General features: G+C 45.6%; 1 protein-coding gene across 1 annotated transcript; it reads right to left on the minus strand.

Annotated features, from left to right (window-relative positions):
- Positions 1–2,341: 2,341 nt before the first annotated feature.
- LOC121549570 (histone H2A-like) lies at positions 2,342–45,691 on the minus strand. The gene is made up of 3 exons (XM_041861359.1): positions 45,515–45,691; positions 2,512–2,656; positions 2,342–2,346 (listed from the first exon to the last, which is right to left on the minus strand). The coding sequence occupies exons 1-3, from the start codon at positions 45,689–45,691 to the stop codon at positions 2,342–2,344; spliced, it is 327 nt and encodes a 108-aa protein (XP_041717293.1).
- Positions 45,692–72,089: the final 26,398 nt, after the last annotated feature.

Raw genomic sequence — 72,089 nt, forward strand, 5'->3', positions numbered from 1 at the left:
GTACATGTCCAGGCCCGTCTGAAGTTTGCTAGAGTGCATTTGGATGATCCAGAAGAGGATTGGGAGAATGTCATATGGTCAGATGAAACCAAAATAGAACTTTTTGGTAAAAACTCAACTTGTCGTGTTTGGAGGACAAAGAATGCTGAGTTGCATCCAAAGAACACCATACCTACTGTGAAGCATGGGGGGTGGAAACATCATGCTTTGGGGCTGTTTTTCTGCAAAGGGACCAGGACGACTGATCCGTGTAAAGGAAAGAATGAATGGGGCCATGTATCGTGAGATTTTGAGTGAAAACCTCCTTCCATCAGCAAGGGCATTGAAGATGAAACGTGGCTGGGTCTTTCAGCATGACAATGATCCCAAACACACCGCCCGGGCAACGAAGGGGTGGCTTCGTAAGAAGCATTTCAAGGTCCTGGAGTGGCCTAGCCAGTCTCCAGATCTCAACCCTATAGAAAATCATTGGAGGGAGTTGAAAGTCTGTGTTGCCCAGCGACAGCCCCAAAACATCACTGCTCTAGAGGAGATCTGCATGGAGGAATGGGCCAAAATACCAGCAACAGTGTGTGAAAACCTTGTGAAGACTTACCAAAAACGTTTGACCTGTGTCATTGCCAACAAAGGGTATATAACAAAGTATTTAGAAACTTTTGTTATTGACCAAATACTTATGTTCCACCATAATTTGCAAATAAATTCATTAAAAATCCTACAATGTGATTTTCTGGATTTTTTTTTCTCATTTTGTCTGTCATAGTTGACGTGTACCTATGATGAAAATTGCAGGCCTCTCTCATCTTTTTAAGTGGGAGAACTTGCACAATTGGTGGCTGACTAAATACTTTTTTTCCCCACTGTATATGCTGCCCCTGTCTTCATGTTGTTGCTGGACATATCTTTTTAAAAATGTGTGTAGGTCACCTAAATCATCAGAAAAATTGCCCCTCCTGAGAATTTTTTCAGGAGCCGCCACTGACTAAACCCTCTAAAAAGACATTGAGGAGCCATTGAGACATTGAGGAGCTGAGGGGAGGATATTCAAGTGTACATGGAGAGGAAGCCATAGGTGGAGTTTCTTAGTTGAACATCTCTGGCATCCCAGCCATTAGACTAACAGAGAGAGATGCAAGGGAATGGTGGTTAGTGTGTGTCAGTGTGTGTCTCGCTGTGTCGGTCACCAGAGTGGTATACTATGAAGCAAGCTAGATCTACTCAGGCTTTTATAAAGCTAGCCAGCTTCAGTTAGCTTCACATTACAGCTCATGTTTTATCCGTACTACGATGGTGGATATTGCTCGTCCGCCCGCCTGCCGCCAACTCTAGCAGGCTTGTAACAGTGTGTGCACGTCGCACATGGCTAGTCTAACGCCAAACTCTTCATTGAGACAATGCTGCAACATCAATCCATGGGTGAGTCAGTGCCACATTTTCATTTGTGCCGAAATCAAAATGAACAAAAAGTTATCTTGCAAATTCAGCAGGCTATGGCATGAAATAGTCTGTCTATATCTTATTACTTATTATATCTTATTATTTATTGTTAATGCCGTCTTTGGTGTGCTTTGGTGTGTTGCCATCTTCTCTATCCCACCGCTACAGCTCTATGCTCCCAGCTCCCAAAGCCTATTCCTCCGCAGGAGATTGAAAAGATTTGGCATGGCTCCTCAGATCCTCAAAAAGTTATAGAGCTGCACCATCGAGAGCATCCTGACTGGTTGCATCACCGCTTGGTATGGCAACTGCTCGGCCTCCGACCGCAAGGCACTATAGAGGGTGGTGCGTACGGCCCAGTACATCACTGGGGCCAAGTTTCCTGCCATCCAGGACCTCTATACCAGGCGGTGTCAGAGGAAGGCCCTAAAAATTATCAAAGACTACAGCCACCCTAGTCATAGACCAGAAGTCCCCACAAGAATAGTAAACAAACAAAAATCTGACCAACTGAGGACAAATGAGGTCAAATGGTATTTCTAGGGGGTTTAGGGTTAAGGTTATAATTAGTGTTAGGGTTAGAATTACGTTAAGGGTTAGGGTTAGGAGCTAGGGTTAGTTTTAGGGTTAGGGTTATGAGCTACGGTTAGGTTTAGGGTTAGGTTTTTGGGTTAAGGTTAGGGTAAGAGTACAGGTTAGGGTTAGGGGTTAGGGAAAATAGGATTTTGAATGGGACTGAATTGTGTGTCCCCACAAGGTTAGCTGTACTAGACTGTGTGTGTGTGTTGGTGTGTTGCACCTGGAACTGTGGGCATGCCCGTTCTGTGGGTGTTCTTCCACCAGCACAGTTTGTCCTGCTCATTGATGGCCATGAGAGTGTTGTGGAGCTCATTACACACAGCCTTCACACTGGGAGAGAGAATGAGAGAGGGAAAAATGGGGCGAGAGAAAAATAGAGAGGGGGAATGAGAGATCAGAGCATGACAGAATGATCAGTGAGAGATGAGATTAAGAAAGACCACCCACATCCACACACACCCTCCTAGTAACAGTCTGACTGCAGGTGCAGCCTACCTCTCATTGTTGGTGACATCCACTGTGGATCATTGCTGATCCTCTTCACCTCCTCCTCCTGGTCAAAGATAGACTTCATCTCCTCCATGTGGTGAGGGGTGTAGAGGGTCACCTCCTCCAGAACTTTCTCAAAGCGGGCTCGCACCTGGGGAAGTCGCATTGGTGGGAGATGTACACATTATTACACACACCCACGTACATAGATAAAGGCAGGTTTCCAGTAGAACATCATGTTATTACAATTTTACAATATTGAGAAAAGGGTAAATGTAAAATTAAAACAAATTCGGTACTTACTTTGGTTGGAGTTGTACAGGTGGAGATCCTTGATCTAGATTTGTATTACATTTTTAAAAACATCATCAGATCTACACTGCCAGAAACAAATAACGCAAAAATAACGCTTTGTAAATCATAGACAGTTAATCATAGGACTGGATGGTTTCAAATACTAACATTAATTAGCTAGCTAGCTAGTTATTCAACCCATCAAGGCCTTTTAAAATAGTAAGTCAACTCTGCTGTTTACAGGTAGCATTAGACAACTAGCAAGGAATCGTAGCTAAGACCTGAATGTCTCTCCAGTTTAACACGTTAACTAGCTAGGACAAAGCAATGTACAGCCAAATATTAGTATTTCTGGCATAGCCATAAATAGCTAGCTAGCTGGTTAAATCACTGGCTACTTAGCTAACGTCATACCTTTTAGGACCTCAATTATTATTGGTTACGTCAGTTAACAGGATAGCCGTCTTCGCTCCGGGAGAAGAAGTAGCGTACAAATACATATATTCAATTCAATAACATGACATGTATGTCAATATAACTAAAATACTATATATATATATATATATATATATATATATATATACAGTTGGGAGAACAAGTATTTGATACACTGCCGATTTTGCAGGTTTTCCTACTTACAAAGCATGTAGAGGTCTGTAATTTTTATCATAGGTACACTTCAACTGTGAGAGACGGAATCTAAAACAAAAATCCAGAAAATCATAATGTATGATTTTTAAGTAATTCATTTGCATTTTATTGCATGACATAAGTATTTAATCACCTACCAACCAGTAAGACTTCCCGCTCTCACAGACCTGTTAGTTTTTCTTTAAGAAGCCCTCCTGTTCTCCGCTCATTACATGTATTAACTGCACCTGTTTGAACTCGTTACCTGTATAAAAGACACCTGTCCACACACTCAATCAAACAGACTCCAACCTCTCCACAATGGCCAAGACCAGAGAGCTGTGTAAGGACATCAGGGATAAAATTGTAGACCTGCACAAGGCTGGGATGGGCTACAGGACATTAGGCAAGCAGCTTGGTGAGAAGGCAACAACTGTTGGCGCAATTATTAGAAAATAGAAGAAGTTCAAGATGACGGTCAATCACCCTCGGTCTGGGGCTCCATGCAAGATCTCACCTCGTGGGGCATCAATGATCATGAGGAAGGTGAGGGATCAGCCCAGAACTACACGGCAGGACCTGGTCAATGATCTGAAGAGAGCTGGGACCACAGTCTCAAAGAAAACCATTAGTAACACACTACACCGTCATGGATTAAAATCCTGCAGCGCACGCATGGTCCCCCTGCTCAAGCCAGCGCATGTCCAGGCCCGTCTGAAGTTTGCCAATGACCATCTGGATGATCCAGAGGAGGAATGGGAGAAGGTCATGTGGTCTGATGAGACAAAAATAGAGCTTTTTGGTCTAAACTCCACTTGCCGTGTTTGGAGGAAGAAGAGGGATGAGTACAACCCCAATAACTCCATCCCATCCGTGAAGCATGGAGGTGGAAACATCATTCTTTGGGGATGCTTTTCTGCAAAGGGGACAGGACGACTGCACCGTATTGAGGGGAGGATGGATGGGGCCATGTATCACGAGATCTTGGCCAACAACCTCCTTCCCTCAGTAAGAGCATTGAAGATGGGTCGTGGCTGGGTCTTCCAGCATGACAATGACCCGAAACACACAGCCAGGGCAACTAAGGAGTGGCTCCGTAAGAAGCATCTCAAGGTCCTGGAGTGGCCTAGCCAGTCTCCAGACCTGAACCCAATAGAAAATCTTTGGAGGGAGCTGAAAGTCCGTATTGCCCAGCGACAGCCCCGAAACCTGAAGGATCTGGAGCAGGTATGTATGGACGAGTGGGCCAAAATCCCTGCTGCAGTGTGTGCAAACCTGGTCAAGACCTACAGAAAACGTATGATCTCTGTAATTGCGAAAAAAGGTTTCTGTACCAAATATATATATATACAGTGGGGAAAAAAAGTATTTAGTCAGCCACCAATTGTGCAAGTTCTCCCACTTAAAAAGATGAGAGAGGCCTGTAATTTTCATCATAGGTACACGTCAACTATAACAGACAAATTGAGGAAAACAAATCCAGAAAATCACATTGTTGGATTTTTAATGAATTTATTTGCAAATTATGGTGGAAAATAAGTATTTGGTCACCTTCAAACAAGTAAGATTTCTGGCTCTCACAGACCTGTAACTTCTTCTTTAAGAGGCTCCTCTGTCCTCCACTCGTTACCTGTATTAATGGCACCTGTTTGAACTTGTTATCAGTATAAAAGACACCTGTCCACAACCTCAAACAGTCACACTCCAAACTCCACTATGGCCAAGACCAAAGAGCTGTCAAAGGACACCAGAAACAAAATTGTAGACCTGCACCAGGCTGGGAAGACTGAATCTGCAATAGGTAAGCAGCTTGGTTTGAAGAAATCAACTGTGGGAGCAATTATTATGAAATGGAAGACATACAAGACCACTGATAATCTCCCTCGATCTGGGGCTCCACGCAAGATCTCACCCTGTGGGGTCAAAATGATCACAAGAACGGTGAGCAAAAATCCCAGAACCACACGGGGGGACCTAGTGAATGACCTGCAGAGAGCTGGGACCAAAGTAACAAATCCTACCATCAGTAACACACTACGCCGCCAGGGACTCAAATCCTGCAGTGTTAGACGTGTCCCCCTGCTTAAGCCAGTACATGTCCAGGCCCGTCTGAAGTTTGCTAGAGTGCATTTGGATGATCCAGAAGAGGATTGGGAGAATGTCATATGGTCAGATGAAACCAAAATAGAACTTTTTGGTAAAAACTCAACTCGTCGTGTTTGGAGGACAAAGAATGCTGAGTTGCATCCAAAGAACACCATACCTACTGTGAAGCATGGGGGTGGAAACATCATGCTTTGGGGCTGTTTTTCTGCAAAGGGACCAGGACGACTGATCCGTGTAAAGGAAAGAGTGAATGGGGCCATGTATCGTGAGATTTTGAGTGAAAACCTCCTTCCATCAGCAAGGGCATTGAAGATGAAACGAGGCTGGGTCTTTCAGCATGACAATGATCCCAAACACACCACCCGGGCAACGAAGGAGTGGTTTCGTAAGAAGCATTTCAAGGTCCTGGAGTGGCCTAGCCAGTCTCCAGATCTCAACCCCATAGAAAATCTTTGGAGGGAGTTGAAAGTCTGTGTTGCCCAGCGACAGCCCCAAAACATCACTGCTCTAGAGGAGATCTGCATGGAGGAATGGGCCAAAATACCAGCAACAGTGTGTGAAAACCTTGTGAAGACTTACAGAAAACGTTTGACCTGTGTCATTGCCAACAAAGGGTATATAACAAAGTATTGAGAAACTTTTGTTATTGATCAAATACTTATTTTCCACCATAATTTGCAAATAAATTCATAAAAAATCCTACAATGTGATTTTCAGGATTTTTTTTTCTCATTTTGTCTGTCATAGTTGACGTTTACCTATGATGAAAATTACAGGCCTCTCTCATCTTTTTAAGTGGGAGAACTTGCACAATTGGTGGCTGACTAAATTATTTTTTTCCCCACTGTAGCTATGTAGCCTATACTGCATTTATATTTCAATACAGTCATCTCGGTTTTCATTTGAAGCGTCTTTATTTCCTTGCAAAGAAATGGGCAGCTTTGTATTTGTAGTCACTGTCACATTCGTTCTGAAGTTATCGGCAGTCACAGAAAGACCGATAAACATCTTGATTTTGTGTTTAGTGGAGATGCAGAAGGGCAAAAAAGCATCTAATGATGTACTTAGATGTTCTACGAGTGGTCCGAGGCATTTTCTAGAGCAACTTTAGTAACTTTGGTTTTGGGAAATGTCGTGAACGTAGCCTTAAGATACTTTTGGGAAACCGGGCCCATTAAGATAACTTGGCTAGTTAGTTGTCTGTGACCACATTCCTGCTGTTAGTTAGACAGCAGGCTGCCATTAGACCACGCACTTCAAGCGAGACTTCCTACCACGAAATCTACCACTCAGCAGGAATATGGTGTGGTTCTGACAAAAGTTGGATTCAGATGTTTATTTTATAACAAGGGACGCATTTCACTTCACATCTAGTAAGTAGAATTCCTAGAGATTGTACATATGCCTTTGTTGACAGGAAACATAACATTTTTGGTGAAGCCAGCTATATTCCGTCGCCAGCCACCAGAACGATGCACAACTCAGGGAGTCCAACTAATACACAGACTCCCAATGTTAGCTAGCTAGCTAGATAGTTAGATAGCTGCCCAGCGACAAACAAAGCAACAACTTTTTACCTAAAATCATTCTTACCTTAACATAATATTTAGTTAGCTATTTCAGTTTGGACATTCAAAACTGGTAAAATAATCCAATCTCTGATGACGATGTCATAACATTCTTCTTCTTCTATGATATCATCGCGGTCCGCAAACAATCATTTAAGTGCATGAATGCTGTGCTGGAATGTATGATCAATCATGATCTGCCCAATTCTGTACTACCATGATCAAAAACAAATAAATCCCTACAAACTTCTACCACACCCTCCCCTCAAAACCCCTCCCTAACCCCATTAAACTTGATCTATATCATGCTGAAACACTCCACCATTAGGATGGTTCAGCATGTCAACAACCACTTCAACAATAACATCTGTTACCCCCCAATATTTCTTTTGCCGTCTCCATAATAACCTTCAACCTGGCATTTCTGCTTTCCACAACCTGAGTCGTATTGATAACCTTACCAATAAAAGCTATGAAGTCAACTTTATTCATTATCAAAGTGTCATTTGACACCTCACATTCATAAGACTTCTGAACAGGCCTCCAAACCATGCCAGCACCAGCAGAAACACCAGCCCCGACATTAGGTCCACTTAGTACAGGAGCAGCCATGGAAGCGCCAACATTCCACACTGTAGTTCCGCCAATCTGTCTTACAGCCTCTGCATACGATACATCATGACTCATTCTATATCTCTGAGACTCTCTAGCCTCTCTCTGCACCCCCCAAAATTACAACACATTGCTCCCACATTCACCGTAATATGTTCCCATCCATACTTGGCACATCTTTTCCTTCCTTTACATTGAACAGCTACATGTCCCATTCTTTGGCATTTAAAACACCGCAATGAGGATGGGACAAATTCTCGAACATTTAAACTAAGGAATCCTATCTGTACTTTCCCAGGCATAACCTTCTCAAACCTCAGCAGCACTGATAGGCTTTCACTTCTTTGACCTTCTTTCCTACTCATCAACCTTTTGGCCTCAATCACTCTTCATCCCTTCACATTTTCTTTAATATCATCTATGGACATATATATATATTGGGATCCCAGTGATGACTTCCCTCAATATAGTATAAGCACCAGGGACATGGCTTTTAATCTTCTTCCCATTAAGCTTTTCCATTTTCAGAATCTTCTCTTGCTGAGCCTGGCTACCACAAAATATTAACAAACTACCATTTCCAATTAACCAAGCTAATTTTACTTTACCTACCTCTTTCTCTACAGCATTAGTTAGCCGGATAGGGTGTACATGAGGCCCTGTGGTCTCATCAAACATTGTCACCGCTTTCCACTTCAACACATGATTACTCTTGCTTCCTAACTTGGCCTTTATGCTTTCTTTACTAGACGCTCCACTGCTTTCTGTATCATGATCTCTCTTCTTCCTATGTGGTCCTCTGTAGCTCAATTGGTAGAGCATGGCGCTTGTAACGCCAGGGTAGTGTGTTCAATCCCCGGGACCACCCATATGTAAAAATGTATGCGCACATGACTGTAAGTCGCTTTGGATAAAAGCGTCTGCTAAATGGCATATTATTATGGGGCGGCAGGTGGCTTAGTGGGTAAGAGCGTTGTGCCAGTAACCGAAAGGTCGCTGGTTCTAATCCCCAAGCCGACTAGGTGAAAAATCTGTCGATGTGCCCTTGAGCAAGGCACTTAACCCTAATTGCTCCTGTAAGTCGCTCTGGATAAGAGCGTCTGCTAAATGACTTAAAAAAAAAAAAAAAAAAAAAAATATTATTATTTCCACTACCGACCATTCCGGTCCTTGACCCTCATCCTCCCGCTCCATACCATCAGAACTGACACCCATATTGTCCGCATTCCAGCACAGCTGTTGCTTCACCAACTTTTTCTAAATTTTGTCCGCACTACTCTTCGCCATTTCTGACTCACTCCTCAATGGAGCACGTTCAGCCAAGTTGTTACGTTGAAATCCTGACCTTGGTCTATCTGTCTGCCTTCGTAGCGATCTAATCTAGATACTTTTGCTACTTTAAGGTGCATTACCGCCACCACCTGGACTGGAGTTTGGACCAGACACAGTGAAGGTCTAAATCCTACCCAATATTCTCGTCTCCCTAAAGGAACGAAATACATAATTAAATACTACATCCCTTGAAGATTTCCCCAGCAGTTCAATTAACCCTGGCTCTTCAACCCCATTACTCCATTACTCCTCACATATTTCTGGCACTGAAATAGAACATGTTCCACTGTCTCCATCTCCTCCTGACAATGATCACACCTCCAAGTTGGATCTTTCCCCACCAATTTCAATGTACTATTGAGCCTTGTGTGTCCCAGTCTCAGCCTCGTGACTACACTTTCCTCCCTTCTCTCTCGGCCTGAGGACCTCCCTGCCCCCACCTTTTCCTGGATCTTATACAGGTGTCTTCCCTTTCTCTCCCTGTTCCACAACTCTTGCCATTTATTTTTAACCACTGTTCTTATTAACCCATTGGCTTCTGCTTTACTGATTCACAATTCCATCTCAACATTAGGATGTTTAAGAGCCTGCTTGGCGATAACATCCACCTCCTCATTCCCCTCTACTCCCACATGAGCTGGTCCCCAGAGGAACATCACAAATACCCCCATCTGTTTCACCCTATACAAGCACTGCAAAACCTCATACAATACATCCTGTCTGCTCTGAGACACAAATTAATTTAAGCTTATCAGTGCTGCACAGGAGTCAGAGCAGATGACTACCCTGTCTGGCCTCACCTCCTCCACCCACTCTGCAGCCAATAATACGGCCAACAATTTCATTGTGTGAACAGATCAATGATCCGTGGCTCTTTTTGTCACTGCCACCTAAAACTCAGGAACACTAAAAGCTGCACCTGTCCTCCCTGTTTTGGGTCATTAGATCCATCTGTGAATATATTCAAGAAAGTATAGTGTTGTGTTGTTATTGTTCACTTACAACTGAATCTACTCCTTCCTCAACGTCTCTTACACGCTCAAGCAACCTGTCACGCCCTGACCTATAGGACTCTAGTTAGTTTGGTCAGGGTGTGAATATCATGTGTGTGTTTTTCTATGTGGGGATGCTATGTTTGTATTTCTATGTTTGGCCGGGTGTGATTCCCAATCAGAGGCAGCTGTCGCTCGTTGTCTCTGATTGGGGATCATACTTAGGCAGCCAGTTTTCCTGCCTGGGTTGTGGGGTCTTGATTGTGCTCGGTGAGTTTGGCTTGTTAGTGTATAGCCTTCCGACGTCACGTTTTGTTGCCTTTTGTTGTTTTTGTATGTTTATTCCGTTTAATAAACATGTATGCATTTCACGCTGCGCATTGGTCTGACCCGTTCTTCAACAATGACATAAGATCCCACCAAAAATGGACCAAGCAGCGTGCCCAGGAGCAGACACCCTGGACACAGGTGGGGAATTCATTTTGGACTGGTGGAGGACCCTGGGCGAAGGAGGAAGCCCAGACAGGAGAGGAGTAACGGCAACACAGATGGCGCCGGCCGAGGGGGAAGCCAGAGAGACAGCCCCAATAAATGTTTTGGGGGGGGCTAAAAGGGTGGTTGAAGATCGACAGAGAAGAGCCCCGACCACTGCACTCGTGGGGGCTAAGGGAGGAGTCCTCACGGGAAGAGGACTGGGCGCAGAGAGTAAAAGACTGGTACAGTCAGAGATCTCTAACGTCAGTTCCCAGTCCGGTACATCACGTGCCTGCGTCTCGCAACAAGCTAGTGGTGCGTGTTCCCAGTCCGGTACGGCCCGTGCCTGCTCCTCGCACCAAACCAGTGGTGCGTGTCGCCAGCCCGGTACGCCCCGTACCTGCTCCCCACACCAAGCTAGTGGTGCGTATTCCCAGTCCAGTACGGCCCGTCCCTGCTCCTCGCACCAAGCCAGTGGTGCTTGTTCCCAGTCCGGTCCGGCCCGTCCCTGCTCCTCGCACCAAGCTAGTGGTGCGTGTTCCCAGTCCGGAACGGCCAGTGCCTGCTCCTCGCACCAAACCAGTGGTGCGTGTCGCCAGCACGGTACGCTCCGTACCTGCTCCCCACACCAAGCTAGTGGTGCGTATTCCCAGTCTAGTACGGCCCGTCCCTGCTCCTCGCACCAGACCAGTGGTGCGTGCGTGTTCCCAGTCCGGTCCAGCCCATCCCTGCTCCTCGCACCAGACCAGTGGTGCGTGTTCCCAGTCCTGTCCGGCCCGTGCCTGCTCCTCGCACCAGACCAGTGGTGTGTGTTTCCAGTCCGGCACGGCTACTTAGCTAACGTCATACCTTTTAGGACCTGAATTATTATTGGTTACGTCAGTTAACAGGATAGCCGTCTTCGCTCCGGGAGAAGAAGTAGCGTACAAATACACATATTCAATTCAATAACATGACATGTATGTCAATATAACTAAAATACTATATATATATATATATATATATATATATACAGTTGGGAGAACAAGTATTTGATACACTGCCGATTTTGCAGGTTTTCCTACTTACAAAGCATGTAGAGGTCTGTAATTTTTATCATAGGTACACTTCAACTGTGAGAGACGGAATCTAAAACAAAAATCCAGAAAATCATAATGTATGATTTTTAAGTAATTCATTTGCATTTTATTGCATGACATAAGTATTTGATCACCTACCAACCAGTAAGAATTCCCACTCTCACAGACCTGTTAGTTTTTCTTTAAGAAGCCCTCCTGTTCTCCGCTCATTACATGTATTAACTGCACCTGTTTGAACTCGTTACCTGTATAAAAGACACCTGTCCACACACTCAATCAAACAGACTCCAACCTCTCCACAATGGCCAAGACCAGAGAGCTGTGTAAGGACATCAGGGATAAAATTGTAGACCTGTACAAGGCTGGGATGGGCTACAGGACAATAGGCAAGCAGCTTGGTGAGAAGGCAACAACTGTTGGCGCAATTATAGGAAAATAGAAGAAGGTCAAGATGACGGTCAATCACCCTCGGTCTGGGCCTCCATGCAAGATCTCACCTCGTGGGGCATCAATGATCATGAGGAAGGTGAGGGATCAGCCCAGAACTACACGGCAGGACCTGGTCAATGATCTGAAGAGAGCTGGGATCACAGTCTCAAAGAAAACCATTAGTAACACACTACGCCGTCATGGATTAAAATCCTGCAGCGCACGCAAGGTCCCCCTGCTCAAGCCAGCGCATGTCCAGGCCCGTCTGAAGTTTGCCAATGACCATCTGGATGATCCAGAGGAGGAATGGGAGAAGGTCATGTGGTCTGATGAGACAAAAATAGAGCTTTTTGGTCTAAACTCCACTTGCCGTGTTTGGAGGAAGAAGAGGGATGAGTACAACCCCAATAACTCCATCACATCCGTGAAGCATGGAGGTGGAAACATCATTCTTTGGGGATGCTTTTCTGCAAAGGGGACAGGACGACTGCACCGTATTGAGGGGAGGATGGATGGGGCCATGTATCGCGAGATCTTGGCCAACAACCTCCTTCCCTCAGTAAGAGCATTGAAGATGGGTCGTGGCTGGGTCTTCCAGCATGACAATGACCCGAAACACACAGCCAGGGCAACTAAGGAGTGGCTCCGTAAGAAGCATCTCAAGGTCCTGGAGTGGCCTAGCCAGTCTCCAGACCTGAACCCAATAGAAAATCTTTGGAGGGAGCTGAAAGTCCGTATTGCCCAGCGACAGCCCCGAAACCTGAAGGATCTGGAGCAGGTATGTATGGACGAGTGGGCCAAAATCCCTGCTGCAGTGTGTGCAAACCTGGTCAAGACCTACAGAAAACGTATGATCTCTGTAATTGCGAACAAAGGTTTCTGTACCAAATATATATATATAGCTATGTAGCCTATACTGTATTTATATTTCAATACAGTCATCTCGGTTTTCATTTGAAGCGTCTTTATTTCCTTGCAAAGAAATGGGCAGCTTTGTATTTGTAGTCACTGTCACATTCGTTCTGAAGTTATCGGCAGTCACAGAAAGACCGATAAACATCTTGATTTTGTGTTTAGTGGAGATGCAGAAGGGCAAAAAAGCATCTAATGATGTACTTAGATGTTCTACGAGTGGTCCGAGGCATTTTCTAGAGCAACTTTAGTAACTTTGGTTTTGGGAAATGTCGTGAACGTAGCCTTAAGATACTTTTGGGAAACCGGGCCCATTAAGATAACTTGGCTAGTTAGTTGTCTGTGACCACATTCCTGCTGTTAGTTAGACAGCAGGCTGCCATTAGACCACGCACTTCAAGCGAGACTTCCTACCACGAAATCTACCACTCAGCAGGAATATGGTGTGGTTCTGACAAAAGTTGGATTCAGATGTTTATTTTATAACAAGGGACGCATTTCACTTCACATCTAGTAAGTAGAATTCCTAGAGATTGTACATATGCCTTTGTTGACAGGAAACATAACATTTTTGGTGAAGCCAGCTATATTCTGTCGCCAGCCACCAGAACGATGCACAACTCAGGGAGTCCAACTAATACACAGACTCCCAATGTTAGCTAGCTAGCTAGATAGTTAGATAGCTGCCCAGCGACAAACAAAGCAACAACGTTTTACCTAAAATAATTCTTACCTTAACATAATATTTAGTTAGCTATTTCAGTTTGGACATTCAAAACTGGTAAAATAATCCAATCTCTGATGACGATGTCATAACATTCTTCTTCTTCTATGATATCATCGCGGTCCGCAAACAATCATTTAAGTGCATGAATGCTGTGCTGGAATGTATGATCAATCATGATCTGCCCAATTCTGTACTACCATGATCAAAACCAAATAAATCCCTACAAACTTCTACCACACCCTCCCCTCAAAACCCCTCCCTAACCCCATTAAACTTTATCTATATCATGCTGAAACACTCCACCATTAGGATGGTTCAGCATGTCAACAACCACTTCAACAATAACATCTGTTACCCCCCAATATCTCTTTTGCCGTCTCCATAATAGCCTTCAACCTGGCATTTCTGCTTTCCACAACCTGAGTCGTATTGATAACCTTACCAATAAAAGCTATGAAGTCAACTTTATTCATTATCAAAATGTCATTTGACACCTCACATTCATAAGACTTCTGAACAGGCCTCCAAACCATGCCAGCACCAGCAGAAACACCAGCCCCGACATTAGGTCCACTTAGTACAGGAGAAGCCATGGAAGTGCCAACATTCCACACTGTAGTTCCGCCAATCTGTCTTACAGCCTCTGCATACGATACATCATGACTCATTCTATATCTCTGAGACTCTCTAGCCTCTCTCTGCACCCCCCAAAATTACAACACATTGCTCCCACATTCACCGTAATATGTTCCCATCCATACTTGGCACATCTTTTCCTTCCTTTACATTGAACAGCTACATGTCCCATTCTTTGGCATTTAAAACACCGCAATGAGGATGGGACAAATTCTCGGACATTTAAACTAAGGAATCCTATCTGTACTTTCCCAGGCATAACCTTCTCAAACCTCAGCAGCACTGATAGGCTTTCACTTCTTTGACCTTCTTTCCTACTCATCAACCTTTTGGCGTCAATCACTCTTCATCCCTTCACATTTTCTTTAATATCATCTATGGACATATATATATATATTGGGATCCCAGTGATGACTTCCCTCAATATAGTATAAGCACCAGGGACATGGCTTTTAATCTTCTTCCCATTAAGCTTTTCCATTTTCAGAATCTTCTCTTGCTGAGCCTGGCTACCACAAAATATTAACAAACTACCATTTCCAATTAACCAAGCTAATTTTACTTTACCTACCTCTTTCTCTACAGCATTAGTTAGCCGGATAGGGTGTACATGAGGCCCTGTGGTCTCATCAAACATTGTCACCGCTTTCCACTTCAACACATGATTACTCTTGCTTCCTAACTTGGCCTTTATGCTTTCTTTACTAGACGCTCCACTGCTTTCTGTATCATGATCTCTCTTCTTCCTATGTGGTCCTCTGTAGCTCAATTGGTAGAGCATGGCGCTTGTAACGCCAGGGTAGTGTGTTCAATCCCCGGGACCACCCATATGTAAAAATGTATGCGCACATGACTGTAAGTCGCTTTGGATAAAAGCGTCTGCTAAATGGCATATTATTATTATTATTTCCACTACCGACCATTCTGGTCCTTGACCCTCATCCTCCCGCTCCATACCATCAGAACTGACACCCATATTGTCCGCATTCCAGCACAGCTGTTGCTTCACCAACTTTTTCTAAATTTCGTCCGCACTACTCTTCGCCATTTCTGACTCACTCCTCAATGGAGCACGTTCAGCCAAGTTGTTACGTTGAAATCCTGACCTTGGTCTATCTGTCTGCCTTCGTAGCGATCTAATCTAGATACTTTTGCTACTTTAAGGTGCATTACCGCCACCACCTGGACTGGAGTTTGGACCAGACACAGTGAAGGTCTAAATCCTACCCATTATTCTTGTCTCCCTAAAGGAACGAAATACATAATTAAATACTACATCCCTTGAAGATTTCCCCAGCAGTTCACTTAACCCTGGCTCTTCAACCCCATTACTCCATTACTCCTCACATATTTCTGGCACTGAAATAGAACATGTTCCACTGTCTCCATCTCCTCCTGACAATGATCACACCTCCCAGTTGGATGTTTCCCCACCAATTTCAATGTACTATTGAGCCTTGTGTGTCCCAGTCTCAGCCTCGTGACTACACTTTCCTCCCTTCTCTCTCGGCCTGAGGACCTCCCTGCCCCCACCTTTTCCTGGATCTTATACAGGTGTCTTCCCTTTCTCTCCCTGTTCCACAACTCTTGCCATTTATTTTTAACCACTGTTCTTATTAACCCATTGGCTTCTGCTTTACTGATTGACAATTCCATCTCAACATTAGGATGTTTAAGAGCCTGCTTGGCGATAACATCCACCTCCTCATTCCCCTCTACTCCCACATGAGCTGGTCCCCAGAGGAACATCACAAATACCCCCATCTGTTCACCCTATACAAGCACTGCAAAACCTCATACAATACATCCTGTCTGCTCTGAGACACAAATTAATTTAAGCTCATCAGTGCTGCACAGGAGTCAGAGCAGATGACTACCCTGTCTGGCCTCACCTTCTCCACCCACTCTGCAGCCAATAGTACGGCCAACAATTCCATTGTGTAAACAGATCAATCCGTGGCTCTTTTTGTCACTGCCACCTAAAACTCAGGAACACTAAAAGCTGCACCTGTCCTCCCTGTTTTGGGTCATTAGATCCATCTGTGAATATATTCAAGAAAGCATAGTGTTGTGTTGTTATTGTTCACTTACAACTGAATCTACTCCTTCCTCAACGTCTCTTACACGCTCAAGCAACCTGTCACGCCCTGACCTATAGGACTCTAGTTAGTTTGGTCAGGGTGTGAATATCATGTGTGTGTTTTTCTATGTGGGGATGCTGTGTTTGTATTTCTATGTTTGGCCGGGTGTGATTCCCAATCAGAGGCAGCTGTCGCTCGTTGTCTCTGATTGGGGATCATACTTAGGCAGCCAGTTTTCCTGCCTGGGTTGTGGGATCTTGTTTGTGCTCGGTGAGTTTGGCTTGTTAGTGTATAGCCTTCCGACGTCACGTTTCGTTGCCTTTTGTTTTTGTATGTTTATTAACTTTAATAAACATGTATGCATTTCACGCTGCGCCTTGGTCTGACCCGTTCTTCAACGACCGTGACACAACCCTAGATCTATCACTGGCTGAGGGAGAAACCAGGGTGGGATAGCAGGAACAACCACAGAGTGGCTAAACTCCCTCCCAAACAACCCTATCTCTCTTTTCAAGCCATTGCCTATCAACCCAAAGCTTGTATTCAGATTGTGTTCATGTTCCCAGCACTCTATGAGTACGTTTTTTGTAGGATGTGTAACCTTATGTCCTTCTAGATTTACCCAATATGTCACGGCTAGCTGTTGTCTTCTTAACTTTAACGGCATCTCTCCCAACTCTACCTGCATCGCTGCCACTGGGGAGTTCCTGAGTGCTCCACAACATTCTTAGGGCTTGGGCCTGGATTACATCTAGCTTTTTTAAAGATGTCTGAGCTGCTGATCCATATGCTATACTTCCATAATCCAGTGAAGATCTTAACAGCGCTATATACAGAGCATTCGGAAAGTATTCAGACCCCTTTACTTTTTCCTCATTTTGTTACGGTACAGCCTTATTCTAAAATTTATTAATTAGTTTTTTCCCCTCATCAATCTGCACACAATACCCCATAATGACAAAGAAAAAACAAGTGTTTAAAACTGTTTGTAAATGTATAAAAAAGTCACAACTGAAAATATACATTTACATGAGTGTTCAGACCCTTTACTCAGTACTTTGTTGAAGCGATTACAGCCTCAAGTCTTCTTGGGTATGACGCTACAAGCTTGGTAAACCTGTATTTGGGGATTTTCTCCCATTCTTCTCTGTAGATCCTATCAAGCTCTGTCAGGTTGGATGGGGAGCGTTGCTGCACAGCTATTTTCAGGTCTCTCCAGAGATGTTAGATCAAAACAAATCAAATTGTATTGGTCACATACACGTGTTTAGTAGATGTTATTGCGGGTGTAGTGAAATGCTTGTGCTTCTAGCTCCGACAGTGCAGTAATATCTAACAATTTCAAAACATATACCCAATACACACAAATCTAAGTAAGGAATTAATTAAGAATATATACATACAGTGAGGGAAAAAAGTATGTGATCCCCTGCTGATTTTGCCCACTGACAAAGAAATGATCAGTCTATAATTTTAATGGTAGGTTTATTTGAACAGTGAGAGACAGAATAACAACAACAAAAATCCAGAAAAACGCATGTCAAAAATATTATAAATTGATTTGCATTTTAATGAGGGAAATAAGTATTTGACCCCCTCTCAATCAGAAAGATTTCTGGCTCCCAGGTGTCTTTTATACAGGTAACGAGCTGAGATTAGGAGCACACTCTTAAAGGGAGTGCTCCTAATCTCAGTTTGTTACCTCTATAAAAGACACCTGTCCACAGAAGCAATCGATCAATCAGATTCCAAACTCTCCACCATGGCCAAGACCAAAGAGCTCTCCAAGGATGTCAGGGACAAGATTGTAGACCTACACACAAGCAGCTTGGTGAGAAGGTGACAACAGTTTGTGCGATTATTCGCAAATGGAAGAAACACAAAATAACTGTCAATCTCCCTCGGCCTGGGACTCCATGCAAGATCTCACCTCGTGGAGTTGCAATGATCATGAGAACAGTGAGGAATCAGGTCAGAACTACCCGGGAGGATCTTGTCAATGATCTCAAGGCAGCTGGGACCATAGTCACCAAGAAAACAATTGGTAACACACTACGCCGTGAAGGACTGAAATCCTGCAGCGCCCGCAAGGTCCCCCTGCTCAAGAAAGCACATATACAGGGCCGTCTGAAGTTTGCCAATGAACATCTGAATGATTCAAAGGAGAACTGGGTGAAAGTGTTGTGGTCAGATGAGACCAAAATGGAGCTCTTTGGCATCAACTCAACTCGCCGTGTTTGGAGGAGGAGGAATGCTGCCTATGACCCCCAAGAACACCATCCCCACCGTCAAACATGGAGGTGGAAACATTATGCTTTGGGGGTGTTTTTCTGCTAAGGGGACAGGACAACTTCACCGCATCCAAGGGATGATGGACGGGGCCATGTACCGTCAAATCTTGGGTGAGAACCTCCTTCCCTCAGCCAGGTCATTGAAAATGGGTTGTGGATTGGTATTCCAGCATGACAATGACCCAAAACACACGGCCAAGGCAACAAAGGAGTGGCTCAAGAAGAAGCACATTAAGGTCCTGGAGTGGCCTAGCCAGTCTCCAGACCTTAATCCCATAGAAAATCTGTGGAGGGAGCTGAAGGATCGAGTTGCCAAACGTCAGCCTCGAAACCTTAATGACTTGGAGAAGATCTGCAAAGAGGAGTGGAACAAAATCCCTCCTGAGATGTGTGCAAACCTGGTGGCTAACTACAAGAAACGTCTGACCTCTGTGATTGCCAACAAGGGTTTTGCCACCAAGTACTAAGTCAAGTTTTGCATAAGGGTCAAATACTTATTTTCCTCATTAAAATGCAAATTAATTTATAACATTTATGACGTGTTTTTCTGGATTTTTTTGTTGTTATTCTGTCGCTCACTGTTCAAATAAGCCTACCATTAAAATTATAGACTGATCATGTCTTTGTCAGTTGGCAAACTTACAAAATCAGCAGGGGATATAATACTTTTTTCCCTCACTGTATATGGACGAGCGATTTCAGAGCGGCATGGACAAAGATACAGTAGAATAGTATAGAATACAGTATATACATATGAGATGAGTAATGCAAGATATTGTATTCCTGAGTGATAGACATCCTGGTTCGAATCCAGGCTCTGTCGCAGCCGGCCGCGACCGGGAGACTCATGGGCGGCGCACAATTTGCCCAGCGTCGTCCAGGGTAGGGGAGGGAATGGCCTTAGTAGCTTAGTTGATAGAGCATGGCGTTTGCAACGCCAGGGTTGTGGGTTCGATTCCCACGGGGGGACAGTATAAAAAAATGTATTCACTAACTGTAAGTCGCTCTGGATAAGACCCTTGTGGGCCCCCAGTGTTGAGGATCAGCAAAGTGGAGGTGTTGTTTCCTACCTTCACCACCTGGGGGAGGACCGTCAGGAAGTCCAGGACCCAGTTGCACAGGTGCTTAATGATTAGCTTGGAGGGTACTATGGTGTTGAATGCTGAGCTATAGTCAATGAACAGTATTCTTACATAGGTATTCCTCTTGTCCAAATGGGTTAGTGCAGAGTGATGGCGATTGCATCGGCTGTGGATCTATTGGGGCGGTAAGCAAATTGAAGTTGGTCTAGAGTGGCAGATAAGAAGAGGTGATATGATCCTTAACTAGTCTCTCAAAGCACTTCATGATGACTAAAGTGAGTAGTACGGGGCGATAGTCGTTTAGTTCAGTTACCTTTGCTTTCTTGGGTACAGGAACAATGGTGCCAATTTTGAAGCATGTGGGGACAGCAGACTGGGATAGGGAGAGATTGAATATGTCCGTAAACACTCCAGCTAGCTGGTCTGCGCATGCTCTGAGGACGCGGCTAGGGGTGCCATCTGGGCCGGCAGCCTTGCAAGGGTTAACACGTTTAAATGTTTTACTCACGTCGGCCAAGGAGAAGGAGAGCCCACAGTCCTTGGTAGCGGGCCACGTCGGTGGCACTGTGTTATCCTCAAAGCGGGCGAAGAAGGTGTTTAGCTTGTCCGAAAGCAAGACATCGGTCTCGGTGACGTGGCTGGTTTTCCTTTTGCAGTCCGTGATTGTCTGTAGACCCTGCCACACACATCTCGTGTCTGAGCCGTAGAATTGCGACTCCACTTTGTCTCTATACTGACATTTTGCTTGTTTGATTGCCTTGTGGAGTGAATAACTACACTGTTTGCATTCTGCCATATTCCTAGTCACCTTGCCATGGTTAAATGCGGTGGTTCGCGCTTTCAATTTCGCGCAAATGCTGCCATCTATCCGCGGTTTCTGGTTAGGGTAGGTTTTATTGTCACAGTGGGTAAGACATCTCCTATACACTTCCTGATATACTCAGTTACCGTATTGGTGTATTCGTCTAAATTATTTTCTGCTCATAACTAGTATATCAACATTGTACTATATGCTTAGGCATCTGGTTAAAAGTAGTCCACTTTCAAAGGAGTAGGGTGGAATTTGTCTCCCGAGTGGCACAGTGGTCTAAGGCACTGCATCGCAGTGCTAGCTGTGCCACTAGAGATCCTGGTTCAAATCCAGGCTCTGTTGTAGCCGGCCGCGACCGGCAGACCCATGGGGCAGCGCACAATTTGTCCAGGGTAGGGGAAGGAATGGCCGGCAGGGATGTAGCTTTGTTGGTAGAGCATGGTGTTTGCAACGCCATGGTTGTGGGTTCGCTTCCCACGGGGGGACAGTATGAAAAAAAAAAATGTGTGCTGTCGCTCTGGATAAGAGTGTCTGCTAAATGACAAAAAAATATATATATATATATATTTGGAAAGAAAGGATCCAGTACCTTTATCCATTCAACTAACATTGTTAAAGTAGAAAGACAGAAGGAAACAAGAGTGAACTTTAAGTCTCAGATTTGCATGCATTTGTTCCAAACATAATGTTGTAGCTTAACTATATTGGAAAAGGCACAGGTAAAATGAGGAACTGTGTATGTTAACCTGTGTGCCTTTTCTAATAGTGAGCCAACGTTTTATTCCAGGACCACAGACAGCTACTGCTAGCTAGTGCGGTAGAAATGCAAGGAATGCCGTGGCGAGTTCAGAACCACAGCAGTGGAGACTGGAGAGTGTCACTAACAACAGATAGGAAGACCACAAGATGATTTCTGCCTACTGTAAACAGTCAAATCAGGATAAAATCTGTGATTTTTAACCATCTGACCTAGTACTGTCTGATTCATATAGCCTGATTTTTGTTTGTTCTTTATTATATCAAATTATTGCTTCTGTATGGGGTGCTTTGGCTGAAAGACCAACACATTTGATCTGGAGCCCATAGACTATGTAACTTGCAAATTAACAGTCTATACTGTAAATATTATTGTATCTACTCCATAAGATAATTAGCTATGTGCATTGTGTTATAGAATAGGCAGAAGCTAAAGGTCAAGAATGGACAGAGAGTGAAATTAACCGTACATATTTAATAACATAGTAAACTGAATCAATTCAAACATAAAATACAAAAATACTCAACTTCTGACTACTTTAATACACATATAAAGTTAATTTATCACGATACTTTTGGTCCCCTAAAATGGGGGGACTATGCACAAAAAGTGTTTTCTAAACGGTTCACCAGATATGGATGAAAATACCCTCAAATTAAAGATGGCAGGCTGACTTTAACCTCATAGTTAACCTTGTATCATTTCAAATCCAAAGTGCTGGAGTACAGAGCCAAAACAACAAAAAATGTGTCACAGTTGCAATAATTTTGTAACTCACTGTATATCAAGAAGATCTAAATGCATATTCTCATGAAACTGATTGAGATCAAATGGTTGGCATGCTGATGCTCCATGAACGTTTCAATGGGAAATCATGACGAATCTAGCCAACCATTTATGATTGACAGTGATAAATGTGAAGGGAGAGTGAGGAAGACATTTGTGCATAAAGTAGAGGTTAAACTGGAGAAACCCGGTCCTCGGTCTTGATCCAGTCATCGTCCCATTTCTTGCCACTGTAAGACAAGAAATAAAACATAAAAAGGAATGTCATGTTTTTAAGCAGAAATTGAAAATAAATCATTCAATATTTAATCGTGAGCAAGGGTTGCACCTATTCTTTTCAAAGGGTTTTATGATTTTTGGTTGCACCCTGTCTCCCGTTGGTGGAGCACCTTCTCCTCTCAAATATATATTATTTCAACTACATAAAGTGCCTTGCAAAAGTATTCATACCCCTTGGATTCCTCCACATTTTATTGTGTTACAAAGTTGGATTGAAATTGATTTCATTTTGATAAAAAAAAAATTGTGTGTACTCTAATGTCAAAGTGGATGAACATTTTGATTTTTTTATGAAGACTAATTCAACAAATGAGAACTAAAATAGTCGTTACATAAGTATTTCAGCCCCTTTGTTTAGGCATGCCTAATTATTTCACAAGTTACATTTGGCTTAACAAATCACATAATATGTTATATGGACTCAATAGGGGTTGACATGATATTTGAATGACTACCCATACCTCTGTCCCCCAGACATACAACATCTGTAAGGTCCCTCAGTCAAGTATTGAATTTCAAGCTCAGATTCAACTACAAAGACCAGGTAGCTTTTCGAAAGCCTCATAAAAAAGAGCAGTGATTGGTAGATGGGTAACAATAACAAATCAGACATTGCATATCTCTTTAAGTATGATCAAGTTAATAATTATGGTGTGGATTATGTATTAAACCATCAAGACACATCAAAGATAGTCATCCTTCTGAACTGAGCTGCAGGACATGAATGAAATTGCTCAGGGGTGTTACCATGAGGCCATTGGTGATTTTAAAACAGTTACAGGCTGCAATGGTAGAAAAACTGAGGATGGATTACCATCATTGTAGTGACACCACAATAATGACTTAAATGACAGTAAAAAAAAGAATACAAATACACATAATACCAAAAATCCAAAATATGTATCTTGTATGCAACAACAAGGCACTAAAGTTAATACTGAATAAAAAAACTGCAAAGGAATACACTTTTTTGTCTAAATGCAAAACCTTATATGTTATTTGTGTCAAATCCAACACAACACATCACTGAGTAACTAACTCCGTATTTTCAAGATTGGTGCTGGCTGCATCATGGTATGGGTATGCTTGACATCATTAAAAAGTGTGGAGTTTTTCAGGATGAAAAGAAACGGGATGGAGCTAAGCACAGACAAAATGCTAAAGGAAAATCTGGTTCAGTCTGCTTTACACCAGACATTGGGAGAGGAATTCACCTTTCAGCAGGACAATTACCTACAACACACTGACAAATCTACACTGGAGTTGCTTAGCAAGAAGACAGAGAATGTTCTTGAGTTGCCAAGTTAAAGTTTGGACTTAAATCTGATTGGAAATCTATTGCAAGACTTTAAAATTGCTGTCTAGCCATGAACCCCAACATATTGACCTAGCTTGAAGAATTATGGAACGAATAATGGGCTAATATTGCACAATCCTGGTGTTAAGCTCTACATTTTACATTTTAGCTTCACTGTCAAAATACATATGGTATTGAGTGTACAGTATATTCTCAATTCTTTCTAGAAGATTAGTTGAAGTAAACATACCATCCAGAGCATGTCTTCCATCTCACTTTCTGCTCCTGATCCTTTATTATCATACGTCACCCTCCTCTGGACATCCAGGTATTGGCCGGACAGTGCACTGCCTTAGTGTTAAGTACTGGTGGCCAACATTGGCTAGGGACGTGAGGGTTTATGTCTCCTCCTGCTCAGTGTGCGCTCAGTGTAAGGCGCCTAGACACCTGCCCAGGGGGAAGTTACAACCCCTGCCCGTTCCACAACGGCCGTGGTCTCACCTCTCGGTGGACTTTGTCACGGACCTTCCCCCCTCTCAGGGGAATACCACTATTCTGGTCGTTGTGGATCGGTTCTCTAAGGCCTGTCGTCTCATCCCAATGCCGGGTCTCCCTACTGCCCTACAGACTGCTGAGGCTTTGTTTACCCACGTCTTCCGGCACTACGGGGTTCCCGAGGATATAGTGTCTGATCGGTGTCCCCAATTCACCTCTAGAGTCTGGAGGGCGTTCATGGAACGCTTGGGGGTCTCGGTTAGCCTTACCTCGGGTTTCCACCCTGAGAGTAATGGGCAGGTGGAGAGAGTGAACCAGGATGTGGGTAGGTTTCTGAGATCATATTGCCAGGGCCGGCAGGAGGAGTGGTCGGGGTATATCCCCTGGGCAGAGATGGCTCAGAACTCTCTTCGCCACTCCTCTACTAACCTGACCCCTTTCCATTGTGTGTTAGGGTATCAGCCGGTTCTGGCACCATGGCATCAGAGCCAGATCGAGGCTCCTGTGGTGGATGAGTGGTTTCGGCGCTCAGAGGAGACGTGGTACGCTGCACACGTACATCTGCAGCGGGCCATCCGTAGGCAGAAGGCGAGCGCCGATCTCCACCGCAGTGAGGGTCCAGTATACGCACCTGGAGATCGAGTCTGGCACTCGACTCGAAACCTGTCCCTTCGCCTGCCCTGCCGGAAGCTTGGTCAGCAGTTTGTGGGGCCATTTAAAGTCCTGAGGAGATTGAACTAGGTTTGTTACAAGTTACAACTGCCTAATGATTGTGTACTCGTTCCATGTGTCTCTCCTCAGGCCGGTGGTAGCTGGTCCACTCCAGGACAGTGAGATAAGAGATACTCCTCCGCCCCCACTGGACATCGAGGGGGCTCCGGCGTACTCAGTCCATTGTGGATTCGAGACGTCGGATGGGGGGTCTACAATATCTTGTGGAGTGGGAGGGGTACGGTCCGGAGGAACGGTGCTGGGTGCCTAGGAGGGACATTTTAGATCCATCCCTCCGGACTGAGTTCCACCGTAGTCATCCCACGCGCCCTGCTCCACGTCCTCCTGGCCATCCCCGAGGCCGGGGTCAGCGCACGGCTGTAGCCGCGCGTCAATGGGGGGGTACTGTCATGAATTCCGCCGAGACTGCTCCTCCTCCTTGCTCGGGCAGGCTTCGGCGTTCGTCGTCCCCGGAGTACTAGCTACTACCGCTTGATGTTCTCGATGTTTGTTTGGTTTTGTCTTGTTGGTGCACCTGTTTCGTCTTATGTATTGATTATGTCACCTATAAGTTTCCCTTTGGTTTTGTTTGCAGTTGTGTGTGATTGTCCGCCTGTCCATTGGTGTCTCGTTGTGTACTTATTGTTGATGGTGTATTTTACACACTGTTTGCATAATCGCTCTCCTCCAGTGTTCGAGGCCCTTTATTTTTGTATTTTCTCTGAAGTCTAGTAAAGTCGTTTTGACTGAGCCTCTGTGTCCTGCGCCTGACTCCAACACCGCATCCACATCAGCTTTGTGACATGACCAAATACTTATTTTCCACCATAATTTGCAAAGAAATTCATAAAAAATCCTGCAATGTGATTTTCTGGAAAAAAAAATCTCATTTTGTCTGTCATAGTTGACGTGTACTTATGATGAAAATTACACAATTGGTGGCTGACTAAATACTTTTTTTCCCCACTGTATGTGGGGATTCTGTTTGTATTTCTATGTTTGGCTGGGTGTGATTCCCAATCAGAGGCCGCTGTCGCTCGTTGTCTCTGATTGGGGATCATACTTAGGCAGCCAGTTTTCCTGCCTGGGTTGTGGGATCTTGTTTGTGCTCGGTGAGTTTAGCTTTTTAGTGTATAGCCTTCCGACGTCACGTTTCGTTGCCTTTTGTTTTTGTATGTTTATTCACTTTAATAAACGTGTATGCATTTCACGCTGCGCCTTGGTCTGATCCGTTCTTCAACGACCGTGACACAACCCTGGCTGAGGGAGAAACCAAGGTGGGATAGCAGGAAGAACCACAAAGCGGCTAAACTCCCTCCCAAACAACTCTATCTCTCTCTCCAAGCCATTGCCTATCAACCCAAAGCTTGTATTCAGATTGTGTTCATGTTCCCAGCACTCTAGGAGTACGTTTTTTGTAGGATGTGTAACCTTATGTCCTTGTAGATTTACCCAATATGTCATGGTTAGCTGTTGTCGTCTTAACTTTAACGGCATCTCTCCCAACTCTACCTGCATCGCTGCCACCGGGGAGTTCCTGAGTGCTCCACAACATTCTTAGGGCTTGGGCCTGGATTACATCTATTTTTTTAAAGATGTCTGAGCTGCTGATCAATATGCTATACTTCCATAATCCAGTGAAGACCTTAACAGCGCTATATACAGAGCATTCGGAAAGTAATCAGACCCATTGACTTTTTCCTCATTTTGTTACGGTACAGCCTTATTCTAAAATTGATTAATTAGTTTTTTCCCCTCATCAATCTGCACACAATACCCCATAATGACAAAGAAAAAACAAGTGTTTAGAACTGTTTGCAATTGTATAAAAAAGTCACAACTGAAAATATACATTTACATAACTGTTCAGACCCTTTACTCAGTACTTTGTTGAAGCGATTACAGCCTCAAGTCTTCTTGGGTATGACGCTACAAGCTTGGTAAACCTGTATTTGGGGATTTTCTCCCATTCTTCTCTGTAGATCCTCTCAAGCTCTGTCAGGTTGGATGGGGAGCGTTGCTGCACAGCTATTTTCAGGTCTCTCCAGAGATGTTAGATCAAAACAAATCAAATTGTATTGGTCACATACACGTGTTTAGTAGATGTTATTGTGGGTGTAGCGAAATGCTTGTGCTTCTAGCTCTGACAGTGCAGTAATATCTAACAATTTCACAACATATACCCAATACACACAAATCTAAGTAAGGAATTAATTAAGAATATATACATACAGTGAGGGAAAAAAGTATGTGATCCCCTGCTGACTTTGTACGTTTGCCCACTGACAAAGAAATGATCCGTCTATAATTTTAATGGTAGGTTTATTTGAACAGTGAGAGACAGAATAACAACAACAAAAATCCAGAAAAACGCATGTTAAAAATGTTATAAATTGATTTGCATTTTAATGAGGGAAATAAGTATTTGACCCCCTCTCAATCAGAAAGATTTCTGGCTCCCAGGTGTCTTTTATACAGGTAACGAGCTGAGATTAGGAGCACACTCTTAAAGGGAGTGCTCCTAATCTCAGTTTGTTACCTCTATAAAAGACACCTGTCCACAGAACCAATCGATCAATCAGATTCCAAACTCTCCACCATGGCAAAGACCAAAGAGCTCTCCAAGGATGTCAGTGTAAGGGATCGGGGGTTGGCTGGGTCTAGACAGAGTCTGACACTTCCCCGATCTACAGAGAGGGGGAGTCATCAGACTCGATCTGGTTCACCTGAGTTCTGAGCACACCTGTCAGTAATTAGTGTAGGATTTAAGGTGTGCTCAGAAGTTCAGTCGGTGCGAGGTATTGTTCCATTGTGACTTGCTAAGCGTTTTGTTCCGAGAGAGAGAGAGAGAGTTTGTTGTTTTTGATTACCCGTGTATCCGACCTGTGCCTTGTTGTTTGACTCCCCGTATTGCTTAATCCTCTGCTTGTCTACCCCAGTGATTACCGTTCTCTGATCCTGTGCCTGTGCCCTCGACTACGACTAAGCCCGCTCCCTTGGTACCTCTGCCTGTCTATGCCTGGCCCGGTTTTGACCACAGCCCGCCCGACCACGATTAAGCTATTTCCTTGTCTGTCCTCTAATAAAGCATCGCTATTCTGCGATTGGATCTTACCACTCTGTCCGAGTATTCATTACAGAATACCTCACCATTACCATGGATCCAACGGAATTACAGAGGCGATGGGAGATACAGGAGAAACGGATGGATGAACTCCTGCAGCTACTCAACGCTGGTGCGGCTGAGGGCACCACCCCGAGCACGGTCAGTCCTCGTCCTACACCTCCGATTTCTCTACCGACAAGGTACGACGGGGAACATGGCAAATGTCAGGGGTTTCTACTCCAGACGTCCCTGTATATGTTGTGTAATCGTACGATGTTTCCCGATGACCGTAGCAGGGTGGATTTCATGATTTCTCTGCTAACGGGAAGAGCACTGGATTGGGCTACTGCGCTTTGGGCAGCTGAGGTCCCCGAGTTCAATGCGGAAGTTCAGTTCAAGAGACTGTTCCAAGAGGTGTTCGACCACCCAGTATCTGGGCGTAGTGTGGGAGACCAACTATGCGAACTTCAGCAGGGCCGTCGCACAGTAGCCGACTACGCTTTGGAGTTCCGTACGATAGCAGCCGGTAGCGGATGGAGCGAGACTGCTTTGCTCACCGTTTTCCGAAGAGGGCTGCGCAAAGACGTACTGACTGAGTTGGCTTGTCGAGGAGATATCACTGCGCTACATGATTTTATCAAAATAGCCATCTCTATTGATAATCTGATAGTGCAACACAAGGTATCCACAGTCCGGGAGCCCTCGATCACTGGTCCTAAGGAATCTGAGGAGGAACCTATGCAACTGGGACGGTCACCTCTACAAGGTTCGGTGAGACAACAACGTCGGCAAGACGGACTATGCCTGTATTGTGGTCAGTCGGGTCATTTCGTTCGTCTATGTCAGGTACGACCAAACCGTACCCCAGGATATCGCCTCGGAACTGCCAAACCGGTGAGTGAGACTCAAGTTTTGAACATTACATCAAAACAAATGTATGTGCCAGTTACCTTATCTGTCGGAGAGAAAGTGCGCAGGTTGGAAGGACTTATTGATTCCCGGAGCGGCTGCCAGCTTTCTGGATATGGGTCTTGCTGAGGAGTTGGGAGTTCAACTTATCCCAATTCAACCTCCCCTGCGAGTCAACGCGCTAGACGGTGAGCCCATGGGCACTGGGTTCATTACGCACCGTACAGAGGTAATCAAATTACAAGTGGGCTCCATACACCATGAGAACATCATTTTTTTCGTCATCTCCGCTTCACGGGAGCCGCTAGTTCTCGGCCACCCCTGGCTCGTCACCCATGATCCGGTCATCTCCTGGAAAACTGGCGATATCACGGCTTGGATTGAGGTATGTAGGGCAGAGTGCCTCAATTTACAGTGCAAAATGTCTACTGTGGAGGATGCGCAGGGTGCGGTGTCTACTGTTGTCCCTACAGAATACCAGGATTACGCGCAGGTGTTCTCCAAGGAGAGGGCCACCGTGTTACCACCTCATCGGGCCTGGGACTGCGGGATTGATCTGCTATCCGGGGCTACACCTCCTCGTCGAAGAATCTACCCGTTGTCACAGCCGGAACGAGAATCAATGAGCCAGTATATTGATGAGGCGCTACAGCAAGGGGCCATTCGCCCATCTACGTCTCCCGCCGCATCCAGTTTTTTCTTCGTGAAGAAAAAGGATGGCGGACTGCGTCCTTGTATAGACTATCGAGGGTTGAACGAGATTACCATCAAAAATCGTTACCCCCTTCCTTTGATTCCAGCAGCCCTCGAACAGGTGGGACAGGCCTCCATGTACAGTAAACTGGACCTCAGGAGTGCGTACAATCTGGTGCGTATTAGAGAAGGGGATGAATGGAAGACCGCCTTCATCACACATCGAGGACACTACGAATATTGTGTCATGCCCTATGGACTTACCAACGCGCCCTCAGTATTCCAGGCGTTCATGAATGACATTTTCAGGGACATGATTGATCGCTTTGTTATCGTGTACATTGATGACATCCTAATCTATTCTAACTCTCTGAGTGAACATGTGTCCCATGTACGACAGGTGCTGGATCGGCTCCTACAACATTCTCTGTTCGTGAAGGCAGAAAAGAGTGAATTCCATGTCACTACGATTTCCTTCCTTGGGGCCATACTCACTCCCCGAAGGGGTTAAACTGGATGAATCCAAGGTGCAAGCGGTACAAGACTGGCCTCAACCCCAGACGGTGAAAGAGCTCCAGAGATTCTTAGGGTTTGCCAATTACTATAGACGGTTTGTGCGTAATTTCAGCACAACCGCAGCGCCCTGTCGGCGATGACCAGCTACAAGGGTCGCGGTCTGAACTGGACGGAGGGGGCAGTGCGTGCGTTGAGACGTTGAAACAACGCTTTACCACCGCTCCTATTCTATGTCAGCCGGACCCTACCTTACCGTTTATCGTGGAAGTGGACGCCTCGGAGGTTGGAGTTGGAGCCGTGTTATCCCAACGCCAAGGTGAGCCGCCTAAATCACGACCCTGTGCTTTCTTTTCAAGGAAGCTGAATTCTGCCGAGCAGAACTATGACGTGGGTAATCGGGAATTACTGGCGGTGAAGTTAGCACTGGAGGAGTGGAGACATTGGTTGAAGGGAGCAGAGCATCCGTTCCAAGTGCTCACGGACCACCGCAACCTGGAGTATCTTCACAGTGCCAAACGACTGAACTCTGACAGGCAAGGTGGTCTTTATTCTTCAACCGTTTCCGATTCACTGTTTCTTATATCCCCGGGTCCAAGAATGGTAAGGCGGACGCGCTTTCCCGACGGTTCGAGTGAGCGGAAAGACCCATGGAGCCAGAACCTATTCTCCCCATGAGTTGCTGTGCTGGTCCTGTGAGGTGGGCTATTGATTACACTATTCAGGAGAGCTTACAAGCGGAACCAGCCCCTCCAGAAACCCCGGTGTCTAAGGTGTTTGTGCCAGCCCCACTTCGACCTCAACTGATGGAATGGTGCCACACGTCGCTGGGATCTGGTCATCCCGGGATCACTCGAACTACACGACTCATCAGCCGCAAATACTGGTGGGATTCCCTCACAGATGACGTCAGAGACTATGTCTTATCCTGTCCCGTATGTGCTCAGTCCAAGGTACCTCGTGTACTACCGGAGGGTAAGCTGATGCCATTGCCAACTCCTCAACGACCCTGGTCGCACATTGCAATGGACTTTGTTACCGACCTACCAGAATCAGAGGGCCATACTGTAATTCTCGTGGTCATCGATCGTTTCTCCAAGATGTGCCGGTTAGTACCCATGACCCGTTTGCCTAACGCCACTCAGATGGCTGAGACTATGTTTACCCAGGTGTTCCGGCAGTTTGGTGTCCCGGAGGATATTGTTTCTGACCGGGGACCCCAGTTTGTATCTCGGGTATGGAAGGCCTTCTGCGAACGCTTGGGCATCTCGGTTAGCCTAACCTCCGGATATCATCCCCAGGCCAATGGGCAGACAGAACGGCTCAACCAGGAAATTGGGAAATATCTACGGCAACAATGTTCGCGGCAGCCGCAAGAGTGGAGCCGATTCCTTCCTTGGGTAGAGTATGCTCAGAACTCACTCGTTCACACCTCCCTACGCCTAACGCCCTTCCAGTGTGTTCTAGGGTATCAACCACCCCTGTTCCCGTGGGATACCGCATCAGGGATGGTACCGGCTGTGGACGAGTGGTTCCGTCGGAGTGCGCAGGTCTGGGAGACAGCCCATCAACATCTCAGTCAAGCCTCACAACAGCAAAAGACCTACGCCGACTGACGCCGGAGACCTACTCCCACTTATCAACCCGGGCAACGAGTGTGGCTGTCTACCCGAGAGCTGCGGTTCCGACGGAGCTGCCAGAAGCTCCAACCCAGGTACATCGGTCCTTTCAAGGTACAGAGACATATTAACCCTGTCACCTACCGTCTATTACTCCCTCGACACTACAGGATAAACCCTACGTTCCACGTCTCCCTATTGAAACCTGTCCACTATAGCCCGATGTACCCCCCAATCGCTCAACAACCTACTACACCACCTTTGGAGGAGGAACAGGACACCACCTATACAGTCCACGAGATACTGGAGTCAAGACGGAGACGAGGGGGCATCGAATATCTCGTGGACTGGGAGGGATATGGACCTGAGGAACGGTCATGGGTCCCTGCTAAGGACATACTGGATCCCGCTCTCAAGGCCACTTTCCACGCTGAACACCCAGATCATCCAGGACCCCGACCCAGAGGAAGACCACCCGGTAGAGGTAGAAGGCCGTCAGGAGCCGGCCCTGGGGAGGGGGATACTGTAAGGGATCGGGGGTTGGCTGGGTCTAGACAGAGTCTGACACTTCCCCGATCTACAGAAAGGGGGAGTCATCAGACTCGATCTGGTTCACCTGAGTTCTGAGCACACCTGTCAGTAATTAGTGTAGGATTTAAGGTGTGCTCAGAAGTTCAGTCGGTGCGAGGTATTGTTCCATTGTGACTTGCTAAGCGTTTTGTTCCGAGAGAGAGAGAGAGTTTGTTGTTTTTGATTACCCGTGTATCCGACCTGTGCCTTGTTGTTTGACTCCCGTATTGCTTAATCCTCTGCTTGTCTACCCCAGTGATTACCGTTCTCTGATCCTGTGCCTGTGCCCTCGACTACGACTAAGCCCGCTCCCTTGGTACCTCTGCCTGTCTATGCCTGGCCCGGTTTTGACCACAGCCCGCCCGACCACGATTAAGCTATTTCCTTGTCTGTCCTCTAATAAAGCATCGCTATTCTGCGATTGGATCTTACCACTCTGTCCGAGTATTCATTACAGAATACCTCACCATTACCATGGATCCAACGGAATTACAGAGGCGATGGGAGATACAGGAGAAACGGATGGATGAACTCCTGCAGCTACTCAACGCTGGTGCGGCTGAGGGCACCACCCCGAGCACGGTCAGTCCTCGTCCTACACCTCCGATTTCTCTACCGACAAGGTACGACGGGGAACATGGCAAATGTCAGGGGTTTCTACTCCAGACGTCCCTGTATATGTTGTGTAATCGTACGATGTTTCCCGATGACCGTAGCAGGGTGGATTTCATGATTTCTCTGCTAACGGGAAGAGCACTGGATTGGGCTACTGCGCTTTGGGCAGCTGAGGTCCCCGAGTTCAATGCGGAAGTTCAGTTCAAGAGACTGTTCCAAGAGGTGTTCGACCACCCAGTATCTGGGCGTAGTGTGGGAGACCAACTATGCGAACTTCAGCAGGGCCGTCGCACAGTAGCCGACTACGCTTTGGAGTTCCGTACGATAGCAGCCGGTAGCGGATGGAGCGAGACTGCTTTGCTCACCGTTTTCCGAAGAGGGCTGCGCAAAGACGTACTGACTGAGTTGGCTTGTCGAGGGAGATATCACTGCGCTACATGATTTTATCAAAATAGCCATCTCTATTGATAATCTGATAGTGCAACACAAGGTATCCACAGTCCGGGAGCCCTCGATCACTGGTCCTAAGGAATCTGAGGAGGAACCTATGCAACTGGGACGGTCACCTCTACAAGGTTCGGTGAGACAACAACGTCGGCAAGACGGACTATGCCTGTATTGTGGTCAGTCGGGTCATTTCGTTCGTCTATGTCCGGTACGACCAAACCGTACCCCAGGATATCGCCTCGGAACTGCCAAACCGGTGAGTGAGACTCAAGTTTTGAACATTACATCAAAACAAATGTATGTGCCAGTTACCTTATCTGTCGGAGAGAAAGTGCGCAGGTTGGAAGGACTTATTGATTCCGGAGCGGCTGCCAGCTTTCTGGATATGGGTCTTGCTGAGGAGTTGGGAGTTCAACTTATCCCAATTCAACCTCCCCTGCGAGTCAACGCGCTAGACGGTGAGCCCATGGGCACTGGGTTCATTACGCACCGTACAGAGGTAATCAAATTACAAGTGGGCTCCATACACCATGAGAACATCATTTTTTTCGTCATCTCCGCTTCACGGGAGCCGCTAGTTCTCGGCCACCCCTGGCTCGTCACCCATGATCCGGTCATCTCCTGGAAAACTGGCGATATCACGGCTTGGATTGAGGTATGTAGGGCAGAGTGCCTCAATTTACAGTGCAAAATGTCTACTGTGGAGGATGCGCAGGGTGCGGTGTCTACTGTTGTCCCTACAGAATACCAGGATTACGCGCAGGTGTTCTCCAAGGAGAGGGCCACCGTGTTACCACCTCATCGGGCCTGGGACTGCGGGATTGATCTGCTATCCGGGGCTACACCTCCTCGTCGAAGAATCTACCCGTTGTCACAGCCGGAACGAGAATCAATGAGCCAGTATATTGATGAGGCGCTACAGCAAGGGGCCATTCGCCCATCTACGTCTCCCGCCGCATCCAGTTTTTTCTTCGTGAAGAAAAAGGATGGCGGACTGCGTCCTTGTATAGACTATCGAGGGTTGAACGAGATTACCATCAAAAATCGTTACCCCCTTCCTTTGATTCCAGCAGCCCTCGAACAGGTGGGACAGGCCTCCATGTACAGTAAACTGGACCTCAGGAGTGCGTACAATCTGGTGCGTATTAGAGAAGGGGGATGAATGGAAGACCGCCTTCATCACACATCGAGGACACTACGAATATTGTGTCATGCCCTATGGACTTACCAACGCGCCCTCAGTATTCCAGGCGTTCATGAATGACATTTTCAGGGACATGATTGATCGCTTTGTTATCGTGTACATTGATGACATCCTAATCTATTCTAACTCTCTGAGTGAACATGTGTCCCATGTACGACAGGTGCTGGATCGGCTCCTACAACATTCTCTGTTCGTGAAGGCAGAAAAGAGTGAATTCCATGTCACTACGATTTCCTTCCTTGGGGCCATACTCACTCCCGAAGGGGTTAAACTGGATGAATCCAAGGTGCAAGCGGTACAAGACTGGCCTCAACCCCAGACGGTGAAAGAGCTCCAGAGATTCTTAGGGTTTGCCAATTACTATAGACGGTTTGTGCGTAATTTCAGCACAACCGCAGCGCCCCTGTCGGCGATGACCAGCTACAAGGGTCGCGGTCTGAACTGGACGGAGGGGGCAGTGCGTGCGTTTGAGACGTTGAAACAACGCTTTACCACCGCTCCTATTCTATGTCAGCCGGACCCTACCTTACCGTTTATCGTGGAAGTGGACGCCTCGGAGGTTGGAGTTGGAGCCGTGTTATCCCAACGCCAAGGTGAGCCGCCTAAATCACGACCCTGTGCTTTCTTTTCAAGGAAGCTGAATTCTGCCGAGCAGAACTATGACGTGGGTAATCGGGAATTACTGGCGGTGAAGTTAGCACTGGAGGAGTGGAGACATTGGTTGAAGGGGAGCAGAGCATCCGTTCCAAGTGCTCACGGACCACCGCAACCTGGAGTATCTTCACAGTGCCAAACGACTGAACTCTGACAGGCAAGGTGGTCTTTATTCTTCAACCGTTTCCGATTCACTGTTTCTTATATCCCCGGGTCCAAGAATGGTAAGGCGGACGCGCTTTCCCGACGGTTCGAGTGAGCGGAAAGACCCATGGAGCCAGAACCTATTCTCCCCATGAGTTGCTGTGCTGGTCCTGTGAGGTGGGCTATTGATTACACTATTCAGGAGAGCTTACAAGCGGAACCAGCCCCTCCAGAAACCCCGGTGTCTAAGGTGTTTGTGCCAGCCCCACTTCGACCTCAACTGATGGAATGGTGCCACACGTCGCTGGGATCTGGTCATCCCGGGATCACTCGAACTACACGACTCATCAGCCGCAAATACTGGTGGGATTCCCTCACAGATGACGTCAGAGACTATGTCTTATCCTGTCCCGTATGTGCTCAGTCCAAGGTACCTCGTGTACTACCGGAGGGTAAGCTGATGCCATTACCAACTCCTCAACGACCCTGGTCGCACATTGCAATGGACTTTGTTACCGACCTACCAGAATCAGAGGGCCATACTGTAATTCTCGTGGTCATCGATCGTTTCTCCAAGATGTGCCGGTTAGTACCCATGACCCGTTTGCCTAACGCCACTCAGATGGCTGAGACTATGTTTACCCAGGTGTTCCGGCAGTTTGGTGTCCCGGAGGATATTGTTTCTGACCGGGGACCCCAGTTTGTATCTCGGGTATGGAAGGCCTTCTGCGAACGCTTGGGCATCTCGGTTAGCCTAACCTCCGGATATCATCCCCAGGCCAATGGGCAGACAGAACGGCTCAACCAGGAAATTGGGAAATATCTACGGCAACAATGTTCGCGGCAGCCGCAAGAGTGGAGCCGATTCCTTCCTTGGGTAGAGTATGCTCAGAACTCACTCGTTCACACCTCCCTACGCCTAACGCCCTTCCAGTGTGTTCTAGGGTATCAACCACCCCTGTTCCCGTGGGATACCGCATCAGGGATGGTACCGGCTGTGGACGAGTGGTTCCGTCGGAGTGCGCAGGTCTGGGAGACAGCCCATCAACATCTCAGTCAAGCCTCACAACAGCAAAAGACCTACGCCGACTGACGCCGGAGACCTACTCCCACTTATCAACCCGGGCAACGAGTGTGGCTGTCTACCCGAGAGCTGCGGTTCCGACGGAGCTGCCAGAAGCTCCAACCCAGGTACATCGGTCCTTTCAAGGTACAGAGACATATTAACCCTGTCACCTACCGTCTATTACTCCCTCGACACTACAGGATAAACCCCTACGTTCCACGTCTCCCTATTGAAACCTGTCCACTATAGCCCGATGTACCCCCAATCGCTCAACAACCTACTACACCACCTTTGGAGGAGGAACAGGACACCACCTATACAGTCCACGAGATACTGGAGTCAAGACGGAGACGAGGGGCATCGAATATCTCGTGGACTGGGAGGGATATGGACCTGAGGAACGGTCATGGGTCCCTGCTAAGGACATACTGGATCCCGCTCTCAAGGCCACTTTCCACGCTGAACACCCAGATCATCCAGGACCCCGACCCAGAGGAAGACCACCCGGTAGAGGTAGAAGGCCGTCAGGAGCCGGCCCTGGGGAGGGGGATACTGTAAGGGATCGGGGGTTGGCTGGGTCTAGACAGAGTCTGACACTTCCCCGATCTACAGAGAGGGGGAGTCATCAGACTCGATCTGGTTCACCTGAGTTCTGAGCACACCTGTCAGTAATTAGTGTAGGATTTAAGGTGTGCTCAGAAGTTCAGTCGGTGCGAGGTATTGTTCCATTGTGACTTGCTAAGCGTTTTGTTCCGAGAGAGAGAGAGAGAGTTTGTTGTTTTTGATTACCCGTGTATCCGACCTGTGCCTTGTTGTTTGACTCCCCGTATTGCTTAATCCTCTGCTTGTCTACCCCAGTGATTACCGTTCTCTGATCCTGTGCCTGTGCCCTCGACTACGACTAAGCCCGCTCCCTTGGTACCTCTGCCTGTCTATGCCTGGCCCGGTTTTGACCACAGCCCGCCCGACCACGATTAAGCTATTCCCTTGTCTGTCCTCTAATAAAGCATCGCTATTCTGCGATTGGATCTTACCACTCTGTCCGAGTATTCAATACAGTCAGGGACAAGATTGTAGACCTACACAAGGCTGGAATGGGCTACAAGACCATCACCAAGCAGCTTGGTGAAAAGGTGACAACAGTTGGTGCGATTATTCGCAAATGGAAGAAACACAAAATAACTGTCAATCTCCCTCGGCCTGATCATGAGAACGGTGAGGAATCAGGTCAGAACTACCCGGGAGAATCTTGTCAATGATCTCAAGGCAGCTGGGACCATAGTCACCAAGAAAACTATTGGTAACACACTACGCCGTGAAGGACTGAAATCCTGCAGCGCCCGCAAGGTCCCCCTGCTCAAGAAAGCACATATACAGGGCCGTCTGAAGTTTGCCAATGAACATCTGAATGATTCAAAGGAGAACTGGGTGGAAGTGTTGTGGTCAGATGAGACCAAAATGGAGCTCTTTGGCATCAACTCAACTCGCCGTGTTTGGAGGAGGAGGAATGCTGCCTATGACCCCCAAGAACACCATCCCCACCGTCAAACATGGAGGTGGAAACATTATGCTTTGGGGGTGTTTTTCTGCTAAGGGGACAGGACAACTTCACCGCATCAAAGGGATGATGGACGGGGCCATGTACCGTCAAATCTTGGGTGAGAACCTCCTTCCCTCAGCCAGGTCATTGAAAATGGGTTGTGGATTGGTATTCCAGCATGACAATGACCCAAAACACACGGCCAAGGCAACAAAGGAGTGGCTCAAGAAGAAGCACATTAAGGTCCTGGAGTGGCCTAGTCAGTCTCCAGATCATAATCCCATAGAAAATCTGTGGAGGTAGCTGAAGGATCGAGTTGCCAAACGTCAGCCTCGAAACATTAATGACTTGGAGAAGATCTGCAAAGAGGAGTGGAACAAAATCCCTCCTGAGATGTGTGCAAACCTGGTGGCTAACTACAAGAAACGTCTGACCTCTGTGATTGCCAACAAGGGTTTTGCCACCAAGTACTAAGTCAAGTTTTGCATAAGGGTCAAATACTTATTTCCCTCATTAAAATGCAAATTAATTTATAACATTCATGACGTGTTTTTCTGGATTTTTTTGTTGTTATTCTGTCGCTCACTGTTCAAATAAGCCTACCATTAAAATTATAGACTGATCATGTCTTTGTCAGTTGGCAAACTTACAAAATCAGCAGCGGCATGGACTAAGATACAGTAGAATAGTATAGAATACAGTACATACATATGAGATGAGTAATGCAAGATATGTAAACATTATTAAAGTGACTAAGATACCTTAGTCATGGGTGCAAGGGGAGTACAGGATCAGGCTGAGCACGCACCCTTGTGGGGCCCCAGTGTTGTGGATCAGCAAAGTGGAGGTGTTGTTTCCTACCTTCACCACCTGGGGGAGGCCCGTCAGGAAGTCCAGGACCCAGTTGCACAGGTTGGGGTTCAGACCCAGGGCCTCGAGCTTAATGATTAGCTTGGAGGGTACTATGGTGTTGAATGCTGAGCTATAGTCAATGAACAGTATTCTTACATAGGTATTCCTCTTGTCCTGATGGGATAGGGCAGTGTGAAGAGTGATGGCGATTGCATCGGCTGTGGATCTATTGGGGCGGTAAGCAAATTGAAGTTGGTCTAGAGTGGCAGATAAGAAGAGGTGATATGATCCTTAACTAGTCTCTCAAAGCACTTCATGATGACTAAAGTGAGTAGTACGGGGCGATTGTCGTTTAGTTCAGTTACCTTTGCTTTCTTGGGTACAGGAACAATGGTGCCCATCTTGAAGCATGTGGGGACAGCAGACTGGGATAGGGAGAGATTGAATATGTCCGTAAACACTCCAGCCAGCTGGTCTGCGCATGCTCTGAGGACGCGGCTAGGGGTGCCATCAAGGTCGGCAGCCTTGCGAGGGTTAACACGTTTAAAAGTTTTACTCACGTCGGCCAAGGAGAAGGAGAGCCCACAGTCCTTGGTAGCGGGCCACGTCGGTGGCACTGTGTTATCCTCAAAGCGGGCGAAGAAGGTGTTTAGCTTGTCCGAAAGCAAGACATCGGTCTCGGTGACGTGGCTGGTTTTCCTTTTGTAGTCCGTGATTGTCTGTAGACCCTGCCACACACATCTCGTGTCTGAGCCGTAGAATTGCGACTCCACTTTGTCTCTATACTGACATTTTGCTTGTTTGATTGCCTTGTGGAGTGAATAACAACACTGTTTGCATTCTGCCATATTCCTAGTCACCTTGCCATGGTTAAATGCGGTGGTTCGCGCTTTCAGTTTCGCGCAAATGCTGCCATCTATCCACGGTTTCTGGTTAGGGTAGGTTTTATTGTCACAGTGGGTAAGACATCTCCTATACAATTCCTGATATACTCAGATACCGTATTGGTGGATTCGTCTAAATTATTTTCTGCTCATAACTAGTATATAAACATTGTACTATGTGCTTAGGCATCTGGTTAAAAGTAGTCCACTTTCAAAGGAGTAGGGTGGAATTTGTCTCCTGAGTGGCACTGCATCGCAGTGCTAGCTGTGCCACTAGAGATCCTGGTTCAAATCCAGGCTCTGTTGTAGCCGGCCGCGACCTGCAGACCCATGGGGCAGCGCACAATTAGCCCAGGGTAGGGGAAGGAATGGCCGGCAGGGATGTAGCTCAGTTGGTAGAGCATGGTGTTTGCAACGCCATGGTTGTGGGTTCGCTTCCCACGGGGGGACAGTATGAAAAAAAAAAAAAATGTGTGCTGTCGCTCTGGATAAGAGTGTCTGCTAAATGACAAAAAAATATATATATATTTGGAAAGAAAGGATCCAGTACCTTTATCCATTCAACTAACATTGTTAAAGTAGAAAGACAGAAGGAAACAAGAGTGACCTTTAAGTCTCAGATTTGCATGCATTTGTTCCAAACATAATGTTGTAGCTTAACTATATTGGAAAAGGCACAGGTAAAATTAGGAACTGTGTATGTTAACCCGTGTGCCTTTTCTAATAGTGAGCCAACGTTTTATTCCAGGACCACAGACAGCTACTGCAAGTTAGTGCGGTAGAAATGCAAGGAATGCCGTGGCGAGTTCAGAACCACAGCAGTGGAGACTGGAGAGTGTCACTAACAACAAATAGGAAGACCACAAGATGATTTCTGCCTACTGTAAACAGTCAAATCACGATAGAATCTGTGATTTTCAACCATCTGACCTAGTACTGTCTGATTCATATAGCCTGATTTTTGTTTGTTCTTTATTATATCAAATTATTGCTTCTGTATGGGGTGCTTTGGCTGAAAGACCAACACGTTTGATCTGGAGCCCATAGACTATGTAACTTGCAAATTAACAGTCAATACTGTAAATATTATTGTATCTACTCCATAAGATAATTAGCTATGTGCATTGTGTTATAGAATAGGCAGAAGCTAAAGGTCAAGAATGGACAGAGAGTGAAATTAACCGTACATATTTAATAACATAGTAAACTGAATCAATTCAAACATAAAATACAAAAATACTCAACTTCTGACTACTTTAATACACATATAAAGTGAATTTATCACAATACTTTTGGTCCCCTAAAATGGGGGGACTATGCACAAAAAGTGTTTTCTAAACGGTTCACCAGATATGGATGAAAATACCCTCAAATGAAAGATGGCAGGCTGACTTTAACCTCATAGTTAACCTTGTATCATTACAAATCCAAAGTGCTGGAGTACAGAGCCAAAACAACAAATAATGTGTCACAGTTGCAATAATTTTGTAACTCACTGTATATCAAGAAGATCTAAATGCATATTCTCATGAAACTGATTGAGATCAAATGGTTGGATGCTGATGCTCCATGAACGTTTCAATGGGAAATCATGACGAATCTAGCCAACCATTTATGATTGACAGTGATAAATTTGAAGGGAGAGTGAGGAAGACATTTGTGCATAAAGTAGAGGTTAAACTGGAGAAACCCGGTCCTCGGCCTTGATCCAGTCATCGTCCCATTTCTTGCCACTGTAAGACAAGAAAGAAAACATAAAAAGGAACGTCATGTTTTTAAGCAAAATTGAAAATAAATCATTCAATATTTAATCGTGAGCAAGGGTTGCACCTATTCTTTTCAATGGGTTTTATGATTTTTGGTTGCACCTTGTCTCCCGTTGGTCGAGCACCTTCTCCTCTCAAAATATATTATTTCAACTACATAAAGTGCCTTGCAAAAGTATTCATACCCCTTGGATTTCTCCACATTTTATTGTGTTACAAAGTTGGATTGAAATTGATTTCATTTTTATTTTTTATTTTTTGTGTGTACTCTAATGTCAAAGTGGATGAACATTTTGATTTTTTTATGAAGACTAATTCAACATTTGAGAACTAAAATAGTCGTTACATAAGTATTTCAGCCCCTTTGTTTAGGCATGCCTAATTATTTCACAAGTTACATTTGGCTTAACAAATCACATAATATATTAAATGGACTCAATAGGGGTTGACATGATATTTGAATGACTACCCATACCTCTGTCCCCCATACATACAACATCTGTAAGGTCCCTCAGTCAAGTATTGAATTTCAAGCTCAGATTCAACTACAAAGACCAGGTAGCTTTTCGAAAGCCTCATAAAAAGAGAGCAGTGATTGGTAGATGGGTAACAATAACAAATCAGACAAAAAAGAATACAAATACACATAATACCAAAAATCCAAAATATGTATCTTGTATGCAACAACAACGCACTAAAGTTAATACTGAAAAAAAAAAAACTGCAAAGGAATACACTTTTTTGTCTAAATGCAAAACCTTATGTTGTTTGGGTCAAATCCAACACAACTCATCACTGAGTAACTAACTCTGTATTTTCAAGATTGGTGCTGGCTGCATCATGGTATGGGATGCTTGACATCATTAAAAAGTGTGGAGTTTTTCAGGATGAAAATAAACGGGATGGAGCTAAGCACAGACAAAATGCTAAACGAAAATCTGGTTCAGTCTGCTTTACACCAGACATTGGGAGAGGAATTCACCTTTCAGCAGGACAATTACCTACAACACAATGACAAATCTACACTGGAGTTGCTTAGCAAGAAGACAGAGAATGTTCTTGATTTGCCAAGTTAAAGTTTGGACTTAAATCTGATTGGAAATCTATTGCAAGACTTTAAGATTGCTGTCTAGCCATGATCCCCAACATATTGACCTAGCTTGAAGAATTATGGAACGAATAATGGGCTAATATTGCACAATCCTGGTGTTAAGCTCTAAGAGACTTACCCGAGAAGACTCACAGCTGTTATTGCTGTCAAAGGCGTTTCCAAGGGGTATGACTACTTTTGCAAGGCACTGTAACGTTAGATCCAATACCAAGTTACAAGCAAAACCATATGTATTTGGACAGTGAAGCTAAAATGTGAAATATGGATCTATACTCCAGAATATAGTATTTTAAATAAAAGGTTTAATGTACTATTATTTTAATACACTATAAGTGAATTTGTCAAAATACTTATGGCTCCTTCAATTGGGGGGAGGACTATATGCATAAAGTGCTTTCTTTTCAAAATTGTAAAAAGGTGACCTGTACTATCGCCTCATATGAAACATTTGATCTCAAATTCAAAATGCTGGAGTTTAGATTAAAATTGTACATTTTAGCTTCACTGTCAAAATACATATGGTATTGAGTGTACAGTATATTCTCAATTCTTTCTAGGAGATTAGTTGAAGTAAACATACCATCCAGAGCATGGCTTCCATCTCACTTTCTGCTCCTGATCCTTTATTATGCAAGAAATAGAAATGTATTTTTTATTTAAAAGCTGCACTATGCAGACATCTCTCCACAATGTCATGGTTGCTACTGTCAGCTGTTTGAAGCTGCTGTACAAAACCAAAGTAAAAGACTCTAAAACAAAACTTAAGAACGGGAAGCATAGAAATAACGCACACTGTCGAACAGATCTACTGCTTCTTAGACTTGCTTTCAAGTAGAATGAAAGATCTGTAAATCACATTTCTATGTGAATTTGGTTACATATTGCCACTTTAACTACAAGGTCTATGTACTGCAAGTTAACTACAATTGGTGTTGCACTAGGATTTGCCTGTAAATACAGTCACAGGAATTTCAATGTACTGCAGATGATTTACCTCCTCTGAAGTTCTATTGGCAAAAATTTCGAGAATAGGGAAAATCAGATGCACTGAAACAATAAATACATTTATTTAATCACCACCCATCAGAACATTAATGAAGTTAGTGTGCCAGTCATTTGCATTATTCATTTTACATCTATGCCTAGCCTTAGACTACGCTCTTAGAAATTGTTATTTGGCTGTCCCCATAGGAGAACCCTTTTTGGTTCCAGGTAGTACCCTTTTGGTTCGATGTAGAACCCTTAAGACAAAGGGTTCTACATGGAACCCAATAGAGTTCTACCTGGAACCAAAAAGGGTTCTACCTGGAACCAAAAAGTGTTCTAATTTGTGGTCAGCTGAAGAACCCTTTTGGAACCCTTTTTTCTAAGAGTGTATAATATGCCTGCCTCCCGAAAAGTAGGGGACCATCAATCACTGGAATTGTTGTATTAATTTATTAAAAAACATAATTTAATAAGTTATTAACAGCATAACGATGTATTAATAAACAATATAAGTTAGATACTGATTTACCTTTTCGCATGTAGTCATATTTCCTCTTCCTTGGTCGTGGTTGGAAGGGGTTGTCTGTGTCATGCTCAGTGGGTTGGAATTTTTTTATGGTGACAGGACTTTATCCCAGTCTTCTTTGGTTCGGTTTGGGTGTAGCTGGTCTCCTGGGCGGTGGGGGTTAGCGGGGGTTCAACCAGGTTGGGGATCCGGGTGTAGCTGGTCTCCTGGGTGGTGGGGGATATCGGGTGTTCAACCTGGATGAGGGTATAGCTGGTCTCCTGGGGGGCAACTGTATCAGACAGTTCTTGGGAGAATGTCTTGTTATATACAGTGGGGAAAAAAAGTATTTAGTCAGCCACCAATTGTGCAAGTTCTCCCACTTAAAAAGATGAGAGGCCTGTCATTTTCATCATAGGCACACGTCAACTATGACAGACAAATTGAGAAAACAAAATCCAGAAAATCACATTGTAGGATTTTTTATGAATTTATTTGCAAATTTTGGTGGAAAATAAGAATTTGGTCACCTACAAACAAGCAAGATTTCTGGCTCTCACAGACCTGTAACATCTTCTTTAAGAGGCTCCTCTGTCTTCCACTCGTTACCTGTATTAATGGCACCTGTTTGAACTTGTTATCAGTATAAAAGTCAACTGTCCACAACCTCAAACAGTCACACTCCGAACTCCACTATGGCCAAGACCAACGAGCTGTCAAAGGACACCAGAAACAAAATTGTAGACCTGCACCAGGCTGGGAAGACTGAATCTGCAATAGGTAAGCAGCTTGGTTTGAAGAAATCAACTGTGGGAGCAATTATTAGGAAATGGAAGACATACAAGACCACTGATAATCTCCCTCGATCTGGGGCTCCACGCAAGATCTCACCCCGTGGGGTCAAAATGATCACAGGCCACAATTACAGGCCTCTCTCATTTTTTTAAGTGGGAGAACTTGCACAATTGGTGGCTGACTAAATACTTTTTTCCCCCACTGTATATGTATTTTTCTATTAGTGTATTTCAGTTTGTTCTGTTGTTTCTGGATGATTAAATTGAAATTGCATCCAACTTTATATGGCTTGTTTTAGATATAGTGATATTTGAGAATTGATTTCATTTCAAATAACTGAAAGTGAGACGTTGTAATCTGAATAAAGGGGGGAAATGCCATTTATTGAACGTGGTGAGACAGTCTTACACATTTCTAGAGAAACAGTTCGGATTTAAGTATAACTTTTGTATGACTGAAACTTTTAGTGGTAGGTCCAACGCTTAAAATATTTAATCATTTCTGTCCTCCCTATTGATATTCATTTTATAAATAGGCCCGTTTAATTTTGTCTTGCTTGCTGTTCCAAATAAAATGGAATATTTCTTTTTCATATAAATTAAAAAACTGTTCGCTAGGTGTAGGCAAGACCGTAAACTGGGATAATACTATAGAGTTAATCAGTGTGATGTGAGGCTTCTTGTTTGCACGGGCAATGTCTCCGGCCAACTCCAGGATCTCAGCAGTCAGGCACTCGAGCACGGCAGCCAGGTAGACTGGTGCGACAGCGCCCACACGCTCGGCGTAGTTGCCTTTGCGCATCAGCCTGGGCATCTCGTAATCCATCTTGATTTAAATGTTCATGTAAAATGTGTTCCCAACATTAAAAGAATGTCTGTGTTTGTGTGATTTTTTTTCCAAGAAGATGAAGGGGGTGATGTCTTGCAGGACCTAGCACAACATGTAAGGAAAATCGTTGTGTACTAACCTGGGATATTTACGTTAAGGATTATGTTTACCAATAGATTCAGTATTGACTCAATACAGGGTTTCCTTTCCGCTATCTGTAGCCATTTAAATGTCTGACATATAACCGTGCTCGAGAAAGCCACAGGTAGCGTAATGCATTTCAGCAAATTTCGTGCGTTTCTGTGTGAAAAGACACAAATTTATGTGCTACTTAATTCGTGTGAAAAGACACCAATTTAACCAGTAGGCTACACACAACAACCATAAACGGATAGCCAATTTTTTAAAACATTATGAACATACAGAAATGTTGTCTTTATTTAATGTTTCAAACATTGTAGTTGTATGCCTATGTACCATTTGAGATTTTCTGAACATAATTTGTGAGAAAATACACACATTTACGTGCAACTTAATTTGTGGGAAATATTGTTTTATTAATGCTAACGCTGTTTTCTATGCTTGATTTCGTTTAATACTTTGGGATACTGCTGCACTTTTGGTCAGAAAGGCCCCTTTTTCGTGTAGGCAATAGTACACGATTTTCTTCATAACACATTTTATATTTCGTAGAGCCTAAATTACACACTTTTCTTCATAATTAATTTAATACATGTTAAAGAGGTTAATGTAAAAATAATGAAATATGTCGGCTTTCACTTATGGCACTTCCAAGGCCTTTCTATTATGGTTATGTCAATCATATTATATACTTTGGCTATTGTAACGCGTTCAACCAGTTAGCAAGTCAGAAATGTCAGTTTCCTAGTACCGACTAGCACTTGAATGCTGTATTATGCCAACTTCACATTCTCGTGGAAAATGGGAAGTTGTAACTCCGACATGATTGTGTTCAAGTGGTTTTGAAGTCGGAACAATTCTTAAACCAATAAGATTGTGTCACGGTTTCGGCCGAGGCTGCTCCTCCTCCTTGTTCGGGCAGGCTTCGGCGGTCGTCGTCCCCGGAGTACTAGCTGCCACCGTTCGATGTTTCATGTTTGTTTGGTTTTGTCTGTTTGTACACCTGTCCCTTGTTAGTGTTTGATTTGGTTGCCTATTTAGTTTTCGTGTGTGGGGGCAGGTGTTATGTGGTATTGTTTATTGTCAAGCTGTTGCTCTTTTGTATTACTCTCGTGTTTGTTGTTTTCCGAGAGTCCGCACTGTGTGCGCTATCTTCATTTTACGCACTGTGTGTGTTGTGCGTAATTTGTATTTTGCCTCCCGGTTGGGTTGGCTGTTCGCCTGTTTGGTGCTGCATTTTGTTAACTAAAGTCTGTTGACGAACGCCCGTGTTTCCTGCGCTTAATTTCCTCACCGCATCTACACTCAGCTACTGACAGAATACCACATCCCATCATGGAGTCAGCAGGAGCACCCGCGCCGACAGAGGTCATGGAGGACCGTCTTCGTGGACAGGAGGACCGGATTAACCAGATCGGTCACGCATTGGATCGGGTGATGAACACTCTCCACCGATGGGAAAGAAGCGGGGTACCCACGCCCCCACCTACCGGACCATCCCCATCGGTCAGTCCTCCTGTCCACATTCCGGAACCCAGTGGGATTCGGCTCTCGCTCCCGAGGGCGTACGACGGCTCCGCTGCCGGGTGTCAAGGGTTCCTGCTACAGGTGGAACTCTACCTCGCCACCGTACACCCGGCGCCCTCGGGACACGAGAGCGTCTCCGCCCTCATCTCCTGTCTCACCGGCAAGGCGTTGGAGTGGGCCAACGCCGAATGGAGGAGAATGGACGCCGCTACCATCACCTATGCGGAGTTCTCCCGCCACTTCCGGGCCGTGTTCGACCATCCACCAGAAGGGAAGGCGGCGGGGGAGCGTCTGTTCTTCCTCCGACAGGGGATGAGGAGCGCACAGGATTTTGCCCTGGAGTTCCGGACTCTAGCGGCAGATGCAGGGTGGAATGAGCGGGCCCTCATAGACCACTTCCGCCCATTTCACCCTCCAGCACCTCCGAGCCGAGCCCTATGGAGCTCGGAGGTGCTGGCGCTAGAGAAAGGGAAGGGCACACCGCGGCTAGGTGTTGGGGAAGGTCCCCCGGTGGAGGTGAAGGCAGGCCACGCATTGGGGAGTCCTCCCAGGTGAGTAGGCGCCCTACTTACCCAGAGCTTTCTGTCATTCACATAACCTTGCCTGTTTGTTTTCCACAGGTAGCACCTCGTTCCCAGCATAAGGCGCTAGTCGATTCAGGCGCAGCTGGGAACTTTGTAGATCGCCAGTTCTGTGTAGAATTAGGGATTCCTCTCCTTCCCGTTGATAAGCCTTTCCCTGTACATGCCCTAGATAGCCGTCCGTTAGGATCTGGGTTGATTAGGGAGGTCACAGCGCCCCTTAAGATGGAGGCGCAGGGGGGTCATGAGGAGACGATTCAGCTCTATCTGATTGACTCTCCTGCGTATCCGGTGGTGCTGGGGCTTCCCTGGTTGATTACCCATGACCCTACTATTTAGTGGCGAGAGAAGGCTCTTAAAAGTCCGAATCTAATGCCTGCACTGCATATTCCCCCCGAGTATGAGGATTTGACACTGGTGTTTAGTAAGACTAGGGCGGCGCAGCTGCCGCCTCATAGACAGGGGGATTGTGCGATAGATCTCCAGTTAGGAGCAGCCCTCCCGCCGAGCCATGTGTATCCCTTGTCTCAAGAGGAGAGGAAGGCGATGGAAACTTACATCGCCGAGTCTCTGAGACAGGGATACATACGGGCCTCCACTTCACCCGCTTCCTCGAGCTTCTTTTTTGTGAAGAAAAGGATGGAGGTCTGCGCCCGTGTATTGATTACCGCGGTCTCAATCAGATTACGGTGAAGTACAGCTATCCACTTCCTCTGATTGCGACTATGACGGAATCATTACACGGTGCTCAGTTCTTCACAAAATTGGATCTCAGGAGCGCATATAACTTGGTGCGCATTAGAGAGGGCGATGAATGGAAGACAGCGTTTAGCACGACCTCCGGTCATTACGAGTATCTCGTCATGCCATATGGGTTAATGAATGCTCCCTCAGTCTTCCAATCCTTCGTCGATGAGATTTTCCGGGACATGCAGGGGCAGGGAGTAGTCGTGTACATAGACGATATTCTGGTGTACAGTTCTACCCGAGCAGAGCATGTAGCCCTGGTGCGCCGAAGTGTTGAGGAGGCTGTTGGAGCATGACCTATATGTCAAGGCAGAGAAATGTCTGTTCTTTCAGAAGTCGGTCTCCTTTTTGGGTTATCAGTTGTCTGCGTCAGGGGTGAAGATGGAGGTTGACCGGGTGTCAGCTGTGCGTAGATTGGCAAACCCCAACCACTGTGAAAGAGGTGCAACAGTTCTTGGGTTTTGCGAATTACTACCGGAGGTTTATCCGGGGTTTTGGACAGGTGGCAGCTCCCATAACGTCTCTGTTGAAGGGGGGTCCGGTGCGCTTGCGCAGCTGAGGCGGACAGGGCTTTTGGGAGACTGAAGGACCTGTTTACCTCGGCGCCGGTGTTGGCGCATCCGGATCCCGCTTTACCATTCCAGGTAGAGGTAGACGCGTCCGAGGCCGGTATTGGGGCCGTTCTCTCACAACGGTCTGGCACACCACCTAAACTCCGCCCCTGTGCTTTTTATTCTATGAAGCTCAGTCCGGCGGAGCCGAATTATGACGTAGGGGACAGGGAGCTGTTAGCCGTGGTACAGGCCCTAAAGGTGTGGAGACATTGGCTTGAGGGGGCTCAACACCCTTTCCTCATTTTGACTGACCACCGTAACCTGGAATACATCCGGGCAGCTAGGAGACTGAATCCTCGCCAGGCCCGCTGGACTATGTTTCTAGCCCGGTTTGTGTTTAAAATCACTTACATCCCTGGGTCCCAGAACGGGAAGGCAGATGCCCTGTCTCGGCGGTATGACACGGAGGAGAGGTCCGTTGAGCCCACTCCCATACTACCAAAGTCTTGTCTGGTTGCACCGGTGGTATGGGAGGTCGATGTAGAGATCGAGCGGGCGTTACGCACCGACCCAAGTCCTCCACAGTGTCCAGTGGGTCGGACGTACGTTCCGCTCGAGGTACGCGATCGCCTCATTTATTGGGCTCATACGTCCCCCTCCTCTGGACATCCAGGTATCGGCCGGACAGTTCACTGCCTTAGCACTAAGTACTGGTTGCCAACGTTAGCCAGGGATGTGAGGATTTATGTCTCCTCCTGTTCGGTGTGTGCCCAGTGTAAGGCGCCCAGACATTTGCCCAGGGGTAAGCTACAACCCCTGCCCGTTCCACAACGACCCTGGTCCCACCTCTCGGTGGATTCTGTTACAGACCTTCCATCCTGGTCGTTGTGGATCGGTTCTCGAAGGCCTGTCGTCTCCTTCCCATGCCGGGTCTCCCTACTGCCCTACAGACCGCTGAGGCTCTGTTTACCCATGTCTTCCGGCATTACGGGGTACCCGAGGATATAGTGTCTGATCGAGGCCCCCAGTTCACCTCCAGAGTGTGGAGAGCGTTTATGGAACGGTTGGGGGTTTCGGTGAGCCTTACCTCGGGTTACCACCCGGAGAGTAATGGGCAGGTTGAACGTGTCAACCAGGATGTGGGTAGGTTTCTGAGGTCTTATTGCCAGGGCCGGCCGGAGGAGTGGGCGAGATACGTTCCGTGGGCCGAGATGGCACAGAACTCTCTCCGCCACTCCTCCACCCAACTAACCCCTTTCCAGTGTGTGTTAGGTACCAGCCGGTTCTGGCACCTTGGCACGAGAGCCAGATCGAGGCCCCTGCGGTGGATGAGTGGGTGCGGCGCTCGGAGGAGACATGGAACGCTGCCCACGTTCATCTGCAGCGGGCCATCCGTCGGCATAAGACGAGCGCCGATCTCCACCGCAGTGAGGGGCCTGTGTACGCACCTGGAGATCGAGTCTGGCTCTCGACCAGAAACCTGCCCCTCCGCCTGCCCTGCCGGAAGCTGGGTCGGCGGTTTGTGGGGGCCATTCAAAGTCCTGAGGAGGTTGAACGAGGTGTGTTACAGGTTAGAACTGCCTATTGATTACAGGAATATTAACCCCTCGTTCCATGTGTCTCTCCTCAGGCCGGTGGTAGCTGGTCCACTCCAGGACTATGAGATAGAAGAGACTCCTCCGCCCCCGTTGGACATCGAGGGGGCTCCGGCGTACACTGTGAGGTCCATCCTTGATTCGAGACGCCGGATGGGGGGTCTCCAATATCTCGTGGAGTGGGAGGGGTACGGCCCGGAGGAGCGGTGCTGGGTGCCGAGGAGGGACATATTAGACCTGTCCCTGCTGACCGAGTTCCATCGGGGTCATCCTACGCGCCCTGCTCCGCGTCGTCCTGGTCGTCCTCGAGGCCGGGATCGGCGCGTCAAGGGGGGAGTACTGTCACGGTTTCGGCCGAGGCTGCTCCTCCTCCTTGTTCGGGCAGGCTTCGGCGGTCGTCGTCCCCGGAGTACTAGCTGCCACCGTTCGATGTTTCATGTTTGTTTGGTTTTGTCTGTTTGTACACCTGTCCCTTGTTAGTGTTTGATTTGGTTGCCTATTTAGTTTTCGTGTGTGGGGGCAGGTGTTATGTGGTATTGTTTATTGTTAAGCTGTTGCTCTTTTGTATTACTCTCGTGTTTGTTGTTTTCCGAGAGTCCGCACTGTGTGCGCTATCTTCATTTTACGCACTGTGTGTGTTGTGCGTAATTTGTATTTTGCCTCCCGGTTGGGTTGGCTGTTCGCCTGTTTGGTGCTGCATTTTGTTAACTAAAGTCTGTTGACGAACGCCCGTGTTTCCTGCGCTTGATTTCCTCACCGCATCTACACTCAGCTACTGACAGATTGGCAACAACATTTTCACTATTTCTCACTTGTAATTCCTACTTGGAGGGTCATTCAAGTGAAACTTCCCAGTCGGAACTAGGTATTTCCGATAACTCTGATAGCACCCTGAACGCAACATTAATATGTGTGATCGACAACAGTAGGGTCTGGGTCCCGGCGTGTCCAGTCCCCATTCCCATTCCATAGGAGTGAGTGTCAGTAGTCTACTATATGTCCGTGCTATGTGAAGTAAGTTTGGTGATTATTATTAACTTTGAGCTGACACTTAGAGATGGGAATGCTGAATTTGAAAAGAATGAAAGACCTCTTCAGTTGTCAAGGGACCAAAAGCACAATATTTTAGACAAACTGACATCTACCATATATGGTTTTAAGGCTTACCCCAGTGATAAAGAGATAACAATGGTGGCTGAAGCTCTTGTGAGGAAACACCCCTGTTTAAAAGAAGCAGGATCTGACAATGGATGGAATGGCTGGAAGAACAGCATCAAGTTTAAAATGGGCAATTACAGGACCAAGATGAGAAGGGCTGGATGTCAGGAGGTCGCTGTAAATGCTGGGAAAAGAAGCCGTAAAAACCCTGAGAATGAACCTTCACACTCCAACATCAACAGGCCTAAGTGTGCAGAGGTCAACTTTCTGCCTAACTTTCCTCAAGGAGAGGATCCCTCAAGTCTTGACCTTTTGAGGCAGGCTATTGTTGAGGAAGTAAAGAAGACTGAGAGAAACCTACCCCTTATTAGTAAGATGATGCAGAACACGTTTGCCTTGCGACGACAGACTATTGTAATGTCCTGCCCACCGGTGAAAGAGCTAATGGACCTCTGGCCTGCTCTTCATATGCAGTCTGAGGTAAAATCATCATCAATTTAATAAATAAATTCATTTTGTAGGTTATTTTTTCTGTTTTTATATTTGCTACTGTATTTCACATTGTGTGTAATGTTGCCTAATTTCATTCATCATAAAATAAATAATTGCTGTTACTGTCCTTTCCTCAATGGAGGTATATGCAGAGTTCCAACGGATAACTAACCAGAACCTACCTAACACTTTCTATGCCGAGCTTGATCGCCACACTCCTCGTTTGATGGCCTTATTTAGACAGAAAGCTTCCAAAACTGGAAAGACTGCAGATGCTTTGGCAAACATTTTCAAAGGCCATGATACACAGGTGATTATACATTTCTGTCATGAGCCCTCTCACTCCACCGGGTTACCACCTTAATTTGTTTCCACTCTGCTCACCACTCTCTCTCTACTCAGCCTAACTAGCTCCACCTGTCCCTGCTCTGCTCGGCTCTAATTACTCTGCCAGCTGCGCTGCATTACCCACTAACCTCTCCCAGTATTTATAGTCCTGTCTTTCAGCTCTCCTTTGTCAGATCGTCTGCTAAGCTCACACCCGAACCTGTTTGCTCGCGCTTCTGGCTCACCCTGGTTTTGTGACCCCCGGACCTGCCTGTTTTTGGATACTCTTCTGCCTCAGGAGATCCAGACCTGCTTCTGCCATTACGACTCCTGATTACTCTTCAATCCCGGTAACTCTGACCAGCCTTCTGCCTTGCTACTACGTATTTTGGATTTCCCTTGAACTGTACTGCTGCCTGGTTTCATTCCGCCCTGTTGTGTCTGTGTCTCCCCCAGGACTTCTGGACCACCCACCACCGGCTTCATAGGACGCATCGCTGCCACTGGGGGGCACAGACCCAGCGCATTGGACGGGATCCCTGTTACCCCTGGAGCCTTCATTCACTCCCTACTTCCCTTTTCCCTTAAGTTTAATAAACTTTCTGGTGTGACGCAATTGTGGTCCTCTGGTCGTCTGTCTGAATCGTGACAGTACGATCTGACACCATCATGGACTCAGCGCACACTTCCCCCGACATGGAAACCGAAGAACCTGAGCAACCCACCGCCATGCTACGCCTGGAACACACTGAGAGAGAGCTAGGCCGCATGAGCGGCGACATCACCTCTCTGCTTCAGGTCGGCCACCAACAGCATCAGCAGTTCCAGCAGCACCAGCAGCAGTCCCAGCAGCAGCAACAACAACTCGCCATGATCATCCAACTCCTCACCAACCTTACCCCAGCCAGTCTGCCCACCAGCCCTGCCTCCGAGTTACCTGCCCCGGTCATTGCAGCCGCTGCCCGGAACCCAAGATTGGAAACCCCGAGCGGTTCAACGGCGATTCTACCCAGGTCCGGCCATTCCTGACTAGTTGCCGACTTCAGTTCTCCTTGCAGCCAAGGACCTTCGCCACGGAGGGGGGCTAAGGTCGGGTATGCCATCACTCACCTGACGGGCCGAGCTCGACTCTGGGGAACAGCAGAGTTCGAACGTCAAACCCCCGCATGTGCAACCTTCGACCTGTTTGCTGAGGAGATGCTGAAGGTGTTTGACCTGGATTCACCCACCGCAGAGGCGTCTCAAGTGAACTGTTCAGTATTCGACAAGGCAGACGTACAGTCGCAGACCATTCCATCGACTTCCGAACCCTGGCTAGACGAAGTTCTTGGAACACACCATCGTTGGTGGACGCGTTCTTCCATAGTTTGGCTGACTATATCAAGGACGCAGTTGGTCTCCCATGAACTGCCTTCCACTCTTGATGAAGCCATCGCACTGACTGTCAGGATCGACAGAAGGATACAGACCCGTCGTCGTGAGAGGGGGGCGCCAAGGTCCACCTACTACCGGCATTCGGAGAGATCCGACTGGGCTCCTGTCATCTACTGCCACTCACCCAGGTCAGCTTGATCAGTCTGAGCCTATGGAGATTGGGCGAGCCTCCCTCACTCCTGCAGAGCGCCAGCGCCGCTTCACCTCAAACCTCTGCCTCTATTGTGGAGGTGATGGACATCGTGTGGTAACCTGCCCTTTAAAGGGCCGAAGCTCACCGGGCGTAGGGGGAGTCCGGTTGAGTTCAATGACCATCCAGTCCTCCGACCGCAAACCCCTGCTGCAAGTTCACCTCCGCCTCTCTGACTCAACTCACACCCTGGCTGCTCTGGTGGATTCTGGCGCCGAAGCCAACATAATGGACATCAAGCTGGCACGCCAACTGGGACTGGAGAACCTCCGTTTGACACCTCCTATTCCTGCCCGGGCACTGGACGGACACTTACTCGGATCGGTCACTCATGTCACGGCCCCGGTCTCGATGGGTCTGTCCGAAACCATCAAGAAACTATCCAGTTTCACCTGCTCCCCTCTCCAGGCCAACCCTCATCCTGGGTTACCCATGGCTCCGCCGGCACAACCCTCAGCTCGACTGGGTGACCGGGGTGATCAGGGAGTGGGGAGAGGACTGCCACCGAACCTGCCTGCTTGCTGCCGCACTACCCCCTCGGCCAGTACCTACTAACTCCGCTCCTGACCTCTCCAATGTCCCAGAATGCTACCATGGTCTCAGAGAGGTGTTTAACAAAGCAAGAGCCACATCTCTGCCCCCTCACCGACCGTACGACTGTGCCATCGACCTCCTCCCTGGAACAGCTCCTCCAAGGGGTCGTCTTTATTCGTTGTCTGCTCCTGAAAGAAAGTCCATGGAGGACTACATCAATGGCTCTCTGTCCGCAGGATTAATCCGTTCATCTTCATCTCCTGCTGGTGCTGGCTTCTTCTTTGTGGGGAAGAAGGACGGATCTCTTCGCCCCTGCATCGACTACAGGGGACTCAACGACATCACAGTGAAAAACCGTTACCCTCTGCCTCTGCTCACCTCTGCTTTTGAGTTGCTCCAGGGAGCCACTGTTTTTACCAAGTTGGATCTCAGAAACGCTTACCACCTAGTGCGGATCCGGGAGGGGAGATGAATGGAAAACCGCATTCAATACACCAACAGGCCACTACGAGTATCTGGTTATGCCTTTTGGCCTCACCAATGCTCCTGCTGTGTTCCAGGCTCTAGTGAATGATGTACTGCGGGACATGTTAAACAAGTTTGTCTTCGTTTACCTGGATGACATCTTAATTTACTCCAGAAACCTGTCTGAACACACCCGCCATGTCCAGCAAGTCCTTCATCGTCTTCTGGAGAATTCCCTCTACGCCAAGGCAGAGAAATGTGAGTTTCACGTCAAGACAGTGGCCTTCCTGGGGTACATAGTGGCAGAGGGAAGTATCCAAATGGATCCTGCCAAAGTATCAGCAGTCACTTCATGGCCAGTTCCGGAGAACAGAAAGAAGCTGCAACAGTTTCTGGGGTTTGCTAACTTCTATAGGAAGTTTATCCGGAACTACAGTACCGTTGCTGCCCCTCTCACTGCTCTAACCAGCACCAAGCAACCCTTCACCTGGACCCCAGCAGCCGACAAAGCCTTCAGTACCCTCAAGGTGAGGTTCACCTCCGCTCCCATCCTCCAGATGCCTGATGTGGACCGGCAATTCATTGTGGAGGTGGACGCCTCGGATGTGGGAGTTGGTGCTGTGATTTCTCAGTGGGCTGCGGAGGATAGGAAGCTCCATCCCTGTGCCTTTTTCTCACGTCGGTTGTCCCCCTCTGAGTGCAATTACGACATAGGGAACCGTGAGCTGCTGGCTGTGAAGCTTGCCTTGGAGGAGTGGCGTCACTGGCTGGAGGGGTCCACCATTCCATTTCTCGTTTGGACCGATCATAAGAACTTGGAGTACATCCGCACGGCCAAACGGTTGAACTCCAGGCAGTCCCGCTGGGCCCTGTTCTTCACCAGGTTTAATTTCACTCTGTCATACCGGCCTGGATCACGCAACACCAAGCCAGACGCCCTCTCCCGTCAATTCCAGAAGGATGACACCCCCTCCAAGGACCCTGTGTCGATTCTGCCAAGTCCCTGCATCGTTGCAGCTCTGACCTGGGCTGTTGAGGAACAGGTGCTGGAGGCTCTCCGTAACCAGCCAGGTCCCAGCACTTGCCCAGCTGACCGCCTTTTTGTCCCCGAAGACCTGAGGTCCCAGGTCATTCAGTGGGGACATGACTCCCGCCTAGCTTGTCACCCTGGCTCCACCCGCACTTACAACCTGCTCGCCCAGAGGTTCTGGTGGCCCTCTCTGAGGAAGGATGTACGGGAATTCGTCCAAGCCTGCCCCATCTGCAACCAACACAAGTCGTCCTGCCAGCCCCCAGCCGGATTGCTGCAGCCCCTGCCTGTGCCCAGACGTCCCTGGTCTCACATCGCCCTTGACTTTGTCACGGGGCTGCCCCCTTCAAGTGGCATGACCGTCATTCTCACCATCGTTGACCGTTTCAGCAAGATGGCACACTTCATTCCCCTCCCCAAGCTCCCAACCGCCAAGGAGACCGCCCAGGTGGTCCTGGAACACGTCTTCCGGATCCACGGACTGCCAAAGGATGTTGTTTCTGACCGTGGTCCACAATTCTCCTCCGCTTTTTGGAAGGAGTTCTGTCACCTGCTGGGAGCCACAGTCAGTCTGACTTCCGGATTCCATCCCCAATCCAATGGGCAGTCAGAGCGGGCTAATCAGGAGCTCGAGAAGGCACTGCGATGCATGACTTCACGCAACCCCCACTCCTGGTCGCAGCAATTGACATGGGTGGAGTACGCACACAATTCTCTGACCTGCTCTGCCATCGGTATGTCCCCTTTCCAATGTGTTTATGGATACCAGCCTCCTCTATTTGCCAGCCAGGAGGAGGAGGTTACTTGCCCATCTGCACTTGCTTTTGCCCGTCGATGTCGCCGCACCTGGTCACAAGCCCGAGCCACACTCCTCAGGTCCGTTGCCAGCTACACTACCGGGGCCAACCGTCGGAGAATTCCTGCTCCCACCTACCATGTTGGTCAAAGGGGTGTGGTTGTCATCGAAGAACCTGCCACTCAGGGTGGAGTCGCAGAAGCTGGCACCTCGGTTCATTGGCCCATTCCCTATCATAAGAGTGATTAGCCCAACTGCTGTCCGGCTCCAACTGCCTAATTCCCTGAGGGTGCACCCCACGTTCCATGTGTCTAAGATTAAGCCCATCCATGAGAGTCCGCTGGTCCCTGCTGCGCCTGGTCCTCCTCCTCCACGGCTCGTCGATGGTGGTCTGGTTTACACCGTCCGCCGCCTGCTTCGGTCCAGACGGAGGGGTAGGGGTCTCCAGTACCTCATTGACTGGGAGGGCTATGGACCTGAGGAAAGGACCTGGGTGCCAGCTAGTCGGATTGTGGATAGGACTCTCATCACCGCTTTCCACCAACGGCATCCTGATCAACCTGCAATCCGTAGGGGCCGCCCCAGAGGGGTCCCTAACCGTCCGGCCCGCTCGGCTTCCTGTCCTGTGCCTGATCCTGTCTCGGGACCTGTCCCATCTCCCGACCACGGCCCTCCGGCTTCCTCCGAGGATGAGGACGTTCGCTCGGACCGTTCGGAGGAGTTCTAGCCCTCCTCCGGCTCCCCTCCTCCCGCCCGGCGTGGTGTTGCTCTTGGGACTTCTGGGGCCGTCCCTTGGGGGGGGGGGTTCTGTCATGAGCCCTCTCACTCCACCGGGTTACCACCTTAATTTGTTTCCACTCTGCTCACCACTCTCTCTCTACTCAGCCTAACTAGCTCCACCTGTCCCTGCTCTGCTCGGCTCTAATTACTCTGCCAGCTGCGCTGCATTACCCACTAACCTCTCCCAGTATTTATAGTCCTGTCTTTCAGCTCTCCTTTGTCAGATCGTCTGCTAAGCTCACACCCGGAACCTGTTTGCTCGCGCTTCTGGCTCACCCTGGTTTTGTGACCCCGGACCTGCCTGTTTTTTTGGATACTCTTCTGCCTCAGGAGATCCAGACCTGCTTCTGCCATTACGACTCCTGACTACTCTTCAATCCCGGTAACTCTGACCAGCCTTCTGCCTTGCTACTACGTATTTTGGATTTCCCTTGAACTGTACTGCTGCCTGGTTTCATTCCGCCCTGTTGTGTCTGTGTCTCCCCCCCCCCAGGACTTCTGGACCACCCACCACCGGCTTCATAGGACGCATCGCTGCCACTGGGGGGGGCACAGACCCAGCGCATTGGACGGGATCCCTGTTACCCCTGGAGCCTTCATTCACTCCCTACTTCCCTTTTCCCTTAAGTTTAATAAACTTTCTGGTGTGACGCAATTGTGGTCCTCTGGTCGTCTGTCTGAATCGTGACAATTTCACAGGTAGAGTCTTAGTGTAATGTTGTGAGTTTAATGCTTCAAATAAGCTTTTGAATTCCACAATTGCAACAGTCAGCAGGTTATTAGTGGATTTTTGTGCAGATATTGGTAATTAATTAATTAATTATTTAACTAATAATTAGTTGGGACTGTTTGTCATTGGGTTTGATAAGTAAACTTGTCACAACACTATTTTAATCTTCTTAGGAATTACATGATGTCCACACAAGGCGTACCACTGTTCTCCATGCCCGTCCTGATTATCTACTAGAGGAAGTCTCTGGATTTTTCAGAACATGTGTGGTAAGTCCCAGTAAAGAGATATCAGGCCTATTGTACTGTAAATTCACAAATTCATATCTTCATTTCATTTCCAACACACTAGAATTTCTGTATATGTACCAGTGTTTCAACTACAAACCTCTGGCAAGATGTTTAAGTGTGAAGTGTCATTTTGAGCCCATTACAGCATCAAAAAAATCAACTGCAAAGAAAATCAAGTTGCTGTCATTAGCCTCACAGTGGAACACATAAAAGTAATCTCACTTTCTCAGCAACGAGAGCACAACGCAGCAGAATGAACAGGAGTCTTTCAGACTTGTGTATTTATTGTTATTTATATGACATCCAACTAGGGGTGGAACAGTACACAGAAGTCACGGTTCGGTTCATACCTCGGTTCAGACATCACGGTTCGGTTTGGTACAATGGAGGGGAAAGCAAAACAAAAATGCAGAAGGCAATTTTTTTATTGTGCATGTCTCAGGCGTCCACTGAGCTAGCTGTAACAGCTTGAAGTGTATAAAGTAAGATGTAAACAGTAAACAAGAAGTACCCTGCATCATTTCCAGACTCCATCTGTAACTTGTAAACAAAATAAGACAATCAGCTAGTAGTGTGATATGGGAGACAAGCACTGCTCTCATATGTGAATGCACAGAGCAGGGATGTTAAAAGAGCAGCTTCGGTTACACAGAGCAGTTGACGAGTTTTGGTGTTAGCTTCACACGCTAACGGCGGAACTAACAGCTAATATCGGAGCAAACAGCGAATCAAACGGGCCTGGAGGCCATTTGTGGTCGAGGCGAGAAGGGATACAGCTACGTCCGTGTTTGGTTGTATTTGGAAGGGACTAGTTCGCTTCATGTTGACTCTTCATTTGGACTGGACTGACTGACTCGACATGTAGGCGGGGCTCGGGAGCTTCAGAGCTAAGGGCAGGGCTACAGATTAGGTGTCCCTAAAGAACCGCGTGTCTAACAGTAGTTCCGCATTACATTAATTAATTTGCACTCAAGTTTTATTTATTTTATACCGTGTATTCTCCGTGTAAATTCATGTACCGTACCGAGACGCCCGTACCATTTCGGTTCAATACAAATACATACCGTTCCAGCCCTACATCCAACTGTAATAAAAATTGCCACAGCCATAGTTTCAGTAAATGTGATTAGTATATGTTCTCCCTTTCATTTTTTAAAGGATGATATGGATGAGCCAGACCTGGGGGATGCATCAGTGGTCCTCCTTACAACAGTCAGTGATGATGCCACGAGCCCAGTTCACTACCACCCAGTGAGAGTCTCTGTCGTCCTAGAGGGTGATGTGGTTGTCAATCTCCCCAGGCTTGCTGATGCCTTCCTGGTAATGTTCGGCCTGATTTATGCACTACATCTCAGCTATCCCAAGGGACTGACAAACACTTTTGAGTTCACACAGAAAATCTTACTTGGTCTTGATGACTCTAAACTGTCACCCAAGCTGCAGACTCTTAAAAATGAGCTGATGTTGTATGTGTAACTGAAGATCCAAAAAGGAGTGGTGGATTCTGATGGCTCACTCTGTTAGAGCATAGTCCATAATGAGAATATGTCATGTCAGGTCCATGTTGAATACTGTTCAACTGTTTATGTTAATGTTGCTGCTCTACTCAACGGGTTTTCAGCCAAATGGCACAAAGTACACACTGTCTTTGTACGTTTTAATGTACATTTAATTGTTGTTCAACTGAAATTCAGGGTTGAATTAAGTGTTTATATATGGAGGATATTTTTATTAATAATTCAAATTGAAAGGCCAAAGGGAAAACGAAGCGAGATCAAATTAAAAATATTATTATTTTACTACACTACTAGGAAAAATCATGCCATAATTAAATTTAAAAAGTCAAATTTAAAATGCAAAGCTTCAACTGTCAGCTGGAAGTCGTTTCAGACCCTCCCACCAGCCGTTGGGCCATGCCTCCTCATTTAAATTGACACCTGTCACTTCTAAATGAAAAGCTTAAATCAAAATGTAAAAGGTGAATCTGAAAATGTCAATGTCAAATGTAAAACGTAAAATTCAAAAGATAAAATGTCAAATTGAAAATTATAAAGGGGAAAGGCTAAAATAAAACAATTATATTTTAGATTTTAATTGAAGTATTTCCATTTTAAGCTTTTACATCATACATTTAATTATGGCATGATTTTTCCTAGTAGCGTAGTAAAATAATACTATTAATTTGATCATGCTTCTTTTTCTCTTTGGACTTTCAATTTGAATTATGAATAAATATATCCTCCATATTTATACACTATGGCATTTTGTTTTTAAAAGGTGTACTATATAGCTTTGGGAAGTACATTTTTATCAGAAAGGAAAGATCTTCATTGATATATTTTCATAAATAAATAAACTGTCCTCAAAGTTTCAGGCTACTTTACTTTAGTAAAGTAGCCACCTTTCTAGTTGGAAACAGTGTTATAGGGACTTTATTTTCTTCTGAGGATGGGATGTTTATTCAGTTATGGAAATGGTTAAATAATTTTTATTGTCTTATTAATATTGTTAATTTTGCTTTTCGAGTTTGAATTAATTTTCTAAAACTATACAGTGCACCCTGAAGTTGCTAGATTTGAACCAGATAGCCAAAGGAAGGCTAAACACTGCCTTTGTACATGTTAATGTACCGTTTTGAAATTTTAGCCGTTTTAGTTGTGAAGAATTTACAAGCAATTTGTTTATACATTGCTGCACTGCAAGTTTACAACCAGATGGCCAAAAGTGTGCCTTTGTAATTGTTTATTTAATTATCTTTTTAATTCTTAATTATTTGTATTACTATTATTGTTATATTACTATTATTATTAAATAGATTGTTTCATTTTGTGCTAAAGGGCACAGGTGTGGGCAAATAATCTTTCTAAACAAATGTTTGGTCACCACCCAAGACTTGCTGATGCCCTCCTGGTAATGTTGTATTAACAGTTTATAAGCTATTTGTGATATGATTATATTTTCTTAATGTAATTTTAGCTTTTCTGAGTTTGAATATGTTCTACTATTACATAGTTCATCTTAAAGTATAAACAAAATACTGGTGCACTTTTGGTCAGAAAGGCCCCTTTTCCGTGTAGGCAACAGTACACGATTTTCTTCATAATGCATTTCATATTTCGTAGAGTCTAAATTACACAATTTTCTTCATAATTCATTTAATACATGTTAAAGAGGTTAATGTAAAAATAATGAAATGTCGGCTTTCACTTATGGCACTTCCAAGGCCTTTCTATTATGGTTATGTCAATCATATTATATACTTGTTGTAACACGTTCAACCAGTTAGCAAGTCAGAAATGTCCGTTTCCAAGTACCGACTAGCACTTGAATGCTGTATTATGCCAACTTCACATTCTCGTGGAAAATGGGAAGTTGTAACTCCGACATGATTGTGTTAAAGTGGTTTTGAAGTCGGAACAATTCTTAAACCAATAAGATTGGCAACAACATTTTCACAATTTCTCACTTGTAATTCGAACTTGGAGGGTCATTCAAGTGAAACTTCCCAGTAGGAACTAGGTATTTCCGATAACTCTGATAGCACCCTGAACGCGACATTAATATGTGTGATCGACAACAGTAGGGTCTGGGTCCTGGCGTGTCCTGTCCCCATACCCATTCCATAGGAGTGAGTGTCAGTAGTCTACTATATGTCCGTGCTATGTGAAGTAAGTATGGTGATTATTATTAAGGTTCTGGTCGTCTGAGATACCAACAAGTAAGGCTATACAACATACAATATCAATAAATATATATTTTCTCCTATTAGTGTATTTGAGTTTGTTCTGTCGTTTCTGGATGATTTAATTGAAATTGCAACCAACTTTCTATGGCTTGTTTTAGATATAGTGATATTTGAGAGATTATTTCATTTCAAATAACTGAAAGTGAGAGGTTGTAATTTGAATAAAGGGGGGAAATGCCATTACTGAACATGTGGTGATTAGAACAAAAGATTTCACTCTTGACTTTGGCGAATATTATCGCGCGGCAGTGTCCTAATGCCTGCGCGCAGTGGACTATTGGCATCGTTTGCCATAGCAGGTTGGCATTAGATTAGAACATAAGATTTCACTCTTGACTTCAGCGACTATTATTGCGCATAAAGGGCCGGCAGTGTACTTTTGCGCGCACATTGTGCTTTTGCCTGCGCGCAGTGTGCAGTTGCATCCGCGCAGTGTACTATTGGCCTCGTTTGCCATAACAGGCTAGCATTAAATTATAACACAAGATTTCACTCTTGACTTCAGCGACTATTATTGCGCATAAAGGGCCGGCAGTGTACTTTTGCGCGCACATTGTGCTTTTGCCTGCGCGCAGTGTGCAGTTGCATCCGCGCAGTGTACTATTGGCCTCGTTTGCCATAGCAGGCTAGCATTAAATTATAACACAAGATTTCACTTTTGACTTTGGCGACTATTATTGCGTGTAAAGTCCGGCAGTGATCTATTGTTTTGGGCGCGCAGTGTATTATTGCGGGCGCACGCAAAGTGTATTGTTTTTTGGCGTACAGTGTGTTTTATGGGAGCGCAGTGTATTGTTTTGGGCGCGCAGTGTACTGTTTTGGGTGCGCGGTCAAAAAAAAAGAGAAGCAAAGCATCCCTTCCGATAGCCGACAGAGGAGGCCTCCGTAACGGGCCAATCGGGGTGGTGGGGAGATGGTGTCCAATCAGCAGATGCCACTGCCGGCTTTATACATTTCACATGGGCATTTCGAGGCTATACTCCGACTGTCTAATAAGGAAGCTAGCGCCATGGCCAGAACCAAGCAAACCGCTCGCAAATCCACCCGTGGCAAAGCCTACAGGATGCAGCTCGCCGCCAAGGCTGCGCGCAGGAGAGCCTCCCCGTTACAGGCCCGGCACCGTGTCTCAGAGAGATCCGTCGTTACCAAAGCTCCACTGAGCTAATCATCCGCAATGTGCCCTTCCAGCGCCTGGGGAGAAAAATCGCCCTGTTCTTCAAGACCGACCTGCGCTTCCAGAGCTCCGCCGTGATGGCCCTGCAGGAGGCCAGCGAGGCTTACCTGGTCGGTCTGTTCGAGGACACCAAACTGTGTGCCATCCACGCAAAGAGGGTGCATATCGTGCCCTAGGACATCGAGCTGGCCCGCCTTATTTGCAGAGAGCGCGCGTAAATTATGAACTGATCTCCAAAATCCCACCTCAATATTTCCATCAAAAAGGCATAATTGATCTATTTATACGTGGTCCTCTGTAGCTCAATTGGTAGAGCATGGCGCTTGTAACGCCAGGGTAGTGGGTTCCATCCCTGGGACCACCCATACGTAAACATGTATGCGCACATGACTGTAAATCGCTTTGGATAAAAGCGTCTGCTAAATGGCATATTATTATTATATACGCGCAAGTCTACATTTCTCACCATGTATGTTGTTAACTAACCTGTCTAAAAGCTACGTATTGCACGTTTTACTTGCCTGAGGCGTTGAAATAAAAGGCATCAATCCAAATGGATTATCTACAATAGTCAAAGTCGCATGGCCAAATCAGGAAGGCTCCGCGCATGCGTTGCTGTATTCAGCACGGTTGAATGCATTCAGAGTCAGAGGTTGAGGATGTGTCTCTCTGGCGGGAGGTAAGCTTGGCTTATATACATACAGAGGTGGGTAGAGTAGCCAAAAATTGTACTCAAGTAAAAATACTGTTACTTCATAATAATATGACTCAAGTAAAAGTAAAAAGTAGTCATCCAAATAATTACTTGAGTAAGAGTAAAAAAGTACTTGGTGAAAAAAGTACTGAGTAACTGTTGAGTTACTTGAGTTTATTTTTTAACACAAGACAACAATCAGACAGACAAAAATACAAAATAATCATCTTTAGGCAAAGTATAGTTCATCCAATTAATTAAATAAATGAAAATGAATTACAAAATAGCTTAAATTAAAATAATTCAGGTAAATTCAAGTACTTATCAAATAAAATAATAATAATAAATAACTAAGCACAAGTAACACACATTTCCAAACGTTTATACTTTTTTTTACCAGGCAGAACTAGAATGAGGCAGCCCATAAACTGTGTATGTGTGTAACTCCACGGTGACAGAACAACATTTACATTTTACATTATTTAGCAGACGCTCTTATCCAGAGCGACTTACAGTTAGTGCATACATTATTCTTTTTTTTTTTTCATACTGGCCCCCCGTGGGAATATATTATATTATATTATGCCATTTAGCAGACGCTTTTATCCAAAGCGACTTACAGTCATGCGTGCATACATTTTTGTGTATGGGTGGTCCCGGGGATCGAACCCACTACCTTGGCGTTACAAGCGCCGTGCTCTACCAGCTGAGCTACAGAGGACCACAGGAATCGAACCCACAACCCTGGCGTTGCAAACGCCATGCTCTACCAACTGAGCTACCTCCCTGCCGGCCATTCCCTCCCCTACCGCTGTAGCTCCTGAGTGGCGCAGTGGTCTAAGGCACTGCTTTGCAGTTCTAACTGTGCCACTAGAGATCCTGGTTCAAATCCAGGCTCTGTCGCAGCCAGACGCGACCTGGAGACTCATGAGCGGCGCACAATTGGCCCAGCGTCGTCCAGGGTAGGGAAGGGAATGGCCGGCAGGGATGTAGCTCAGTTGATAGAGCATGGCGTTTGCAACGCCAGGGTTGTGGGTTTGATTCCCACGGGGGGCCAGTATAAAAATATATATATATATATGTATTCACTAACTGTAAGGAAAATCGTTGTGTACTAACCTGGGATATTTACGTTAAGGATTATGTTTACCAATCGATGACAGTATTGACTCAATACGGGGTTTGCTATCCGTAGCCGTTTAAATGTCTGACATATAACCGTGCTCGAGAAAACCACAGGTAGCATAATGTATTTCATCAGATTTCGTGCGTTTCTGTGTGAAAAGACACGAATTTATGTGCTACTTAATTCGTGCGAAAAGACAGCAATTTAACACACAACAACCATAAACGGATAGCCTATTTTTCTTTATTTTCTTTATTATGGCTAATTAAACGTTATGAATATACAGAAATGTTGTCTTTATTTAATAATGTTTCAAACATTGTAGTTGCATGCCTATGTACTGTTTGAGATTTTCTGAACATCATTTGTGAGAAAATACACACATTTACGTGCAACTTAATTCGTGGGAAAAATTGTTTTATTAATGCTAACGCTGTTTTCTATGCTTGATTTCGATTAATACTTTGGGATACTGGTGCACTTTTGGTCAGAAAGGCCCCTTTTCCATGTAGGCAACAGTACACGATTTTCTTCATAATGCATTTCATATTTCGTAGAGTCTAAATTACACAATTTTCTTCATTATTCATTTAATACATGTTAAAGAGGTTAATGTAAAAATAATGAAATATGTCGGCTTTCACTTATGGCACTTCCAAGGCCTTTCTATTGTGGTTATGTCAATCATATTATATACTTAGGCTATTGTAACGCGTTCAACCAGTTAGCAAGTCAGAAATGTCCGTTTCTTGGTACCGACTAGCACTTGAATGCTGTATTATGCCAACTTCACATTCTCGTGGAAAATGGGAAGTTGTAACTCCCACATGATTGTGTTCAAGTGGTTTTGAAGTCGGAACAATTCTTAAACCAATAAGATTAGCAACAACATTTTCACTATTTCTCACTTGTAATTCCTACTTGGAGGGTCATTCAAGTGAAACTTCCCAGTCGGAACTAGATATTTCCGATAACTATGATAGCACCCTGAACACGACATTAATATGTGTGATCGACAACAGTAGGGTCTGGGTCCCGGCGTGTCCAGTCCCCATACCCATTCCATAGGAGTGAGTGTCAGTAGTCTACTATATGTCCGTGCTATGTGAAGTAAGTATGGTGATTATTATTAAGGTTCTGGTCGTCTGAGATACCAACAAGTAAGGCTATACAACATACAATATCAATAAATATATATTTTCTCCTATTAGTGTATTTGAGTTTGTTCTGTCGTTTCTGGATGATTTAATTGAAATTGCAACCAACTTTCTATGGCTTGTTTTAGATATAGTGATATTTGAGAGATTATTTCATTTCAAATAACTGAAAGTGAGAGGTTGTAATTTGAATAAAGGGGGAAAATGCCATTACTGAACATGTGGTGATTAGAACAAAAGATTTTACTCTTGACTTTGATGAATATTATCGCGCGGCAGTGTCCTAATGCCTGCGCGCAGTGGACTATTGGCATCGTTCGCCATAGCAGGCTGACATTAGATTAGAACATAAGATTTCACTCTTGACTTCAGCGACTATTACTGCGCATAAAGGGCCGGCAGTGTACTTTTGCGCGCACATTGTGCTTTTGCCTGCGCGCAGTGTGCAGTTGCATCCGCGCAGTGTACTATTGGCCTCGTTTGCCATAGCAGGCTAGCATTAAATTATAACACAAGATTTCACTCTTGACTTAAGCGACTATTATTGCGCATAAAGGGCCGGCAGTGTACTTTTGCGCGCACATTGTGCTTTTGCCTGCGCGCAGTGTGCAGTTGCATCCGCGCAGTGTACTATTGGCCTCGTTTGCCATAGCAGGCTAGCATTAAATTATAACACAAGATTTCACTCTTGACTATGGCGACTATTATTGCCTGTAAAGGCCAGCAGTGATCTATTGTTTTGGGCGCGCAGTGTATTATTGCGGGCGCACGCAAAGTGTATTGTTTTTTGGCGTACAGTGTGTTTTATGGGCGCGCAGTGTATTGTTTTGGGTGCGCAGTGTACTGTTTTGGGTGCGCGGTCAAAAAAAAGAGAAGCAAAGCATCCCTTCCGATAGCCGACAGAGGAGGCCTCCGTAACGGGCCAATCGGGGTGGTGGGGAGATGGTGTCCAATCAGCAGATGCCACTGCCGGCTTTATACATTTCACATGGGCATTTCGAGGCTATACTCCGACTGTCTAAGAAGGAAGCTAGCGCCATGGCCAGAACCAAGCAAACCGCTCGCAAATCCACCCGTGGCAAAGCCTACAGGATGCAGCTCGCCGCCAAGGCTGCGCGCAAAGTCAACATGTAAGGAAAATCGTTGTGTACGAACCTGGGATATTTACGTTAAGGATTATGTTTACCAATCGATGACAGTATTGACTCAATACGGGGTTTGCTTTCCGCTATCCGTAGCCGTTCAAATGTCTGACATATAACCGTGCTCGAGAAAACCACAGGTAGCATAATGTATTTCATCAGATTTCGTGCGTTTCTGTGTGAAAAGACACGAATTTATGTGCTACTTAATTCGTGCGAAAAGACAGCAATTTAACACACAACAACCATAAACGGATAGCCTATTTTTCTTTATTTTCTTTATTATGGCTAATTAAACGTTATGAATATACAGAAATGTTGTCTTTATTTAATAATGTTTCAAACATTGTAGTTGTATGCCTATATACTGTTTGAGATTTTCTGAACATCATTTGTGAGAAAATACACACATTTACGTGCAACTTAATTCGTGGGAAAAATTGTTTTATTAATGCTAACGCTGTTTTCTATGCTTGATTTCGATTAATACTTTGGGACACTGGTGCACTTTTGGTCAGAAAGCCCCCTTTTCCGTGTAGGCAACAGTACACGATTTTCTTCATAATGCATTTCATATTTCGTAGAGTCTAAATTACACAATTTTCTTCATTATTCATTTAATACATGTTAAAGAGGTTAATGTAAAAATAATGAAATATGTCGGCTTTCACTTATGGCACTTCCAAGGCCTTTCTATTGTGGTTATGTCAATCATATTATATACTTAGGCTATTGTAACGCGTTCAACCAGTTAGCAAGTCAGAAATGTCCGTTTCCTAGTACCGACTAGCACTTGAATGCTGTATTATGCCAACTTCACATTCTCGTGGAAAATGGGAAGTTGTAACTCCCACATGATTGTGTTCAAGTGGTTTTGAAGTCGGAACAATTCTTAAACCAATAAGATTGGCAACAACATTTTCACTATTTCTCACTTGTAATTCCTACTTGGAGGGTCATTCAAGTGAAACTTCCCAGTCGGAACTAGTTATTTCCGATAACTCTGATAGCACCCTGAACACGACATTAATATGTGTGATCGACAACAGTAGGGTCTGGGTCCCGGCGTGTCCAGTCCCCATACCCATTCCATAGGAGTGAGTGTCAGTAGTCTACTATATGTCCGTGCTATGTGAAGTAAGTATGGTGATTATTATTAAGGTTCTGGTCGTCTGAGATACCAACAAGTAAGGCTATACAACATACAATATCAATAAATATATATTTTCTCCTATTAGTGTATTTGAGTTTGTTCTGTCGTTTCTGGATGATTTAATTGAAATTGGAACCAACTTTCTATGGCTTGTTTTAGATATAGTGATATTTGAGAGATTATTTCATTTCAAATAACTGAAAGTGAGAGGTTGTAATTTGAATAAAGGGGGGAAATGCCATTACTGAACATGTGGTGATTAGAACAAAATATTTTACTCTTGACTTTGGCGAATATTATCGCGCGGCAGTGTCCTAATGCCTGCGCGCAGTGGACTATTGGCATCGTTCGCCATAGCAGGCTGGCATTAGATTAGAACATAAGATTTCACTCTTGACTTCAGCGACTATTATTGCGCATAAAGGGCCGGCAGTGTACTTTTGCGCGCACATTGTGCTTTTGCCTGCGCGCAGTGTGCAGTTGCATCCGCGCAGTGTACTATTGGCCTCGTTTGCCATAGCAGGCTAGCATTAAATTATAACACAAGATTTCACTCTTGACTATGGCGACTATTATTGCGTGTAAAGGCCAGCAGTGATCTATTGTTATGGGCGCGCAGTGTATTATTGCGGGCGCACGCAAAGTGTATTGTTTTTTTGCGTACAGTGTGTTTTATGGGCGCGCAGTGTACTGTTTTGGGTGCGCAGTGTACTGTTTTGGGTGCGCGGTCAAAAAAAAAGAGAAGCAAAGCATCCCTTCCGATAGCCGACAGAGGAGGCCTCCGTAACGGGCCAATCGGGGTGGTGGGGAGATGGTGTCCAATCAGCAGATGCCACTGCCGGCTTTATACATTTCACATGGGCATTTTGAGGCTATACTCCGACTGTCTAAGAAGGAAGCTAGCGCCATGGCCAGAACCAAGCAAACCGCTCGCAAATCCAACCGTGGCAAAGCCTACAGGATGCAGCTCGCCGCCAAGGCTGCGCGCAAAGTCAACATGTAAGGAAAATCGTTGTGTACGAACCTGGGATATTTACGTTAAGGATTATGTTTACCAATCGATGACAGTATTGACTCAATACGGGGTTTGCTTTCCGCTATCCGTAGCCGTTCAAATGTCTGACATATAACCGTGCTCGAGAAAACCACAGGTAGCATAATGTATTTCATCAGATTTCGTGCGTTTCTGTGTGAAAAGACACGAATTTATGTGCTACTTAATTCGTGCGAAAAGACAGCAATTTAACACACAACAACCATACACGGATAGCCTATTTTTCTTTATTTTCTTTATTATGGCTAATTAAACGTTATGAATATACAGAAATGTTGTCTTTATTTAATAATGTTTCAAACATTGTAGTTGTATGCCTATGTACTGTTTGAGATTTTCTGAACATCATTTGTGAGAAAATACACACATTTACGTGCAACTTAATTCCTGGGAAAAATTGTTTTATTAATGCTAACGCTGTTTTCTATGCTTGATTTCGATTAATACTTTGGGATACTGGTGCACTTTTGGTCAGAAAGCCCCCTTTTCCGTGTAGGCAACAGTACACGATTTTCTTCATAATGCATTTCATATTTCGTAGAGTCTAAATTACACAATTTTCTTCATTATTCATTTAATACATGTTAAAGAGGTTAATGTAAAAATAATGAAATATGTCGGCTTTCACTATGGCACTTCCAAGGCCTTTCTATTGTGGTTATGTCAATCATATTATATACTTAGGCTATTGTAACGCGTTCAACCAGTTAGCAAGTCAGAAATGTCCGTTTCCTAGTACCGACTAGCACTTGAATGCTGTATTATGCCAACTTCACATTCTCGTTGAAAATGGGAAGTTGTAACTCCCACATGATTGTGTTCAAGTGGTTTTGAAGTCGGAACAATTCTTAAACCAATAAGATTGGCAACAACTTTTCACTATTTCTCACTTGTAATTCCTACTTGGAGGGTCATTCAAGTGAAACTTCCCAGTCGGAACTAGGTATTTCCGATAACTCTGATAGCACCCTGAACACGACATTAATATGTGTGATCGACAACAGTAGGGTCTGGGTCCCGGCGTGTCCAGTCCCCATACCCATTCCATAGGAGTGAGTGTCAGTAGTCTACTATATGTCCGTGCTATGTGAAGTAAGTATGGTGATTATTATTAAGGTTCTGGTCGTCTGAGATACCAACAAGTAAGGCTATACAACATACAATATCAATAAATATATATTTTCTCCTATTAGTGTATTTGAGTTTGTTCTGTCGTTTCTGGATGATTTAATTGAAATTGCAACCAACTTTCTATGGCTTGTTTTAGATATAGTGATATTTGAGAGATTATTTCATTTCAAATAACTGAAAGTGAGAGGTTGTAATTTGAATAAAGGGGGGAAATACCATTACTGAACATGTGGTGATTAGAACAAAAGATTTTACTCTTGACTTTGATGAATATTATCGCGCGGCAGTGTCCTAATGCCTGCGCGCAGTGGACTATTGGCATCGTTCGCCATAGCAGGCTGACATTAGATTAGAACATAAGATTTCACTCTTGACTTCAGCGACTATTATTGCGCATAAAGGGCCGGCAGTGCACTTTTGCGCGCACATTGTGCTTTTGCCTGCGCGTAGTGTGCAGTTGCATCCGCGCAGTGTACTATTGGCCTCGTTTGCCATAGCAGGCTAGCATTAAATTATAACACAAGATTTCACTCTTGACTATGGCGACTATTATTGCGTGTAAAGGCCAGCAGTGATCTATTGTTTTGGGCGCGCAGTGTATTATTGCGGGCGCACGCAAAGTGTATTGTTTTTTGGCGTACAGTGTGT

The sequence above is a fragment of the Coregonus clupeaformis genome, chromosome 34 (genome assembly GCF_020615455.1).
Source record: "Coregonus clupeaformis isolate EN_2021a chromosome 34, ASM2061545v1, whole genome shotgun sequence".
NCBI lineage: Eukaryota > Metazoa > Chordata > Actinopteri > Salmoniformes > Salmonidae > Coregonus > Coregonus clupeaformis.

Coding starts and splice junctions, on each gene's coding strand:
- LOC121549570 (XM_041861359.1), bottom strand. CDS start 45,691: ATGGATTACGAGATGCCCAGGCTGATGCGCAAAGGCAACTACGCCGAG. Junction 2,657..45,514: donor TCACACTGATTAACTCTATA/GTATTATCCCAG, acceptor CGACTTCCCCAG/GTGCGAGCCCGCTTTGAGAA.